The following is a 72,089-nucleotide window of genomic DNA, read 5'->3' on the forward strand; positions in this document are numbered from 1 at the left end:
TAAAAAATGGTGACATTGTGCTATTGATTTGAAACTCTGAAATAAAGTCTTGCATACAAATATCTCTTTGATACCAGAGGAGTGCCAAAAACACTGTCCAAAAACACACGTAAGGCAATGCCAGTAACAAGACATTTCATCTAAATGTGAATTATATTCCCTCTCTCCCCCAAGAGAATTATCTAATTGTTTTAATTTTTTTTTTTACTAAGGAAAATATTTGAAGGTATAGTAGGAATACAGTTTGCAAATGGTATCTTAGAGGAGTTTTTCACAGTGAGAGTGAAAGGTATTAAAGACATTAATTATCCTCAGATTAAGGTATGGATTTATAGAGGATATAAAAATCAATTTAGTGAGAAAATGTGAAGTAAGTATGACTGTTGGATATGTATCTTAAATTACTTTTTTTGCTATCTATCTTACATATTACTCTAACATATGAGAACTGTGATTGTTTTCTAACATGAAATTGGTATACTGTTATTCCTATTTAAAGTGCATTATTGGGCTTCACTAAAGTCCTTGAGAATTTTTGTTTCTAACTTGAATAAGGTCATCTCTTCACCTTTGACTTTTCTAAGATACATCTGATCTACAGAATTTTTACAAGTAGTACCCTTTTCAATTAGCATGTATGCTAATAAGTCAATAATGAATTGAATATGAGAGTAGTATTGTTCTCTTTCCCTAATCTCTTCTATGACATTCAAAAAATTTTAGTTCATCATTCTACACTTAATGAAGTACATGAGTGACTTTCTTCTGTGTTACTGTGCTCAACTGACACCCCTGAGTTTTGTATAATATTTCTTGGACCTAAGAGAGGATAAGATGACAATAAACTCTTGACATACCACCACAACAATGAATATAGAGTTGAGATTCACTAGTTACCCAATGTTTGCATGAAGTAGGAATATTAGCATATATCTAATAGTAATAGTAAAAGTTTTTGAAAATGGTGAGCTTGTGTTTATCACTTCACTTTTATCCCTAAAGACACCTCAGCTGGAAGCATTTTGTTATCACACTGTTGTTCAAATCTCACACTCAGTGAAGGTGTCTTTACAAAGGTTCCACATCTCCTGTGAATGACTGAGCCTAAGAGCCCCAAAATGCTTGCCTGGTAGCAGAAAAGGATCAGCTTGCTCTTTGATTATGTTGCAAATTGCAACATACATACATAAGTGTATTTATATACACTTATATACACATATATTCATTTGTCTATAAACAAATTCCTCTTGTAACATAAATAAAAACATTTCCTCTCTCCAAGTCCCCTTAACCTATTTATCACACAATAACTCAGTAGTGCTGTTAAATGAATTTTTCATGGCAAAAGTGGGTTTTAAAATATCTTGGGATGTATTTTCCTCATAACCAGTTTTTATAAACTGGGATTTACAGATTTTTTAGCTGAATATTAGGAATGTTTTGCCATATTACATCAATTATATAAAACCTGTCTTATTTCTTCAAAAATTTTCCAAATAAAGTAATATGCCCATAGCAACTCTCCAAGAAATCATAGACAATGGTAAAAATCATTTTTCTTTCTTTCACTAATTAAACTTCAGGTTTAGGAAAGAAGACCCACTTTTAAAGGTATGGTTTTCTTTTTACTAATAATGAACACTTTCACAGCACGTTTCATCTACAGTTTGAAAGGTAGTTATGCATCATTGTGCTGTCCCTTTGCTGGGGAAATAGAGGCTGAGAGGATGCCATCACCTTTCCCCCATCTGCAGAGCCAGGCCATGGTAGCAGTGCAGCTGGAGCCCACATCCTCACCCCTTGGTTACTAAAGCATTCTGCCTCCCAAGAACCAATTTTTGGAGGTTGAAATATATACTGCGCCTATCAGTGTATGAGAAGATTGTTTTTTGCTTTAAGACAAGAAAGAGGAAACAATTACCGTCAGGGAGTGCCCAGTGGATCGTCTTTGAGAGGCACTCTAAGGTAAGGAAGATCTCAGAAGCACTTCCTAACTTACCTAATAAATTCAATGAAGTAACACTTATCATCCACTTTTATTAAGGGTACAAAAACAGATGTAAATTTTCTGTCAGAAATGGGCTAAACAGTACAGGCTAAACACAACACAAGCTGTGCTGTTGTGTGTGTTGAGCTAAGACTTTTGGGATTAAGTAACATGGTTCATAACTAAATTATTCATACTCCACCTTAATGTCTTAAACCGCTGTACATGGCAGGTAATACTGAATTATTAACAATCTTCTTCATTTATGCTTTTTATCTCACCAGTACATTACTGGCAAATCTTTCAGATAGTCTTAAAAAGATACTCTTAAAAGAAGAGATATAATATGCATGAACAAATACAAAGTGCAAGTGTTTGGCCTTGAGAGTATTTCTTTTATCCATCTTTCCCGATGCCATGAAGAAAGACAAATTGGTGGGAGTTTTTAACTCAATGGTGACGAGAAATTTACTCATCCAGTTCTTAAATGAAAAAAGCATGATCAGAAGATACTACTGACAAGGACTGAACTCCTAGCCACTTTGTATATCCACATGATACCAAACATTCATTTAATTAAGACATCATATGCATAAACAGTAAAGCTGAAAGGTCTGTAAAGCAAGAAAATAACTAATACAAAGCACACAGTAGATGAAGCCTGGTTTCCAAAGAATTTGTCATGTCCTTTACAATACACGACAACAGATCTACATCTCCCCACATTTTCCATGAACCTTTTAGTCTGTTATCCCTTCATCACAATACTCTCAGCTTCTTCATCTTCTACCATCAGCACCACTACAGCACCCTCAAGCCTTCAGTGTAATACCTCCACTGTCACCCATCCAAATTTATTTCCAGCCACTTCTGGTGTTCTCAGTTCTCTCTCTCTCCTGCACTTTTTGGGAACATGGGAAATGGATAGGATGGATTGATGGTCACATTAGCAGCATAGACCCATAAGCCATATTTCCTTAGTGAATCACGCTGGATGGGACTGCTCATTCAATATTTTAGAGGCATTCACTACCACAGAACAGAGGTTGCCAGCTGTACCTCAGAGTCCAGTCACAGACCCCGTTCCTCCAGCAGCCTCCTTAACACGCCCAAGCTCTCAGTTCAGCCACACCAGACAACGCACCTCCTGAAAACTCAGGGTTCAAAGTTCAGTGTGTGCATCTTGCAGACCTGACGACACAGCCCTCCTCTTGTCCACATAGACCCATAAGTATCTCTCAAATAAGTGTATCACAATAAAATCTGATGTTACCTGCAATATCTCGCTATTCAACACATCAGCCAGGGAAAAGACTGCAGTAGAAAAGGGGACTAAGTTGCACCATAACGTTATGGCATGAATCTGTCCACTTCCTCTCTGATTTGTTACAGAAGTTAAAGCAGGGATGTGCTGGGACATCCTGAGTGCTGTATGGGTGCTCTGTGCAGCTAATCAGCACATGTCTAACAAGTCTAGTTAAGGACAGTTTTAGCAGATCCACAATGTGTGAGCAGACGGGCTCTGCAACACCTACACAGTGGTCAACACGTTCACAATGCAAGTGCGTACCCAAGGGCAGTCGATTGGGCTAACCAAGCATGCAAGATATAGATGACCTGAACATAGACAGCTGTCATTTGTCCTGCTATTGTTTTGAGTGGACTGCTGGGCATCCAGAAATCCCAGAGAAAATGGTTAAATCTGGTAGGAGAGCAGGAGGTGAGACATAAAAGCAATCAGCTACTGCCAAAAGCAGTAACATTAGCAGGTGTGTATTCCCTTATCTGCTCCTGAGGCAACCTGGATAGGATCGCTGTAAAGTTACAGGCAGGACACACTACGAAGCTGCAGCACAGTAATTACTGCATAATACAAAATCTTGTATTCAGTCATTGTCTGAAGCTACTGTGGTTCTCACTATAGACTAAAGAAGTAGTTAAAGTAGGTACTAGAAACACTGCCACCAATTCTGTTCTGTGCCAAAATTACTACACAGCATCTAGCTAAAGCTCTTCATGGCTGTCTAAGAGAAGAATTTGGCCTATTATGTCTCTCACAAGTATTTGTCTTACGCTCTCCGTGCTTACTGTTTCACCTTTTCAGATTGATTTTATCATTACATTTAGTGTTCACTCTTAGGTCTTAGTAACAACCACCTGGCACAGTATGGCCATAAAATATTTTTCAGTATTTGTTTTGTTAGGTTAACCATTAAGATCATTATGATGCTTCCTGTTTACTTTATCGGAAGCAGAACTGGGACAGCAAACCCCATAACACACTAGTATACACGATTTAGGTATTTATGTGCATATTAATATGTTCTCCAAGTAAATGACACTTATTGAAATGTATTAGAGAACACACAAAATATGGTAACATACTAAAAGATATAGTATCTGTTTTTTTAAAGCATGCAAAGTGCATGTTTGTCTCAATAGGTTACAAACAGATGGAGTGTTGTGTTCAGCACATTTCTTCAGAGTTTCTAAATCTGCCTGATGGGAATTCCATTACCTGCGCCAGCTGTACAGGTGACCTCTTCGACTTCCACTTGCCAGGCTCTGAATATATGAGGCAGTGCTGGCATGTTTTTAAAATAAACTATATGCAAATATGGACATATTTGACATGTTGCTGTAGCACCTACTTAACATGTACGCTATCTGGTTTAACCCTTGCACCCATAATTATAGTGTTTCAAACTGTCTATGCAATAAAATGTTTTTATGTCTTTCTCTTGATTAATCTACTTTACTTTTTTTCCCTTAATCAGAAGCAATTAAGATTTCTTTTCACCTGTAATTATGAGTATTTTTGTTTCATTTCACTGGGAAAAGTTACTACTGTACTCCTAAGGCTGAATTTTCCAGGCACTGAATATCTACTTCCCACCCTAGGTGCAAATGCTCAGGACGATCTTGAAAGCCTTCCATACTAGGAACTTTGTTATGCAAGAAATAGGATACATTTCTTGTTTTCATATACACATAGCACATAAAATATTCCTTCTTCTGTTTCTGTCTCATTTATTTCAAAATACCAAAGCGAATGCATCCATTATATAGCATTTCAAAGATACACTAAGGCCCATATTGAAAAATTACCGGTAGTTGTGTTGGTCTATGGTCATTTTCTGGCTGAGAGCGACCACACACTTTTTGGCATTCACCCTATTACACGAAAGACAAAATGCTCCTTCCCTAGGAGTATGAATAACCTGTGTAAGACAATAGGCCCGATTTTAAGAAAACACATACCTAAATCCAGGTGATTTCCTTGGGTTTCAGGTGCTCATGTGAGTATGGTTTTGAATGAGGATGTATGGCCCCATAGGTTATGGCTGATCAATACAGTACAGGTTAATGAAAATGTAGTGTGCCCCAGCAAATGGACCAGCCCATGGAAAAAGTCTCTGTCCTCCACTTGAAGCTGGTCTGTGGAAGGACTTGTGAAAGTTAAGCAAGCTACAGGAATAAGAGGACAAAACCTCTTTAGTTCCTTGAATTCTGCCTATGATCTTTTTCCATTTCCAGTAATTAGTGTTGCCATGCTCAGAATTTTGTCTACAAGCAAATGGAAAACACATATATAAAGCCAAGAATTTGCTCAAAACCATAACAGTGTAATCCAAGAAACATTATTGGGTTTAGATCTAATTATTGCAGAAACAGAAAGACTACTTTTCTATTGGGAAAAGTCTGTAATAATAAGAAGAATAAGAATAAAAAATGTTAACATTTTTATACACTTAGTTTCTACCCCTTTTCCTAGTGTTATACACACCCTCTCCCTGCTCCTGCAGGTCCTGAGGTCAGTGGTTTCAGCCTGGTGGCAGTGGTGGGTTTTATGATAAGTGTCAGTATCTGGAGTCCTTCACCAGGAGGAATATGATGCTCATGTTGGTGTTGTCTTCTTCCTCACTCTACGATCTTCCTCACTCTATGACATACTTGGGAACATTTTTATATATTTGCTAACACATTTTTATGCTTTATTCTTTCTCCACCGATCTGAAGCTCCATGTTACACCCAAATCTACTATATACAGTGCCTTTTACCTATGTTAGATACTGTTTATTTGTTCTCTTTGTTATCCCTAAAAGCAGTTATGTCCAGCTCCAGGCCTTCCTTTCTTTAGCTGACCACTGGTGAGTTGTTTATAGCCCTGGGTTCTCCAGTGCCAGCCTGTGCCCATCTCTTACCATCCCATGTCTGCCCTTCTCTGTGCCGCATCCTGTCTCCACTTCTCAATGCTGCTGCTATCCTACCAGGCCAGTGTTTCTGTACACTACGTCTTTATGGCAGTCTTAAATACCTCATTCTACATAGAACAACTGCTTATTATTATTATTATCTCAATAAAACTATGGTCATATTCTGCAAAGATAAAGGAAAGTAGAACAAATTAGTGACAACCACCTAGTCGTTAGGAAAATTGCTGTTAAAGCCAACCCAAGTAAAACAAAAACAGTTCAGACAGGGCAACCCTGACACACCTCTGTCCTGGGCCTTGCAAATTCAGTTCAAAGCCTGTGGCCAGATACTAGCAATGTCAATACTGTATTGCAGGTCTCCAAGGTCACAGAGTTAAGTGCATGTTTTGTATCTCATGAAAACCCACCAGAGCTTATTTTCGTTTTCTGTCATCGCAGTTGCCTCAGATCACTCTGCATTGTATCAAATTCCCCTGCTGAATTATCGTATGGCAAACTTCCACACTCTGGATTTTAACAGAGCTCTTGTAGTCAGTGCGCAAAATGCATCCTGACCTAACGCACCCTGTTGCTGCCTAGAGTCCTCTTCTATCTCCAATATGCAGTCAGTGAGAGACCTGCCTCCCTGCCCTGCATCAACTGGGACTAGAAATTTGCACACTAAAGTGAAGACAGATACTGCAGGCAACCTTAGGAAAGAATTAAAAAGGAACTGATGTGAGGCAGAAATAGGACAGAAAAAGGGATTAAGCAGGTTTTAGGGATGGGATAGTGGGAAGAACAGGGGGTGGCAAAGAGTCTGAGCTCTCAGGAGAGGAAGAGACATGATCAGCAAGAAAGCAGCTCAATATTTGTTACATGCGAGGGAGAGAACTCATAAATGTAGAATTAGCAGCATGTTCACCTTCAGTTTCACAAACCTTATGACTGTGAGAAGTATAGAGTTAATTCAAATACCAGATAACTAATAATCTTCACGAAATGGCTAGATGAAATGTCAGATTTATCATCTAAACTGACTGCAACAAGCTCTACAGATCCACCCAACACCTGAAACATAATAGTTCCCTCCGGCTAGCACTAACCCTCTCTTTATATTTCTCAGCAGTGGTGAATTTAAAAAATGTATTTACTTTTAATCTTAAAACTGTGAAGCAGTAATAATTCTAATCTAAATTTACAAGGATCAAGCAACTACTTATGGAAAGTGTTCTATAGGTATTGCAGAAATAGTTCATAGTTTACAATGGTCCAACAAATGTAAGAAGAGGCTATGCTTGCAGACCATAAAAATGAAGTAAAAACTTAAGATTGCTACTATGAATTTCAAATATTAATATAAAAGCAATCCTTAGCCTAGCATCATCTAGAAAAGCGATCGTAATATTTTTGTTATAAAATCTAGAGATAATAAGAATTTTGCAGTTTCTAAAGTTTGATATCTAAAAGTGAAAACCATAAACCTTTAATTTACTTTAAAAAAAAATTATTTTTCATCATAAAACAGTTGAAATATGCAAGGATTTATCTGCCTTTAAAAGTAGCTTTGAGCAACAGCAGTAATCCCTTCTTAGATGGAAAACACTGAAGCTACCTGTAAACCAAATTGCATTTTCCACAGATGACAAGGCAACTCAGTATAATGGAACCCAGGTGTTAGACTAATTTCTAATTTAACCATAAATGAAGAAAAGAGAAATATTAATCCTCAATGCAAGTTGTTGTGGTATTACAGAATCCATCATAATGAAGAAATGACCCACTTTGCACAAAGGTTAACTGTACAAATGGTACTGCATCGACAAAAATGTTAATGAGTTTGTGTGGCAGCAGGTAAGAGCTGGTAGAAGGAAGCTATTGTGATAGGCAGATAATTACAATGGAAGTCATGTCTTTCGTAATGACTAGGATTCACATCACATATCTTTTCAGTCACAGTACAATTTCGCTAGCTCTGTTTATGGTAATCTATGGGATTATTTGACAGCAAGGTGACACTTTGACTTTGGAACAAATTTCTTTCATAGACAGAACAATTACTGATATGGTGACATTCAATTAGATACATCACTGCTGTATAATTTTGATTTTAGAAAATATACAAACATAAGGTATATTTTTCATTAGTCCATGAAGTTTTGGTTCTCAATTTGGGTTTCATCATGCTAAATGCTTTGATCTGACTAATGTGTAGGAGTCGGGAGAAATTTAACAGCTGTGAGTTTTTAACCATTCAATTGTAGGATTAATAAAGAAAGAGGAAAAATTGTGCATTTGAAATATGTAGTTGTCTTAAAGAGAAGGAAAATAGATTTCCAGGCAAAGTTCATCTGTGTTATAAACTCTACTACACATCAACAAATATGTAATATGCTTTTCAAAAGGGAATTCTGACAGTAGTTACACATGTTATATCATATTCTAGGCCAAATCCCCAGCTAATCTATTTACCTCAGTCTCACAAAACAGCTACAAATAGGAAAATATTCAGGTGAAGAATCAAATCTGTGTCACACTTTATTCCCTTTACAGAAGGAATGTAAAATAACAGGGAGAGGATGTGGCGGTGTGCTCCCCACCATTCCCCCACCTGACCTTTTCCCATAACCCTGCTCAAGCGATAACCACTAGTGCTGGTCATGATGGAGGCATCTGGTCGTGATGGATGCATCCAACTCAAAGTGGATTTGGGGGAGACAGATAACAACACAATAGCTAAGGGCTAATTTATGGCAATGCATCCACCTAACCACCATGCTGATCAATGTCCAACTCAAGCCAAATTCGGAAGAAACTAACATCTGCAGTCAGTATGTAAATATGACCATGAGTCAATCATCTTATCTCCATAAACAGTGAGCAGCCAAAGAGCTCTTTGAGCTCTCCTGCACGGCAGCGGGCTGCATGCCAGGATCTCCTCTTGAGTAGGGACCCCTCTCAAGGTTACTCCTTGAGGCTGAGAGATTCCTTGATGCCACAGATCCTCGGTAAGTGACTAATAGCATGCTAAACTTTGAAATCTTAGCTAAGTGATATAAAGGATTGATTGAACATATATAATCCTTTATACATGAACCATTGTCCAAGTCAGGGACTAGGATTGGATCCAGCTGCACCTAGACTCCCCTCTGAGGAAAGAGTTTAGAAAGCAAGGGGGTCCTTTCTGAATCTCATGACTCAAAGGGAAGGTCTCCCTGACGGTTTTTGTCTGACCCTGTCCTCTATGCAATAAATAATCAAGTGTACCTTGTTATCAAATCTTGTTAAACCACTGTGGCATATACCATTGAACCTTGTTAACTGACTGGTTTATATCAATAAAGTATATTTTTGCTTCTCTCTCACTCTATCCATGACAGAAGACAAGACTGACAATAAATGTGGTGAGCAGCTCCGGAAGTTCCACCATATCTTTGGTCCATGGCAATAAGCAGGGTCTCACTGTGAGCATTTCATTGCAAGACCAGAGACTACAGCACCCCATCAATACTTGCATGTAAGTAAAAAGTGTTCTACATTCACAAGTGATAAAAGATGTACTTTGGCAAACAGACAGCAGTGTTTAAGACAAATGTTTTCTGCTTGAAATTCTTCAAGAAATGCTTTGTGCAAACAAACTTTGGCTTCTGGAATGCTCATCAACGTTTTCTCCATGTGTTTCATGTGCATGTTTCAGTGCCTGAACTTGTGTGACTGGTCACCTAAAGCACATTTTGTTACTTCAGTTCTTTCAGTAGCTGACCTAATCTTCTCCTAACTGCCTCACCTAAAGTCTCTCTTGCTTCATAAAGTTATATCTTTACAAACATAGCATTGTAAATATTAATTTTATGGAAAAAAATAAAAGAAAGGAGAATATAAGAAGTGGTATGAATATACCAGAAGCAAAAACTTGTACAGAAGACAAAAGAATTTCTACAGATACATTGCCTTACTATTAGCATGGCTCTTGTCCTATTAGTGATTCCCCCCCCCCCCCCCCTTGATGTAGGTTTTACAATCTATATTTGATGTATCTGCCTTCTTTGTAACTCTGAATCTGTGTGAAATATTTGTTATTTTAAGATATGGGATCTAAGTATTAATCAAAGAACAGCATTAAGGAAAAATAGCCACTCTTTCTCTGCATGATGTCTGCATCATTCCTTCCATTGAACTTAGATGTACACTTTTATACTGAAATTGGATTAGAAAAGTTGGCTTAGGTAACTTATTTATAGTCATGATGTGGAAAAAACAATTTGCTATCAGTATCCTATTATTTCCACTTCTGCTCAGAAGTTTGTGACTTGAATGAACAAAACCTAAGGATTAATGGGATGAGGATGCTGCTAAGATTTGTTAGAGCAGTCATGTTTTTCTCTCTCCAAGGACACAAGTCGCGATCATAATGATCTTACATTTGTAGAGCGGTTTTCATGCCAAAGGACGCCTAAATGCTTTAAAAACTTGACAAATTACACACATGAATCTTACCATTCATGACTATATTTCAGCAGCCTCTGTTGTGAAAGATTTTTAACAATGCACAGTAAAGTCTAGTTCATTTTAGGACAAGATATGACTACTATAAAGCAGGAAGAGTCTCAGCAGGCAGACAATAACACTTCAAATGGAAATGCAAAGAGACCACTGAAGTTAACATACTGCTTAGGAAGTGTGGCACATCGATTTAATGACCTTCCTTTTGTGTTTTGAGAGGACCATACATCCAATAACTCACTGAGCAGGTCCAAGTGCACTTGATGCACTGAGAGCACAGTTCTTCAAGGTGCTGAGTACTGTGGTTCACAAGACAACAATTGGTAAGTCTGTAAAAATGACATGATTAAATGTAAGTAAGTGCTTAAGTGCTTTACTGGTCGGAACTTCCAGAGCTGTATAAAAGAGTCTGTGTCCCTGAGAGCCTGACGTTCACATCTTGAAAGCAGAATTCTTGAAGGAGAGAAACAGAAGCAGTGAGAGGGGTTGGTATTTTTCACTGGCACAGTTTACAAGGACAGAAATAGGTAATTCCCCTCAAAATCTTTTCTCTCACCCTTTCCTTGAGAATTTGCTTTATGAGGCTACAGCTGAAGAGGACAAAGGTTCTGTTTAAAAAAAAAAAAAAAAGGAAAGGACTAAAACATATCAGAAGGAATTTAGACAAAACCTAGGTCTCAAAAACTTCTACACAGTTATTAACCTAACTGTAGAGATGCCTGTTTCTATAAACAACTCCAGTACTGCAGTGAAGATTGTACAAGAGGGAGGTCTACCCTAAGCACAGTTTAAGAGTTTCTCAGATGGAGGCAAATGTGCCTGAGGACTGATAGTTGCAGCATCCAAGGCTGCTGAAGGTGCATGGGGAAGGAGAGAGCAGGCAGCAGTGTGATGAGACTCTCGGGAGATAAGGAGCATGTCCAAGAGTCTTGAAGAAGCAAGAGGGAGGGTCACCACAGGGAAGGGTGATTTTGAATAGGAAAGTCTATTACTCTAGTGTTTTCCTAAAGTTCACCCACAGATGCCTCAGTCATCCTTGGACAACCGCGGACCATCTGTCCTCAGACACCCAACTTCTGGAACAACATCTGCTGCCTTTTATGTCAGCATTTGGATTGGAGTTGGGTTGCCTATATTAAACATGTCATGAAAGGTGACAGTTATATGTCTCAAAAAGCATCTATAAAGGCCAGCATGGCAAGACAAAAGCAACCTAAATTCATAATACCTCCTGAAGTCAAATCTAAAAGAAACGTTAAAGGAAGTGTTGACATTTACTTTTTTTTCCAGGTTAAGACACACTCTTTAAGACTGTAGGGCTGCACATGCAGTAGATGCCTTACTTCATGGTGATATATGCAGTGTAAAAGTTACATGCCCAGCCTCTCTGGGAGGGGTTAGTGGATTTCTAGAAAATGTCTTCAGGAAAGCCCATTTTCTCCCCAAGATAGGCAATCAAAAAGAACTGTGACCAGTATGATTTCTAAAAACCTAACTGCATCAAGGACTCAGCTACCCAGGATTCATTGACTGAACCCAGGAAGGCTTCCTCAGCCCCTGTGTCTGAAATACAGAGCATTTCTTCCTTTCTAAGCAAAAGTCTAAGGGGGTTTGAACCTAAATTTCCCACCTCTTGGGGAATGTCCTGTCAGACTATTGGTACACGGAAGAGAAGGAAGGGGACACCCTTGGTATCTTTTTTTTTTTTTGCATGGAGTAAGTGAAAGTGTATGGGAACCAAAAAGAGTTGAAATAATATCCAGTCCTCTTCAGCTAGTGGCTGGCAGGCAAATTCCCTCTATTGGACATCCAAAGAGCAGAAGGAGAGGGCTGTTATGTTAGAGCTGGCTTTTTAAGTCTGCTTTTACCCAGCAGTCAGAAAAAGGCATCAAGATGGAAATGTGTACCTGTGACCTTCTTTTCTTGTATTCCCAGTCCTACAGGTAATTAGTCTCCTACTCCTCGTACCAGATCTAAGGCAGCAGGCGTAAAACCTGAGGGTAATATATATTCTGTGATACCCAGGAATGCTTCTCAGATTCCATGAATGAATATTCAGTCCTGCCAGAAGTTCAACTAGGTATTAGCACAAGGTCTGACTGGTAATCCCCATTCCCTGCCGTTGTTTCTATGGCGAAGAAACATATTCTCAAATGTTTTCCCAAATGGATTCCAGTAAAGTGTCAAATCAAGAGACTAAAGCCTGGTGGACCATCAGCTGGCACCACCAACAGTTCAGCATGGATGCAGGAAGCATAAGGGCAGCTGAGGAACAGAGGAGGACAGTTGCAGGAGCTGGGGTGTGGGTTGAGTGGGGGAGAAACAGTCAAGATGCATACACATGCCTAGGTTTATTCATGGGCATATGACCAGAGGTAAGAAGGAAGCTCTGTAAAAATAGCACCAGGGGGAAGGGGATTCACCTCCTCATTCACAGTCTGCTCCTGGGAACTCCCGGCTTGCTCCCACCAGACCATATTGAAGCAATCAGAGTAAAATCCACTGCTGTGGGATTAGGAGGTGGAAATTGAAAGAGGACACTGGGATGAAATACCCCTCATTCTCACACATGTAACATAGCAGATCGTTTCCCCAGATATAATTTCTTTTCCATCTCCCTTGTCTGCATTGGAGATGCACAGTGGAAGAAGGAGGTAACTAGTAGGGAAAGGAAGAAAGGGCATCCTTTACTTGCACACACACACGCATGGGAGGAAGTTGAGGAGGAAAGAGGGACAAGCGCAATGTGTTCATTGAGAAGAAACTCCATCAAACAAGGAGAAAACAGCAGGATAAAAATGGAGTTGAAGGAAAACCATCCAACTGTGAAGCATTTTGGGGAGAGGGAAAGGTGTCTCTGAGACTGCTCCACTTTGCACTGGGAGGGAGGGAAGGGAACTCACCAAAGTTACTGGGTACCAAAAGCTTCCTGCTCCCTCTGCAGCCATCGCTCTGCCCAGCGTCTCACCCAGCCCTGCTTTGTTTGCAGCCTTTTCCCCAGCTGATGCCTGTGAGCGGGGAACATGGGTGTAAATCCAGCAAGTGCTTTGGTACTTTTTGCTTAGCATTCAGTAGAGCAGGAGCTGAAACCAAGATCTCCCTTCATACATTGGTTCCTTACCCACCAGCACATAGAGTCTTTTGTGGATGCCCTTCTTTTTCTTCTTTCCATCTTCTTTTCAAGGAAAGTGAAAGTAATGGTTTCACTCTCTCCCAAGCTCTGAAGGAATTTCTCATGTCCCATTAAGGAGCTACAACAAAAAAACCCTATTGAATAAAAAGTTGATGTAAATCTTTGTTTTCTAGTTTTCTTTTTGATCAAGCTTACAAGAAAGCTGGAGGAGGAATGCTTGTTAGTGAATTTCGGTGGAATTCTGGTGGATAATAACCTCTTGGTGCTGAACTCTTCAGTTCTAGCAAGAGGAAAGACTCCCTGCACATACCCTGAAAATTTCTGAACTTCTAATTGTATCAGAATTGGATTTTTCAGCTTACTGATGATTTTTGTTGTTGTCACTTTAATTGTTACTGTTCTCTAAAACAGTTTTGAAAAACTACAATCGACACATGAAGGCTCCTGTGGTAACTGGCAAACATCCATGCAACTGAGAACTAGGTACTACAAACTTTAAAAATACTTATGTCAAGGAAATATTCAGTGAGGTATGTCATGGCTAGCACTTCTTCCCTGGGAAAAAGAAAGCACCTAAAGACTCTTTATTAAATTACTCTTTATTGTAAAATTATCTCTTTTTACTATTTAGACAATGATGCTCTTCTTTTCCTTCTTTTTGATTTTGTCAAAACTTCAAAATCTTTCAGATACAAGAGAAAATTGAGGCATGAAGAATAAGGAATTGAGCTAATGTTATTTGCACGATTCTGATTACTGATAATGGGTTTTTACAGCTTGATGTTTTGGTCTGCCACATGCACCCCAGCATTTATCTAACTGCCCCTGCAAACACAGTCACACTCCAAAAACAGCACAGATGGCAAAAGTATTTCCATAAATGTTTGGAAGTGGTCTTCTAAAGGAAACAAATATTCTGCAGAAGCAGAATAGTGCGATTGAAATATGTTTAATTTTTAACCTATTTTAACATTAGAGTTATGCAAATTTGATTAAAACATAGATTTAAACCAAAACTGAACTGCTCACTGAGCAACAGCTGTGTATGATCTGCAGGTGGCTTTCCACAGCAGCACACTCTTCCACAGTCCTTCAGCTCCCTCTGCTGCTTAATCGATTCACATATTTTTCATATTTGCAACGAGCTTTTATGATGCAGCTTAAAATTGCACCTAAAGCAATGAAATGATTTCTTGAATTGATAAACAGTGTGTGCAAAGTTTCATGTAATTACTGTGTCCCTCTTTTTCTTAGGGAATCAGAAAAAGCCCATGGGACTCTTCTGATTGCTTTCTGGTGACCTGCAGTGCATATATTCTGCCAACCTGCAGTGCATATATTCTGCCATTACAATTTGACTTGGTGTAACTGGAATGTATCTGTTGCTTAAGTTGACATTTCCTGGTTATGCAATTTTATTTCATACATTTTTTTTTTTAAATAATTGTGGTTTTATATAGCTCAGTGTACTCTTTATTACAAATGTCTCTTTCAGATGTCTCTGGAATACTTTCTTTCCCAGAGTTTGATGGTGTTCATCTATCAACAATGCTAAAGAAAAGATGCAGCAGCTTGTATGCTTGTATATTCTAGGCTTTATTGCTATATTTTCCATTTCTAAATAGACTTGACAAAGCTTATCCCAGTGTTGTGGTTTAATGCCAGCCAGCAACTAAGTACCACACAGCCACTTGCTCGCTCCCCCACGGCGGGATGAGGGAGAGAATCAGAAGGGTAAAAGTGAGAAAACTCGTGGGTTGAGATAAAGACAGCTTAATAGGTAAAGCAAAAGCTGCACGTGCAAGCAAAGCAAAACAAGGAATTCATTCACTACTACCCATCGGCAGGCAGGTGTTCAGCCATCCCCAGGAAAGCAGGGCTCCATCATGTGTAACAGTTACTTGGGAAGACAAACACCATCACTTCAAACAGCCCCCCCTTCCTTCTTCTTCTCCCAGCTTTTTATACTGAGCATGATGCCATACGGTATGGAATAGCCCTGTGGCCAGTCTGGGTCAGCTGTCCTGGCTGTGCCCCCTCCCAGCTTCTTGTGCACCGGGCAGAGCACGAGAAGCTGAAAAGTCCTTGACTGGTATAAACACTACTTAGCAACAACTAAAACATCAGTGTGTTATCAACATTATTCTCATCCTAAATCCAAACCACAGCACTATATCAGCCACTAAGAAGAAAATTAACTCTATCCCAGCTGAAACCAGGACATGCAGATAGCACACAACTGTATGTATTCAAACAATATGTCGGTTAAAATGCAATATAAATGCAAACCACACAAACACACACACACACTCATTAAAGTAGAACTTTGGTTAATAAGCTGTAATGAAGGGAAGGAATTATCTGCCAGAATATGTGTGAGAAGTATTATAAAAAACTTACATCATACTGACTAAAATGGGGATTTGAAAAGCAGTAAAGGTTAAGGGAATATTAACACACAAGATTATGCTGTTCCAAGGCATCCCTGATCCTCAGGGGATTTTAGAAAACCCAGAAGGTCTATCTAGGTTACATCAAAGATGAGAAGCTTAGAATTCAATGTGTAATTTTCTCTGTAATTTTCTCCATAGGTATGTAGTGTATTATACCCATATTTTTCTGTTTGGATATTTAGCCACGCAATTATGTCAGTCACTGATAGAATTACCCCAAGAAAATAAGATTATGAAATCTCCATTTGAAATTCTGCAAAACTATTGAAAGTGCAGGTTTGGGGAATCTTGGCCAAGACATTACTTCCTCCAGGACAACTAGGATGACTTTGCAAGGGATCTGCATTAATGCTTAGCCCCAGAAGCAATGATACCTGTGGGTATGCACTATGCTACACCTGGGAATAAATGCAATCCACCTGTAGTCCAACATGAACAGAACAACTCAGACAACTCAGCCTTGATCAGATCTCTCAGGCGCTGTTTGGATGTGTTGCTTTGTCCTTTGTGAGGACAGTGCCTACATTTGAATCTTTTCAAAGTGTTTGCTGCTGTGCAGGAAATGGCGACACACTGCCGTCTCTGCTCAGGGGACAGGGGAAGTGGCTGTCTTTGCTATGACCTTCTTCATGCAGCTTGTTCTTGAGTGACACCTTAGAAGCAGGCCCACTGGACTGGAGACTAATTACATAACTGAATACTTCTCAGGAGGACATTACAGAATGACAGTCAGATCCAAAGGATGTAGGCATGTGAAATAAACAGGTGGATTGCAGGAGCCCAAAGCTGTAGTCAGACGAGTCCCTCAGAGGCTGCCTAATTCTGGAGGTACTTGGGAGGACCTTCCCCTTCCAGCCTTACGAGTCTGGCAGGCACTTCACTCCTGCTCAAGTCTCACCAGGGAGTCTGCTGCCCCACAGCAGCCAAATCTCACAGTTAGGTATTGCCTGAAAAAGCTTCACCCACTGACAATCTCATCGTCACAAAATATACAGGGACACAGAACAGGAGGTGGCGACACTGACCATCATGCCCAGTCCTCCACCACCAGAGACAACCAGAACATAAGCAGCAATTGAGGGCATAAAGGACTCAAGTCATAAAAGCTTTCCCATTGCTGACAAATGTGCCACAGGTGGGGAAGAGAAAGCATTCAGGCTCACGCCAATGAACTTCATCCCTGCAACAAGGACAGTCACTTAACATTAAATTCTCAGGCGATTCAGATGGCTGATCCTTCCAGGTCTGCCTTTCTCACTGGCCACTCTGTCCCAGTGGTCACTACAGGCTCAGGGAGCCCAACTCCCTACTAACACCCCAGTGTGCAGGGCAGCTTGTACTGAACAGGCATAATTGCCTGCTTCAGATCTCATTTCCGAGGACCAGACTCACCCAGCCTTGCCACTGTCACAGCTCAGCTCAGCACTGGACTTGTCACACAGGACTCTTCGTTCAGAGCAGTAATAGCAAGCTGCAAACATAAAGCTGTGCGTTAGTGGCTGAACAGCACGACATAGTGCCCAGCTGGTCAACAGAAATACCAGTCATCCCTATCAAATCAATCAAGGAAAATTTCCTTTCTGACCTCAAATTTGGTGATTAGTTTAACCTTGACCATGTGAGTAAAATACACCAAGGTGGCACTAAAAGGGTTTAAGATCTCAAATCCATCAGCTTGTCCTAACTCAACCTTCCTCCACCTGTCACCACAGCCTCCCCAGTGCTGTAGGGGAGGGCAATGAAGACCTGGAAACCAAAGTTACACACCTTTGGGGGTGGAGAGGATGAAAGAGGCAGGATAGCCCTTTCCTTTACAAACTTTGCTGATGACCAGGAGAAATTCTGAAATAAGGATTAATACAACAGAAGTAAAATGCGAACAAATGCAAACACACAACAATCTAGTTTCTGTTCATCCTTTTTGGAACACTGAAGAACTTAATATTTCTCATTCTGGGATTAACCTTTTCCCTAAACCTTTCATCCTCAGTATAAACAACGCATATCCCGTGTTCTCTATCTTATTTAGAATACCTTTACTCTTCAGATGCTTATATACCATCTTCTTATTTCCTACTTAAATTAACCATGACCATTTTTATAACTGTTCAACCTTGTACCATGACTTAAAGTCCCTCTCCCAATATATTTATGGAGTCATCACTTCCACTCTCATCCAGTTTTTCTTGCTTTCTTTCCAAACTTTGTTGAGAAAGAGAACTGAAGAAAGCAAAATGCACAGAGTCAAGGAAAGCAAGAGCAGAAGCACAAAATCGTTGCCCTGTGATAAGAACACTCTCTTGGGAGTGGGTGAGTGAAAACCTGGGCTGCAGGACCTGGATGTGCAGGTCTCCCAGGACTGCTTTTGCATTTTACAATAAACAGAGAACAAATAAAACGCCTGTACATATGCAACTATTATTCCAAGTGATTAAGCCTGAGCTCTGGGTTCAAACTTGGTTTGCATGGTGACCTTACACGCTGTCTAAGCCTGTCCAGGTAGCAGGTGGCATTCTACTGCTATTTCCAGATAGTTTTAACTCAACAAGTAGCAGAGCAGAACGTTTTTTTGCCTGACTGAATTCAATGTGAACAAAACATGATTGGCAGATTCTTGTGCTTAGGACCCAAGTTCCAGGTACTTGACCTCTCATTACACCTGCAGCAATAAATTAAACATGCCTGGAATGGTTTTCTGACACTTAGTGTAAGTGAACAGAACGATTCACATCGATATTTTAAAACTTTAAATCTCTGGAGTGCAGGTATCTATCTAGCTGAGACGTTCCCAAGTTCATGTTGATTCTTTAACCATGCCTGGGGCTTACACACAATAAGGCCAGACATTAGTGATGTGCCCCAGGTATTGGTATCAGTGCCAATACTGTTTAACCTCTTCAATAACAACCTGGAAGATAGGAGTAGTGCAACTTCTGCAAGTTTACAGACAGTACAACACTGAGGGGAGTGGTTAATACACCAGAGGTTTGTGCTGCCGTTCAGACAGGCCTCGGGATGGCAGAGAGGAACCCCATCAAGTTCAAAGGGATACGCCAACTCCTGTACCTGGGGAGGAATAACCACAGGTACCAGCACACCACATGGACTGATCAGCTAGCTGGAAAGAGGCTTTGCAGAAAAAGCCTTGGCAGTGCTGGTAGACACCAATTTGTATGCAAGAACCACAGCCTTGCAGCAAACAAGGCCAACAGCCTCCTGAGCTGCATTAGAAAGTGTTGCCAGCAGGTTGAGGGAGGTGATCTTCCACTCTGCTCAGCACTGGTGAGACATCTGGAGTGCCAGGTCCAGTTCTGGGCTTCCCAGTACAAGAGACATGGACGTAGTAGACTGAGTCCAGCAAACTGCCATGAAGATGACAAATGGATCAGAACATCTGACCTAGAAAGAGAGACCAAGATCTGGGACTCTTCAGCCTAGGGAAGAGAAAGTTCAGGTAGATCCTGTCAATGTGCATAAATACCTGATAGGGCAAAGCTGGAAGTAGAGGAGACTGAGCCAGAGTCTTCTCAGTGTTGCCCAAGGAAAGAACAAGAGGAAATTGGCACAAAGTGAAATACAGGAAACTCCATTTACACACAAGGAGGAAAAAAAACCAAACAAACCTGCAAGGGTGATCAAATGCTGCAACAGGTTATCCCGAGACACTGTAGAGCCTCCGCGCTTGGAGATATTCAGAACCCAACTAGACATGCTCCTCAGCAATATGCTTTAGTTGACTCTGCTCTGTGCAGTGGTTGAAACAGTAGTGCCTCCAGAGGTCCCTTCCAGCCTCAGCAATTCTATGCTTCTGCAGTTGTGAACAACTTCACTCAGGAAAACTGACACCACCACCACTCCTCAGACCTTGACATCCTATGAAGTTGAAAGCCTGTCTAAAAGCTTTTGCACTTCATATGAAACCATAACAATCAGGGCACCATTTTATCTTTTGTGGAACTAAATTTCCCACTTAAGTCTGGATCCAGGAACTGTTACAGCAGCTATGCCTGCAAACCTCTGACTGGGGACCCACATCTTCATTGCATCAGCGAACCGTACCTGTGGTTGAATCGCACTTTTAATTTCAAGAGAAGAAAATGTGGCTCTCTTGTATCCATGACAATGATTATAATACCTTGAATTTAGACATAATGGAAGAATGAGACAGCTCCTCTCAGACTTTGGATGAAGCTAGCAGCTTCTTCCTTTCCTCAGATGGACTTACCCACCTAACAAGTATAGGACAAAGATCGTAAGCTACACCAACATTTTGAGCAAAGCTCAACCTGGTGGACAGACTCTCACCAATGCTTATCCAGCTTGTAGGTCTGATCTGGTAAGCAGAATTGTCAGTCAAATTCCTAAAAAGCCAAAGGGTTTAACATACTTGTAAAGTTAACATTACATGAGCTGGAATTCCAAGAATTTCAGGAGGTGTAGCAGTTTACTAAATTTTGGGTTTAGCCATAGTTATTAAACCTAGACCAAGAGCTGTAGTTCAGGTGCCCATCTTTTAGAATGGAGTGATGAAGATCATCAAGTTTATGACTGTGTATCAAAGATGGTGGAAATTTAAAGATTGTATGAAAATATTTATTCAGTAACAACAAAACTTTTAGAAACCAAGTCCTAGTCAGACTGAGCAGAATTAAATGTGCATTGGAATGTGCAGAACATTATTAGACAAGTCATTTGGTGTACTAAATTATCTTGCTGGAATAACAGGTGAGGAAACATGGGTTTTAATCTTGTTCGTTTACTTCCATGGAAGTCGGTTCCTGGATATAGTTTACAAAATTAATTGATACATTTGATAGAATTGTCCTCTCCACCAGCACGGTGTGCGTGGACTGTAACTCTAGATGTTACAGAACAATCAGGTATTAACATAATTTTTCAATTTTTTTTCCTTCACAAATTAGCATTATAGCGATCTCTGTTCTGAAAGTCTCTATAAGCACGCTTTGCATCTGCTTTACTGTGCGGGATTCTTCCAAAAGGTTCCAGATCATTGAAGCAGGCATCAAAAACTTCATCCACAGCTTTTTCTGCTGTTTCTTTGCTAACTTTTCTAACAGCCAGAATGGAACGAATTGCTCTGTCTCGTACACAAGTCTAAAGTGGGAATTAGATAAAGAAAAATCTGTCATTATTAGTACAAATATTTTTTTCCAGATTTTGTCAAGTATTAACTCCTACTACGTATGCAATAATTTTGCATCACAGAAGAGTCAAACAATGTCTGTAATAAGCATTAAAGTACATTTTTGTTCCACCCTGTGTTAACTATGTGTTTAAGTTTTCCATGTGCAAATGAACTATCAGGTAAGTAAAAGACATCCCTTAGAACAGGAATTAAAATACAATTTGGCATTTGTTGTAGGTATCAAGTATTTTAAAACTTGACTTGGACACAAGAGAAAATATGTCAGAAAGAAATAGACATAAATACCAGTTAGTACTTTTCCATTTCAAATGCTATAAAACATAAAGGAATGACTCCTCTACGGGCCTTCATTTTAATACCTCTCTTTATGGCAACTTTTGCTTACACAATTTGTCTACTAAAAGATAAAAAAAAAAAGATGTAAACATCCCCAGCTACAAGCTAATTGCCACTTTAACATGAGCAACTACTTGGGACTCAACCCGTAGTCTTCGTTACCATTAAAAATAAATTAATTCCTGTAAGATGTAACACACATGGTTATTTAGAACCCTCGTCATTCTCCTTCCTACAGTTTTCAAAGACTTTTTAGTGGGTAAAGTATTCCCACTACATTTCCTGCAAATCCTGGTTTTTGTTTGGTTCTTATTAACCACCAATTGTCAGTGGTAACGCTCTACGATATGACTAAGTATTCAGGAATTTCACTCCCAACAAAAATAACAAGGTGGAAAACAAATTTCTCATGAATCTTTAAAGGTTATTAAAGGTTAATTAAGAGAAAGCAGCAAGTTCACGGCATCTGCTTCTTCCTCTGATGTTTTTAGCTATGAAGGCTGAGCTCAAGTAGGTAAAGATAGCTCATAACAAATCAGCAGACTTTAATATCTACAGTCTTTACCTGATGGTGTCCTTTTAATCCAAATTTAAACCTGGCTATTTCATTCATCAGTGTACAGTCTCCACTGAGATTAGCAGCTCGAATCTATTGAGAGAAAAAAAAAAGCCACACAATCAGAGAAACATGGAAATAGAAAGTCAAAAAAGCTGTAGCAATTTTTTTTCTTCAGTATCTTTCTGGTGACTGCTGGTAGAGAATATTTCCAGGGCCACTTCTACTTATTGAGTACATATTACACTTTATAGCCACCCTGTTAGCCTCAATGAACTGCAAAATATTACTATAGAACCTGTAAGTTTCTCCGGGGACTAAGTCTCACGTATTTCCAAAGCTTAAATGAATGAGCAGAAGAGATCATATGTATATGTATGCGTATATATGTATATATATAAACTGCTAAAAGAACATGGAAAGTAATGTTCTACCCAGTCTATATCAGAAGCTGATACAAGAGTCAGGAAGAAAGGCAGACACCTTTCAAAGACTACAGCTGCAATATCCAGAAGAGCAGTAACCCACCTGCTTTAGGAAAAGCCACATTTAAATGAGTATATATATTTTAGCTTGTTAACTGTCCTGTACATTGTAATTTCTTTTGTCTGCCAACTGTTCCACATCCTACCTCCTCAGTTAAGAAATATAACTAAAACTAGATTTCCTATAATTAAGTACCAGAGTAAGAATAAATGCATGGAAAATATTAAATATAAAGAATTAAAAAGCTGGCAATAAAAATTGTAAAGACCGTATAATAAAATAAGCATCAAAAGACTTGAAGCAAACAAATAATCTCAATAAGAGCAAGAACAAGCACAATCTCATTTTATAGATGTTCTCTAATTTTATGTTTGAGGCTAACATGCTTTATTCTGAACCGTGTAAATGCTTAGACAAAAAAAATGTAGATGATAGTTAATAATTCTGAATTATCATATTGGGTTTACGTGGCAAGATGTTGGCAGCAGGGGCCTGCCGGGGTGGCTTCTGTGAGACGGAGAGAGAAGGGGCTTGCCCCCATGTCAGACAGAGCCAGTTTCAGCTGGCTCTAAAACAGACCTGCCACTGGTCAAAGCTGAGCCCATCAGCGGTGCTGGTGGTACCTCTGTGATGACACATTTAAGAAAGGACAAGAAACACTACATGGCAGCTGTGAGAGAGAGAAGTGAGAAAAATGTGAAAGAAACAGTCCCACAGACACCAAGATCAGTGAAGAAGGGGGGGGGTGCTCCAGGCACCAGAGCAGAGATTCCCCTGCCACCTGTGGAGAAGACCATGGTGACACAGGTTGTTTCCCTGCAGCCTGTGAAGGGACACAGTGGAGGAGATAGCCACACTGTAGTGCGAGGAAGACCCCACGCCAAAACAGATGGACATGCTCTGAAAGAAGCTGCAGCCCTTGGAGAGCCCACGCAGGAGCAGGTTTTCTGGCAGGAACTGTGGCCCAGGGGGAAGTGGTGCTGGAGCAGTCCATTCCTGAAAGACTGTATGCTGTGGAAAGGACCCAAGCTGGAGAAGGTCTTGAAGAACAGCAGCCCATGGGAAAGATCCATGTTGGAGCAGTTCATGAAGGACTGTATCCCATAAGAGGGACCTCACACCGGAGCAGGGGAACGGCATGAGGAGGAAGGAGCAGCAGAGACAAAGTGTTACGAACTGACCACAGCCCCCATTCCCTGTCCCCCTGTGCTGCTCTGGGGGACAGGAGATAGAGAGTCAGGAATGAAGGAGCGAAATTGAGCCTGGGAAGAAGGGAAGGTATTTTTAGTTTTATTTCTCACTACCCTGCTCTGCCATTAATAGGCAATAAATTAAATTAATGTTCCCCAAGTTGAGCGTATTTTGCCCATGTTGGTAACTGGTGAGCGATCTCTGCGTCCTTATCTTGATCCATGAGCTTTTTAATCTTATGAGGAGGGGAAGTCAGAGAATGGCTTCGTGGGTGCCTGGAAGCCAGCCAAGGTCAACCCCCCAAAGTTATAGAGAATGGCTTTACTGAAACCACACAAGGTTATTTCATTAAATTTTATCTATAAAAAGATAAAGATAATACATGACTGTGACTGTCTTCCACAGCAAATATGAATTCAATTAATGAATTAAAATTCATTTTTATGAAATCTGATTTATTCTATACCAAACTCATCATTTTGGTTCTCTCACATACTGTCTATAGGTGAAACCTGTGCACATCTGAAGTCTGGAATCAAATATGTTCTCATTAAAAACAAACAAACCAACCAAGCCACAAGAAAACAAAAAACCCAACAAAGCCACTATAACATTTTTATATCATTTTATATATTTAAAAAAAAAAACAGTTAAAAAGCCACCTAATTCACACAGTCATAAGAATGTATTTTCATAATATTAATCATAAGGGCAAGTTTTCCTGTGGTCAAATGATATGGATTACATCAGAAATCAAATAAAAGCATGTGAATACATGAGTAGTCTACACAAGAGGAACCTTTACTATCCTGTGCTCAGTTTAATTTCACCTCCTAATACATCAATTTTTAAGGCCTTTCAAGCAGCAAATTCCTATGTCCTCTGAAAAGGACATGGAGTCATAACTAAAGTGTACTATTAGTAACATCACAATTAATCAAAAATGTATGTTATAGGAAAAGACATTTTTTTTGTTAACCAAAAATATCTAAACAAAAATAACGTTACCATACTACTGTGATAACTACCCAACATACCAAGATTTGCAGGGGAGAAAAAGAACCCTATAAACATTTGATTAATATATGAATGCGTTTTCATCTCTAACTACTCTCATTTGTTAATAACCACTTCTTGTTACAGTCACACAATGATCACATTCTACTTAGTATGATGCCGACTTATTAATATTTGTGAAAACTAAGTTCTGAATTTAGTTTTCTGAATTCCGTTTTCTGAATGAAACTGTTTAGGTTGACTTGACAGAAAGGACAAATTGTATTAACAGGATTAAACCAAATGAAGTCTGTGTAACAGCATGCCTATTTAAACATGAAACATCCCTAATAACCAGCAGTAATTAATATAATGACAACGTTAGAAGCATTTTAACTTACCTCTGAACATGCTAAGTGTTTAACATTTTTAAACCAGTCAACATGTGCACGGCAGTGATCAAAAGCATGAATCAATTCATGTGTGACCACTCGGTTCATATGGGATTGGTGGCGAATGTTGTTCTGACACAGAACAATCTGTAGAGAAAAAAAATATAGGTAGTCTTTTCACCAAGTTTCAACATCTCCCTTACTTCTCAGACACCCAGCACATACCACCTACAGCATTTAGACTCTTTAGATCAGTGTTTTTCAACATTAACGGCCTCATCATTCTGCAGTGTACTAGTTCCTATACCTTGGAACAGCTTTCATTTCTCTTGTTTTCATGACTTTAACTCAGATATCAGCATTAGTAGTTTTAATCCTAGTAAAAAACACTAAAAAAAAATTGTAGTCCTTTGAAAGAGGACAATGTCCAGTGCCTACCTGAGATGTGGCAGAATCAAAACCTCCACTGACACAGCCATCACAGTTTTCACAAGAAAAGTGCCGGTCATTGAAGACAGTGCTGAAAGGCCCAAACAAACAAAGTTATAGGGAAGAATTTGAAAAAGACCAGTAATTCCATATAACAGTAATGTTACTACACAGAACAAGATGAATTGGTTTACATACCAACCAGACTGCTTCATAGCCTCAAGAAGAAGTTGAGCATATGGATCTAGAAAAACATTGCTGCAATCAATTTCGCTAGACAAAAGTTTGAAAGTCATCTATAATCAAAATATAAGGACAGTCAAGAAAAAAAAAAAAGGAAAAGCACTACACATGCAAATTCATACTTTGTAGTATTTAATCCTAATGCAATGCAACTGGCACCTGTTACAGCTCAAGCTATGTAAAGTGATATAGATCCATGATCTATACAAATATATACATACATAAATATATATACACAATTCAGGAATCAAGTCACTTCCAACATTAGTAGTAGTAGACACAGAGCAGCCTATAGTGACCATCTCTTTCAGTAACATTCACAGTCAACATTACATAGTGAAAAGGGCACAAATGAACGAGAAATCGACAAACCCTCTCAAATTTTCAAGAGAAAAAAGTAGAGAAGGACCTTCTGACAGGAAAAAAAGCACACAGCCACTTCTGAAATTGTATTTTCTTTGTCTTAACCAAAATCAGTGAGTTCATCAAGCAGCAGCCCCATCCCGCCGGCTGCTCGGGCCCCGTCCAGCCGCCCCGGGGACGAGAGCGGCAGCCGAAGTGAGCAGCTCCCGCCCCGAGACCCCGCGGCCCAAGGTCACCACCGCAAGCCGCGGCAGGCCGTACCAGCGGGGGGCACGGACGACCCCGGTTCCACCCGGGGCGCCCTCCGCTGCGCCAGGGCCAGGGCCGGGCCCGGGCCCGCCGGGGCACGGGGAAGCGCTTACTCGTCTCCAGTGTCATCCTCAGCATCACCTGGCACCTGTTGTGGAAGGTGAAAAGGCTGCGGGCCAAGAAGCTCTGCGGCTTCTTGTTCCGGTCCGGGAAGAGCCGGTAGCCGAAGTCATCCTCCTCCTCCTTCCCCGCCTTCGCCTCGGCCGCCGGCGACGAGGCAGCCTCCCCCTGCTCCATGGCTGACGCCGACCCCCGCCCCTCCCGGCGCCTGCCGGCCACCGTCCCCGGCGGCGGGGCAAAGCGGAAGAGGCGCGGCAGCGCCAATCACCGGGTCAGCTCCCCGCCACGTGAGGCAGAGGGGGCGTGGCCAGGCAGCGCGGAGGGCAGCGGACCGCGGGCCGTGAGGCGAAGCGCGGCCGTGCGCGGGCGCATGCGCAGTCTGCCCCTGCCGCTGTCTCTGCTTCTCCCCCTGCCGCCGCGGGGCCGCCGGGGCGCGGGGCCCGTCCCGCTGCGGGGCCGCGGGGCCGCACTGCATCCTGGGAGGAGGCTCGGCCGCGCGGGGAGGGCGTCCGGCGGCGGCAGAAAGAGGCGGGACCCGGCGCAGGTGAGACCGGGTCGGGTCGGGTCGGGTCGGGTCGGGTCGGGTCGGGTGGGGTGTGCGGTGCCATACCCGGCCCCCTGCGCAGCCGGCCCGGTGCCGCCTCCCGTGGCTCACAGGCGGCCTGGCCGCGCGGGGTGGGGAGGCGAGGCGAGGGGGAGCCCATCCCGAAGGGCCTCGTTTGTAACTGCGAGGCGGCGAAGAGGCGGGTGTCGAAACTTAAACGGTCCGGCCGTGCCTCCGGGGCCTCTACGGCGTGAGGCGTGGGGCTCGCTCCCGGGGCGGGCCTGGCCCGCGGTGCCGCTGGGTGCCAGCCTGCTCCGCCGGCTGCCGGCCAGGCCTCTGGGGTAATGCGGCTGCTCCCCCGTGGAGCGGCTGGGACAAGGCAGCCCTCGGGTGCTGGGTAAAACAAAGGAAGGCCCTGGCGTTGGGGCTCAAATAAAAGCGCCTCACAGGGTGTGAGAGCCGTGCTGCAAAGGAGTCTGTTGTGAGCGCCTGGATTAAGGTCGCTGCTAAGCTGTACGCATGCAGCACACGCTGTTAGGCTAGAGGGTAACAGGAGCAGGCTTACGTTACATGCTGGTGCAAGATGCTTTAGAATGCTAGAAAACACACAGCTAGATATTAATATTACATTTTCACGTGTATAAGAGTATTATTTTAGTCAGTGATAACAAGAAAAGTTCAACAGATAACAGTGTAGTTTCTTACCTCTTTTGAAGCATCTTGTTCTAGCTACCATTGGCCAGGGTGTACTAGTATGTATGAAATATTTGGTGTGGCTGTGCCCTGGTTTCATGAAATTAAGTGGCTGAATGTTGCAGAGACAGTTCAGTATGGGGCAACAGCAGCGGGGGGGGAAGTATAAAAAACACCTTAATTGGAAATATGATGAAAAATACCCATTTTTTTGGCTTTACCTAAAGTTTATTTCCAATTAGTTTCAAATAGACCAAGTATTTAGAAGATTTTAGGAAAAATATATTGCTAAGGGTCAGCATGTTACCACCTGTGTATAGGAAGTAACTAGGAAGAAGCACATCAGGGCATCTACACAGCTGCTTACTTGTGAGGATGAAAAACACTTCTGCTTTGGTAGCATTAGTTCACTAATAATCATGCAGTGTGTTTTTCCATCTCTTATGAGACTCTTGTCCATAATTATGGACACCACATTGTATTGCAGAAGTCATTAGCTTCATTTGGCCCATAAATTTTTATATTTCTACGCTATTAGGTTATTGCCTTACTGGATGTTAAAAATAAATAAAAAATCTAGTCCTTTTTCTCCCTTAAAATTTTTGTGTGTGCTATTTCTATAAATAGCTTATTTATCCTTATGTGAGGATTGTACCTGATCCTGAAGCTTTCGGTCAAGAGGTTACAGTTATCAACCATTCATAGCCACCTTTGTCTAAGTTTGTATTTACTTCATCATGAATTACTTAATCATGATTGTTTTCAAAATATGTTTGCTTCATCCTTTCAGCTTTTTGTGCTATGGACTGTACAAATGTGTGGGTTTCTTTCTGAATTGTAACAAAGAATTTTTTTAAGGTTACTTTTTACTTGTGGCTTGATATTTCTGTGATAATAAAATGTTTTTCACTTAAGACACTAAAATTAAGACAACAAAATTTATGAAGACTATTAAGTATTAATAATTATTAAACAGTATTTTAGGGACTTGGAGGGCTACAGATGTGTACAAAGAGCACATTCAAAGAATATTCTGGACTTGTAATTCAATAGACTTCATAATAAAACGCCTTGTGTTTACTCATTCCTGTACTAAAAATGTGTGCATATTTGAGCGTACTTACTTGTAGGGGCCAAAAGTGCTTTCGGGGGTTGGTTTGTCAGATGTCTTGTTTCTGTTCAGATATAAGGCAACATGTGTATCTTAATTGGGTTTTTTTTTAGTTAAAACTTAAACGTGAATGTGTTAAAGTTTTCTACATTCTGTCATCTGGGAAACATTGCTTTAAACTAAGATCACCGTGCTTTCAGGATTTTCATTGACTTGTTGGGCCCTTTGCCTTACACTTAGTTAGGAAAGCATGACTTGTTGTTTGTTATGATACCCTTGGTTTTATCTGAATGACATCGCTTCCCTTCATTTTTTCAAAGACATTTAAATTGTGTTTCTTTTTAGTCTATTATTATTTAATGTTCCTACTGTGCTATTGGGAAGCCTGTCTCGCGTCTAAGTCAAACTTCTTCATTTTGAAATAGCTAGCTTCCTTCAGTACATACTTTCAGCTTCTCTTTAGAAAGTTTTTTCCTTGAAATTTGGCAGATTACAATGAGTACACCTAATAAAGCACTAGAACTACAGCTGCAAATGAAGCAAAATGCTGAAGAGCTGCAGGATTTTATGAGAGAATTGGAGAGCTGGGAAAAAGATATTAAGGAAGTGGATTCTGAACTACGGAAACAGAGCGGTGTTCCAGAAGAGGTAAAAATCACAAGTCCAGTGTCAATATTAACTCCGCTGTTCATAATGTGATAGTGTTTATAATCATTGCTTTTTGCTTCAGCAAAATTACATGTGTTGACTTAAAATATCTGAATAGAATGTATGAGCTAACCTAGCTGACTTATTCCTCATCTGAAGCAGACCAAAGATTATTCTGTAAACCGTTCCACCAACAGAGCTGTGGGGCAGTAGCATCTGGAGGTGATGGGGCCAGTAAATTTTTAATTAGTTCCAGGTAGATCTAGGAGAATATTTCTGTCTGCAGTATGGGTATTGCTGATTTATTGCTGACTTTTAATGTATGGAAGTTATTCTTCAGTGAGAGTCCGCAGAGAGTTGTCTTGTAAAACTTAACTTTGTATCATACAGGTAATATTTGCTATTATTATGTATTGAGAGATTTATACTTGCTGTCCTTAGTGGTTTTGTAGAGTTCCTGAGAACAGCTTGCTGGATGGATTTCAAAAATAAAACTAGCCAGTACATAGATACTATATCTAGATGTAGGTACTATAGATTCTTCAATGCAAGTGACTTTCACACATCTTTTTTTAATAAATTAATTATTTCAATTTAGAATTTGCCACCAATTCGAAACAAGGCTTTTAAGAAAAAGAAGAAAAGCAAAAGTAAAGTCCCTTCAAAGATAACCACTGAGGAAAACAAGAAAAACAAGATCAAGTCTTACGATTATGAAGCATGGGGAAAACTTGATGTGGTGAGTCAGAATATTTGCTTGTTAATTGAGTCTTTCCCCAGTTGATTGCTTTAAATAAGATTTTGTTATAGTGCTAAGAGTTCAGTCCACAAGTCAGAATCTTACTGTGGTGGGTACTGCATGAACATAAAAAGTAGCTTTTGCCCAAAAACATTATGTGTTTAAAATTTGGAATATTGAGAAATATTTGAGTTTTCTATTGATTGTGCTCTCATCCAGCAGATTGAATTTGACCTTAAGGAAAAAAAAATGGTTTAACAATAGGTCTATTATTAGGTCATAATTCTAGTAGAATATAAGACTAAATACAGATGGCAGTATTAGAGGATAGATCTCTCACTTTTGAAGTGTGGAATATTCCTTAGTAAAGAGGACTTAAGAAGTAGAGATTTTTAAAAACACACTACTAATTCTCTTAAAGTCTTACTTGTATTTTTTGCATTGTTAAATTATAATGAAGGTAATAGTTTATTTTGTCTGATTTCAGGATAAAATACTTGAAGAACTTGATAAAGAAGATAGTACTCATGATTCCGTATCTCCAGAATCAGACTCTGAAGAAGATGGAATTCGTATAGATGCAGAAAAGGCTCTTGCAGAGAAGGAAAAGGTTATAGCATTATAAATGTTTGTTATTTGCAAAGTAGCAATTTAGACGTAGGAGCATTTGTAGTTTCTTTTAAAAGGTTGTCCACTGAGACCACACTTCTGGTGGAAGAATTGCCTGTTTGGAATTCTCTATGTCTGTTTTCCTGCCCGTTATTCCAAAATAGAAAATTCTCACTGCATTTCTGTTTCTTCTCCTCACTGATTGCAGCAAAGCCCGTCAGACTCTGCTTAATGTATGCTTATGATGAATTGTGTATTGTTTTTTTGCTTTGAGAAGTTGGATTGCTGTATAGAACTGCCATATGGACCAAACTGGTGTTTACCTGAACACAAGGTCTGAATGCCCCAAACTAAATCCCTAAGAATTTAAGATTAGTCCCTTTATGAGGCCAGTACATCTGGGAATGAGGGGTGAACTTGTATGTCTTCCTTGCCTTGGTAATGGCAAGTTGGTACCAGTTCAGTTTTATCATATTTTGCAAGTAGAATACAGCGAGACCTATCTCATGCTTCATTGCCATGTGAGATAGGCTAAGTTGTGTAACAACTTCTGTGGTTCTGAAAAACATCTTTGTTTACAAACAATCACCTAACGCCATCTGTCAGTCCATACTTTTCTCCAGTAGAGTTTCTTAGTTTTTTTGTTTTGTTTTGTTTTTTTTATTGTCTGCATGGGTGACATCTGTATTCTTTCCCTGCTGCTGTGGAAATTCCTCGACGTATAGTCTGCAGTTTACACTGAGAAATTGAGATGTCTTTGACCATTATCATCTTGGCTGCAGTGAAGCAGTTGAGGGCACACAAGATAAAAGTTACGTCCCAGAGGAGGCAAAACCGAAAATATTTACCTTGGAAAGCAAAGATGCCAAATCTAGTTACTAAAAACAAAAAAACTTCATTAATTTTCTGTGGCAATTTAAGCAGCTTGTTCTAGGTTTCTGGAAATGACCTACAGATATTGAAAATCAGTATATAATAAAACCATGTTATTGCATAAATCATGAGAAGTATTTAATATGGGATACTTAGAATATTTTAGTTAAAAGAAATGTTTCACAGTAAAGCAGTACTTTGTAAGAAATGTTAAACAAAAATGTTTGAGCATTCTAAAACAGAAACGTTGAATTTTTTCACCAAAAGTGAATAATGTGTCTATCAATGTATAGTAATTTGCTAAAAAGACTTTTTTTTCCTATTCACAGGGTAATAACTACTTTAAACAAGGGAACTTTGATGAAGCTATAAAATGTTACACTAGAGGGATGCATTCTGATCCATACAATCCAGTATTGCCCACAAACAGAGCATCGGCTTTTTATAGAATGAAAAAGTAAGACTTGTATTGTTAAATCTGTAATATTTTCTTCTTTGAAATGCTACTTTCAGATTTTTTGTCTGGTTTTAAGTCTTGATTATTTTATTTATCATGCTGTGATACAGTCTATGTAGGACTGCTGTTGCAACCTGCTTTGCAGTTTCAAAGTAAAATAGGAATTGCCAGGATAAGGAATCTGGTGGTGTCTCTCATCTTTTTTTTCCTATACTTTCATGCTAGAAGTTCACCATCTTCTGCGTTACAGTGTAAGACTTCAAAAAAAGAAAGAAGGAGAAAGTTTACTAATTTGCCTTTCAGATTCAGTGAGCTCTATTTCTAAGGCTTTAATTTCTTTTGGGGGAAGAAAGGGTCCAGGGGAGTTGGTTATTCTTTCTGTTGCAGCAAAGATTGTTGACCTCTGTTTTCCTTTCCTGTTTTGATGTATTCTGAATTGAGAGATGTTTAAATAGTTGTTCTATGCCCCTTCTGAAGCATGTAAGATTTTTGCTTTAGAGAGAACCTGTAAAGCTGCAGAGTAAGCTAAATTGCTAAGTTTTGGGTTTTGTTACCTACATCTGTCCAAACTAACTCATTCATATTTTTGATAGGTTTTCTGTTGCAGAATCTGACTGCAATTTAGCACTTGCTTTAGATAAAAATTACACAAAGGCTTATGCCAGAAGAGGGGCTGCTCGCTTTGCTTTGAAAAATCTTCAAGGTGCTAAAGAAGGTGGGTCTTTTTAAAATTCTTTCCTTAAAATATATACAAGATGTTTGTCTGTCTGCTTGATTCAAGCTTGTGTGATTTGCTTATTTGTTGTAGGAATTTAATTTCCTGTAAACAAAGAAATGAAATACCATATTGCATATTAACTCTAGCAAGGTAAAATTCAAACAGCAAGTCCAAATGATTGCTGTAGGTGTTAGTAGTTCTAGAACAATTCAGCTTTAAATGTCTTAGGATGATGTGTTCTTTGAAATATCTTGGGCTTCTTAGGTAACTACAAAAAAGGTTTATCTCAAAAGAATGCTCTTATTTTATACTCTGGTTACTACCCTATAGTTCCTACCTGAAACATTGTTTTCTGATCTTCTGACAGATTATGAAAAAGTTTTAGAGCTGGATGCAAACAACTTTGAAGCAAAAAATGAACTGAAGAAAATTGATCAGGTAATAAGATTAATAGGCCTGAAGATAAATTAATACACCTAGTTCAATTTATATCTGTATCAACTTATATTTATAACAAGAACTGAATTCAGTAAAATCTCATGTGCTTTTTCTGTCATTTGAAATTCACTGAGGTGAAAATCTGTAAGTGAGTTTCTTCTGGATTAACTAGCATGTATGCAAACATCAGTGTAATAGTGGATTGGCAAGCTAAGAGTGGATGTGTGCACCAACATCTGTTTTTTTAAAAAATCTTCCCTTGGATGTTTTTTCTACCTCCTGTGTTAATGTTTCAGTCATGCTTAGTATTTTGGTACAGGGTAGCACAACGTATGAGAGAACCTGTGTGTTTTCTTGGCTGTAAAGCTGAACTGCTAGCCTGCTTCTAGTCCCACTGATTGCTGTCGTCTGCCAAACCAGAAAGTAGGTTTAAGCCTAGCAGAACATAATACTCTACTGCAAGTCTGATCCATTTCATGAGAGGGAGAGAATGTTGATTATGATGCCCTTAGTAAATATAAGCTCACCTGTTGTTACTGTGTGAATACGCTTATACCTCTTCAACTGTAGCTTTGAAAGTGCTTGAAAAATTTGTTTTCAGAATGAAGACCCAAAGTCTCCAGTAATTGAAGAAATAAATGATTTGTGAATTGGAATATATAGAGACAGGTTCCATGGGTCATTTTACTTTGTGCTTCAGAAATTGAATACCTTTTATTTACCAAGTAATATCCTGACTCACAGTCCCTCATAGAAACACATTTTCGAGAACAGTTTAGGATGATCTCTGCCATTTGCATTTCACTTACAACACAGGCACTTCTGTTAAAATGCTTGGCAGGTTTTTGCATCTTAAAAGTTTAGAGTTTATTGTAATTTATGTTATGAAAATGTGTAAGTGGGGGAAATACTTATTGAGGAAAAAATTACATCTTTGCAGGCTTTGTCATCAAAAGAAAGTTCAGAACAGAAGGAGTTTGAAGATAGAGTCAGACCAGAATTAACAGATGAAGAGAAGAAGTGCCTTGAAGACCAGCAGCTCAGGCAGAAGGCTATTACAGAAAAAGACCTGGTAAGTCACAGATTCTGATGGAACAGGAGAGAACTAGCAAAGAAAAGGGTTGTGTTGTGCTATTACCTATGCAAATATGTAAATTAAACTTGATACTGTCTAGAATTTCATAAATACAATGTCCTTGATATAACCTTAATTGTTTCCCATTTTGGCCCCTCTAGGGAGGGAAGGGGGACAGTGAGTTCTGTTTGGACTCTTCTGGAGGAATAATTATACAAGGTAGCATTTACAGCCCAAATTGTACGTGATAGATTTCAAATATGTAGTAAGATAAGTAAAACTCAAACTGCGTTTTACAAAGATCCCATTTCTCCAGTATGATATGCAACTTGATCCCTGCTTGTCCAAGTAGAGTTGCGGACTATTTCTTGTGTTTCCAAACCTCTGATTACATGGTGGAAAGTAATTGTAAAAAGGACTTCAGGGAGTGCAGGCAACAATACAATAAAAATGTATTTCTGGATACGTGGTCTTGACTCACAGTTGGCTTATTGATTTCTCCTTGTCCCCACTATTGCAATTAAGAAATAACATTATTAACTAAAACATAATTTGCTTTCTGTTCTCCTACCTAGCTATTTAACTTCTGACTTTTTATCAATATTCAGGGTTCCTATACTGGTTGTAGGAGGAAAAGAATGAAAGCATACATTAAGTAGGTAATAGGAACAAAAGTTTGAAGAGGCCACAGGAAAGACATTTCACTCTAGTGCAATACTTTATTGGCAGCAGAGTTGACTCGCTGTGGGCCTGATCCTGGCAACACGGATCCTGTCAAGTCTGAACTGTGGCCTTTGCTTTTTGGCCAGTGAGTAGAATAGTAGTGGAGAAGATAACACATGGCTTTATGTTAGTACTGAGAAGCAAAAGATAATTCTAGTCTCTTGGAAACAAACAAAAAAAAAGTAATGTAATTTTGTTTTATGGAGCATTAATTAGAAAATAACAGCAACATTTGGGCCCAAGTAATATTTGAGGATAACAGTTTCGTGGATGTAGCAGGATAAAGACAGATTTGTGCAGCACAGAAAGTCATCTTGAAAGGGGAATTGTAAAGGTTTAGCTTGTGTTTAAATTCAGGAGGTACAGGATGGCTTATCCTGCACATCAAGAGTAAAGAAAAATCACAAGTTATAGAGTTATAAGTCTGCACTTAAACTATGCATGTAGCATTTTTTTTTTTTATCCTTGAAGTATTAGAAAAAAATTAAGATTTTTTTTTTTTTGTGGTCTGCCTCCAAGCTTAGATATGAAGAAATATGCCATAAATGTCTGCTCTGATGTGGGTGTTCTTTGTGATCCATCTTCTTGATATTGTGACCCTCTCTGCTAAAAAGGATAAGAAAAAATTTATTGCACTAGGTCTTTCTCAACACTATTTTTTTTCTAACCTAAATATTACAGGGTAATGGTTATTTCAAAGAAGGAAAGTATGAGGCTGCAATAGAATGTTATACCCGTGGTATGGCAGCAGATGGCACCAATGCGCTTCTGCCGGCTAACAGAGCCATGGCCTATCTAAAGATTGAAAAGTAAGTAGTATTGCATGTGCTATACTGTTTCTTTCTCTGTTGTGAATTAGACAGAAGAATGATCCAGTAGATTTTCACTCAAGCTCGGTTACTGTTACTCCTTCTAATTTTTTCTAGCATTCAGTATAGAATAAATCATATTGAAAACAGTAAGGGAGAGAAAACAACAGAATGCATTTCATAGGAAAGAAGTTCTGAGAGAATAAAATAGCATCAGTATGAAATTATAGTTTCTAAAGTTTTTATTTTCATTCTTTCGTGTGTGTAAAATTCTACATACTTACCTTTCTCAAAGGACCTGCCCAAAGCTTTATGTCTTTTTTGACTATAAAACCCACTTAGCTACTACATGTTGCATTATAAAAAGAAGTGGATTATAACTTCTGACTTCAAAGGAGTTGGATAGGAGCTTTTTCTGGAAATTGTCGTCTTTTAAAATATTTTTCTTTGACTCCACTAAGGGAGACATGTATGCGTAGTTAGTTTAATTAAGCTTTATTCAGATAATCCAGTAACAGTAGGAAATGTATGCTTTCTAGCAAATGAGAGAAATTCCATATGACCATTTTGGAAGTCTGATTTTTTTTTTTTTTTTTTTTTTTGACTCCCTGATGGTATGGTAGTTTAAGCCTTTTAAACTGGTAGCATGAGAAGCAGAGAGTCATCTGTTCTAACATGATGTGGCTGGGAATCTGTAGAGACAATAAATTCATCTCAAATTATGATATTGTAAACTAGGTTGCATGGGTAGTATTTCTGACACAACATTTGTAATTTAGTACTGAAGCTGTAGAGGACATCATAATGCAAATAATGTTCTCAGAGAGTCAGAGGAAGTAATACTTTAATTGAATGACCAAGCCAGAAAATCGATTCTGTATAATAAATCGCTGTATCATGGGTCTTTACATTTCAAAGAGGACCCAATGCAACGGAAGCTTATTGGTATTCTTATAAACTTGTAGAACTGATAAGAACTGAAAAAAAAAAAAATACTGTTTCCATAAATTTAATGATAGATTGAAGGAGGAGAAGAGGAATGAATGAAAATACTTTAATAATCCGGGCAACTACAGGCCTATCAATCTGACCTCAGTGCCTAATATGCACGTAGTGGAATCATGATCTAATACAACTAAATACAACTAGGATGAAGAAATTTGATCTTACAGTGAAGCAAATGACTTTAATGCAAGGATATACTGACTTCTTATTCTGAAATAGTTAAGGACAAGTCACAGCAATTCAGATGTACAGAAATTTGTTCTCGTATATGCTTGCTTCTCCTTTCTTGCACTTTTTTTGTTTGTTTGTAATGGTATTTCTGTTTTTCAGAAGTCCAAAGCTATGATGCTGATTTTCATTTTAAGGCTATTTAATGTTTAAAGTGGACTCTGGTCTAACAGGCTTTAAGCATTTATTTTCACAGAGGAAGTGATATTCTCTGTGATGATAAAAAGAGAGTTAGCAGTGTATCATGAGATACCGAAAGATTTGGCTGAAATTTCAAGGTGCTGAGAAATCATATTTTATATGTTTACTTTTATGTTTTAGCTCAGTGGTGTGTATTTATATGTATATAGGTAATTAAGGTCTGTCTTTGTTGTTTTGGGTAGCTCTGTCTTTTCAGTTGAAACTGCCTCTTTTGAAACTGATTATTAATTCTGTACTACTCTCTTCCTGAGGTATGAAGAGGCAGAAAATGACTGTACACAAGCTCTGCTCTTGGATGCCTCCTATTCTAAAGCCTTTGCCAGAAGAGGAGCTGCCAGAGTTGCTCTTGGAAAGCTAAAAGAAGCTATGCAAGGTAGGACTTTGAATTGGCCTAAGTGTGATAGGTAAGAGATGAGTATAAGGACTTCCTGATTTTTTTCTCTTATAATAGCAATTAAATCAATTGCTGACTAATTGAGGTTATCAGTGCAAAAGTTAAGAATGGTGAGGTTTTGTTGTGTTTCATTGAATATGTATAAAACTTTTTGTGTTGGTATCCACATGATGCGAAGACAGTTTTGTGTGAAATTACAGCTATTGTTGCTTACGATAAGTAACAAGAAATAGTTTGAAAAATGTGTTTAAAACTAGGTCATAATAAAGCATTATGATGACTTACCTGCCGTTAATTACTTTAGAGCTGTGAAAGCAAAACAGGTTTAAAAATTTGCCAGTTACTTTAACTTGCAATGTCTACAGGTTTTGTATGTTGTTTTTCACTCAGATTTTGAAGCTGTTCTGAAGTTGGAACCTGGAAATAAACAAGCAATAAATGAACTCACTAAAATAAGGAATGTATGTATAATTGTGATTTTTTTTTTTTTTTTTGTAAGCCTATAGTAATAGAATGTTTTCATTCTTTATTATGTAATTTTTAACATGTCTTACAATTATTTCTCAAACTTTTCATCTTTTGGACAATTTACAATTTTTTTTCAGGAATTAGCTGAGAAAGAAGAGTGGACTCATCAAGAATATCCCGCAGTATTGATAAAAGAAACGGAAATAAAAAATATAGTGAAACTGATTGATAATCCATTACACCTGAAATCAACAGTAAGTTGGTTTTTTGTGAATTGCTTTCTATAATGATGGGGAAAATAGAGCTTGAAGTTAAAATCCACTTCTTGGTTATTTATGTAGACTAACTCCTGATAGATACATCCTGCCTGTGGAAAGCCCAAAATTTACAGATTTACTCTTTTGATATTTTTCAAGAGAATAACTTCAGCATTTCCATGTGCGTGTAACAGTAGCCATGGTGTAAGCATTCAGCCTACAGTACCACACACAGGAAACATGGTGTATGCGTATATCTATAAAATTAAATAGGGAGACAACCCCACAACCCTCTCGTGGGTCCATAGTTATATTGCAGTTGAGAGTAAAGGGGAGGCAGTTGAGTGTCCACATTTGATTGCAGGCTTGAGAAAGCTCTGGGTAAACTTCCCTTTTTCATCTGCTGTTTACAGTTTTTATAGCAGCTGTAGTGGTAGCAGTACATGTTGCCTACCCATGTCATATGCTACTGTCACCTACGGCTACTGCAAGAGCCTTGAGCCTGCATTTTTATCCATATAAACTGTAGAATAGCTGGGTATTGGTTTTCAAGAAGCGATAGTTTTGGACTATGAATTATCAGTGGTTATAGTCAGATTAATGAGTTACAAACTACTGTGAAGACTTACGATGGGGTTGTGTTAGAGTTGGACAGAGAAATCTTCCATTTCTAGAAGTCTAAATTGTTGAGTGTTTAATCGTGTGTATTTGCACCTGTATTTCTAGAGCAGTATACACTTATGTTCATGTTCAGCAAATGAAATTCAAAAATAAAAGGTGATGAATTTTTTTTCTCCCCCCCCCCCCCCCCCCATGGTTCTTCCTTGTAAGACCTGTGAAGGTGGTGCTAGGTGATGGTCAAAAATAAGTGATCATGCAGAGATTAAACAAGCTGAAGCATTTTGGTTAGCATGTCCTCTAGTGGTTGAATTAATTACCTTATGACATATGTAACTTGCTAATCAGCAGGGCTGAGTTACAAATATTTATCATCTCAAAATTTTAAGTTGAGGGTCAAGGCCTATGTTGCTGGATGGTTAACTTGTTTAGCTAAATTACAAAGCTTGACCAGGTCATTGGTCAAAATATATGGTAGTCATTGCCCTTTCAACCTTAGTAGGGGGAAAAAAAATAAAACTTTTTTTATTGTTACTGGGGAAACAGAATGCAGATTCTGAGATCCTCTAGAGAAAGGATACACTGGTTTATGAGGGTGAAGCAATAAAATGATCATATAAGGCTTCCCATAGAATGTCATGAATTTTCCTTTTTTGCCATTTATCTTTATTGAAAGTATCTTCCATGTGCACCACCACAGATGAAACTGGTTATCATGAGGTTATTTAAAATTGAACACAGCTATTTATCTGGGGCCTGTATATACAGTGATGTTGAGGCTACACACGTGACATGAGATATGCGTTCTGTTTAGAAGCCTTTGCGAAGAATAGCCATTGAAGAAATTGATGATGACACACCAACTAGTGATTTGCCCAGCACTACTTCTTTAGTCAATAACTGGAGAAATTCAATGAGTGTTGAAACAACAGAGAATCTAGATCAGGATGATCAGTTGACTACAACGGACATTCCAAAAGCAAAGCACTTGAAAATAGAAGAAATCAGTGATAACTCACCATTACAGTAAGTATAAAAACTCTTTTTAAAAGGTAAATGTAGTTGAAATGTGATCTTAATTTTCATGTTTCTACATGTGATGAGATATCAAACATATTCTGGAGAATTTGAATTAAAAAGAAAATATTGAAAGAAACTTCAGTTCTTACACGTCTGCCCCTCTGATCATGTAGTGTTTGAGTCAAGTATGATCTATTTAGTGTCAGATGGAAAACTAGTCTTGTTCTTACATTGCAGATGTAAAGAAATTAATAATATTTTCCTGTATGCCATACTCTCTTCCTTGTGCACTTCATCTTCCTTAGCTGTGATTTTTATTTGTAATGTTTTAGAGAAGATGCTGAGCGAAGTTCAAACATTCTTTGCCCACCAGTTGTGTGAGAGAAAAGGAGCAGATGAGAATGTCATCGCTTTTTCCTCTGCTGAGCAGGCAGCTGATAACTTCAGGCTTGCTCAGAATTCCCAAGTTCCACTGTGTCAGCTAGGCAAACTCAAGTCTGGATGGCTGAGACTATGCTGAAGTATAGAAGCCACTATCCCTGCTAAGTGTTAGAACTCTACTTGTTGTCTGCTTAGGGAAGCTCTGTATGCATTGGCATCATCTCATTGTGTTAATAGTAAATACTTGATACAGAATTCTGATTGAAGAATTTCTGTGAGAAACACCATCCTACGCCCACCTTTTCCAGCTCAGTCAGATGGATTTAGTGTGAAGTGTTGAAGAAAAAAGTATATTTCTTAGTCATTTTATAACTTCTGAAAAATAAATGGACTTAACTGACAAATTATAGGACAAAAAATAGCTCCACTGTAATCAGTGTTGAAAACAGTTTGTTCATTTGACATGGTTATTGTTTTGCATCGTGAAATTGCGGAAAATATAATTTTTTTTTTTGCAGCTTTGTACAGTAGAAATCTGTACCATAAAATGCAGTTATTTCCAGAAACAAAATAGGGAAAGACTGAGTATATTTGTAAGTATTTGCAGATGGGTTTTTTTGGTGGGGTTTTTTTGTTTGTTTTTTTAGAAAAGGTGAATCAAGTGTAAAGCTTCCATAATTTGAAGGGGTTTTTTTAGATACCTACTTGAACTAAAATGCATTATTTTAAAAAATCTTGATAGTATTTTAGATTTTTAAGGAATTAAAAGATCGCCAGTTAGGTCTCAGTATTTCCTTAAATGTTTTCTTGATTATGTGTTTCAAAATCTCTCTGCAGGCTTCCTGCTAGTGTGAAAGAAATTTCATCAGCGTTGCATCCGTCTTTGCCTGTGAGCAAACAGAGAGAAAAAGAAATCAAAAGGTCATTTGGACCTGCTTCTCCAGTCCCCGCCATTCCTGCAAATTCTTTCCAGCTTGAGTCTGACTTCAGGAAGTTGAAAGACTGCCCGGAAAATATGTACTTGTACCTGAAGGTATGAAACATAATGTTGATTGACAATGTTTGGACAGTTTCTTCAACTGACATTGAAGAAGCAGTACAAACTTAGGTGGAGAGGGTAGCTAGGTTGTGTCTTAACCGTGTACAATAGTCCCTTTCTTTAATTGCCTTAACATGATACTAAGTAGTTTGATCCGGATTTCAGTATTTGTCCTCTAGTGCCTGACTTTTCACTTACCTCACTTTGACTGCAGTCTCTGCATAATTGGCCTCTTCTATTAAACATAGGCGCTGATTCTGTAAACACTTAAATACATTAGTAACAGTGTTAAATTCTAATTTTTCAAAGGAATGCTTCTAGGGTAATTAGGCATAACAGCATTCTTATCTCTTTAAAATGAAGAAATTCTTGAAACTTGTCAGTCTACTTAATGTGTACTTCTGTTTATTTTGCAACAAAAATTGCTTAGAATGCTTTTTAAAAAAGCCAGCAATTATCACAAAAAACAAAACACCCCAAAATTAATGCTCAACATCAAATAGGGCAAGTGATTTGTTTTTTGGGGTTGTTTTTTTGCTTTCATGCATTTCAGCATTGTCCAAGACATCCTAAAAACTCATTTCTAATTCTCATGACTCAACTGTATTTTTTTTTCCTAAAAATAACACTTTTTTAATTTTTCCAAAGCAAATAGAGCCTTCACTTTATCCGAAACTGTTCCAGAAATCCTTAGATCCAGACTTATTTAACCAGATACTGAAAATTCTACATGATTTCTACATTGAGTAAGTTTAATTCCTCCTTTTGTTTTACATTTCTTATTGCTATTCTGTTGTTTGGGTTTTTTGTTTTGTTTTGTTTTTTCTCCCTAGCCCCATCCTTGAGCTTACAAAATTATTTCCAGCATGCAGCATTACATGAGTATGATGCAATAACTGGAATGATTTAATTGTTCTTTAAGAAATTAAACATATCTTGAAAAATCAGATAGAAAAGAGGTAAAGAAATAAATAGCCTTTACTGTATGTTGTTGAATTCAGTTCTGCTAAATAGCATCGGAAACTGAATATTAGACTGTATGAAAAAATTTTTGTTCATATTACTTGTGTATTCTGTTATCACATATAATTGCACGATATTAGCTTTCTGTATTAACTTTCTAAAGCTGAGAAATACAAAGGGTTTCATTTTTGTGCAATGTTTATTGTGATGCACTCTGACTTCTATTTTTAATTATCTGCTATCATTTACAGTAGCCTGTAGGAAATGTGTATTGGAGCTAGAAGTTCAGATAAGACAGGACCTGACAATTATTTTTGAAATTTCTATCCATGCTACCATTTGAGTCTTAAAGTTCATTTTGCCAGTCAGAGGCAGTGTGCTGCTTCTCTGAATTACTCTGCCTGAGAGCACACACTCAGAATGTTTTTAGGGTGTTTTTTTATGGAGAAAAGCAAACTTGAATGAATGTTAGCCTTTCTCTTGGTTTCTTTAAAAGAAAATATCCATCATATTGGTGAAATATGACATCTTAAGAGATATGGTCCTACATTTCGTGGTATGGCATATAAAGGCTAGCAAATTGAAATTGTTTGCAGTAAGGTAAAAGATATTTCTTCTGGAGGGAGACGGGGCAAGTTATGAAGGAAAAATACTATTTGTTGTTAGTTTTTGTAACGAAGACAGTGCCTGTTTACTGTTGACCAGAAGAATGTAAAACGAACACAATCTAGGAGTTTTCTGTATGGATGAAAATGGTGGCAACTGTAATGTGGTGCTTTTTGCTGAGCTTACTGTACCACAGGTGCTAATTCCCCTCACACACCCCAATAATGTGTAAAAATGGTGAAGTTAATGGCAAGGTGTAAGCGTTAAATCATACAATAGCTATTCTGTACATGAGCAGTAGTCAGTTTGCATCAGTCTAGGTTGTTATGTTTCTTCACTCTTGCTCTGTATCAGAAGGATACTTGCATAAAGATTTCTGCATGTTGACTTTTTGCTTCATGGGTGGAAGAATGAGCAGGAAAGATGAGAAAGGCAGGTAATATGAGACAGACAGAGAAGGGAGTTCCATTTGTCCTTTAATTTCTTGTTCCTGAAGTCTTTCATATTGCTTGCAGCTACTGAATCTTTCTAATCAACAGTGGTTATTTTTATATTTCTAATAATCTTCTTCAGGAAAGAGGAGCCATCGCTCATCCTTGAAATCCTCCAGAGGCTGTCTGAATTAAAAAGATTTGATATGGCAGTAATGTTTATGTCAGGCTCAGAGAAAAAAAGTAAGTAGTTCAGTAGCATCTTTTTAAACTTCATTTGTGATACTGTAGAATCTAGCAAGAAATACGTAAAATTTAGTGCTATTGTTGTTTATTCTGTGTAATAATCAGTTAAGGTTAGTTAGTTGTCTAGGTTTTTGATTGTTTTAGAAGTTAATAAGAATGCCACATAATTGTTCTTAGTCTTTTGATTCCTTATTAATTGTGAAGGCTTGAAAACTACAGCTAAATCCGTTTGTTTTTATCAGTAATATCACTGATAAAGTAAGCTTCACTAGCATTTCAGTTTGCAGCTGGTAATGTTACAAATCTATGAATTTGTATGAAATCTTATATCTGACATGCAAGGTATCCAAATTACACATTTTCTGCAATTTACAACCATTGCTTGGCAATCCTGACTTTACTGTTGGCAAAAAGAATGCAAATGTCTCTAAAGCACTCAGCCTGTTCGTCTCTGTCCTGTTCTTGAGGCATCACTTAGATCAGTTTGCACTTGACATTGGCTTGAGTTCATGGTTTATATAAGTGGTTTTTGTCTCAGACATTTGCTTTATTTAGCACACCAGACATACTATGTAACAGTGAGACACTTACAAGCAGAACATTTCCCTGGGATCAAATAATATCAAATTTACTATCTACAGTGAGTTTCACTAATAACCATTATATTTTCAAAATTTTGGTATGTGAATCTCCTTAAAATAAAATTCCTTGTTTGACTTACTGAAGTGCAAGTAAATTCCACTTAATGAATTGCATTCATGCCTTTAACCTGATATAAGCTTTATCTGCCATCTGGCATTAACTTTTATCTTTTGCATTTAATGGCATAGTGCCAAGATAGTAAACAAAATAAAAGCTGTCTGTTTATGTTGTCAGGATTATATACCTGTTTGAGGAAATGTTGTTAGGCAGCTCCTGGGCATCAAAACAAAGTGAGAGCTTCCCTTTGCCACTTTTTCCCATCCTCTCAGTAGTTCTAAAAATTTACTTGTATTTCAGCTATATAATCCAACCCTTACCCTCACTGAGGAACGAGTTGGACTAATTTACTTTGAGTGTGAATCACAAAAATAACAGTTTATGTTGGGATTTTCTTTTACAGTTACACAGGTATTGTTCAATCATGTGAGCCACATGGGATTGAAAGATACTTCTGTTGAAGAATTAGAGAAGAAATACGGCATTTTCTCTTAGTGAGATGACTGACGTGTAAATTTCTGTTTCTGCATTTCTTTCATATGGAAATCAGCTGAAGAAGCCAATGAAGACTGGAATTTTGTTGCTTTTGTATAAGTAATGAAACTCTTAAACTTGGTTTAGCCAAATGGCAAGTGCCTGAAGAGATAATTATCTAGTTCTGCAGGTACCTTTGCTTTCCAGCACCTGAAACAATACAGATCTACATTGTCTTCAGTGGAATCTGCCTGAAAACCAATTGGGCAGATTGGCATTAAGGATTTGGACTGTAGATAGAGATCTTTATTAAAAGGCAAAAAAAAATATTTATAAACATGTCTTTGGTAAGAAGCAAATGGTGTATATTACAGATGTGCATGTTTTTTATTTTAGAAAATAAACAGTGTTGAATTGAGGATAATAATTTTTAAGGAAATTTTTTTATTAAGGTGCATAAATCATTCTTCTCTAAGGGATACACCACATCAGAACATGTAGTGTGCAAAGCAAACCTGAGGTATGATGGCCAAAAAATTCCAGAGTTCTTTTACTTGAGTTTACCCAAAAGTGAGTTTTAGCATTGACAACTGAGATACTCTTGTGAACCTCAACTGTAATTGCAGAGTAGAAGGAAGCCAAATACTGTAGAATTAAACTAAAAGTAAAGGGAAAAATACTTTTTGTCGTCTTCGGTGAGTACTTTTAAAATGATCTGATGAAACTTATCTTTTGGGTCAGTTGTTCCTTAACCAGGTAAAGCCCTTAAGAAGCCTCAGGAAGCCAAGCAGAATACCTTTCCAGTACGAACAAGACAAAGGCATGAAATCACCTGAAATTCTTAGATGAGATAAGAAATAGCATTAGGCATAATAAACTATTCATACTGTTCATGTGACCAGAAGAAGGAAATAACAGCGCTTGTCAAGCATACTGTAAGATTTAAGTGTAGTATCTAAGTAGTGGCATCTAAAAATTTGGCTGTGTCTCTAGGCTTGACCACTCTCTTTCATCCTGCTGATACTAATATTCTGTCAGTTTCCTTTCATCCTGATTCAACCCTTGTGCTTTACTGATGCTTCTGTGACTATGGAAGCCTTCTGACATTAATGCTTTTGTTTTGGTAGTTGTTCCTTTTTTCAGATGAATGATTAAACAGCTATAGCATTCAGAAAGACTTCAAAACTTCCAAGATGGATTAATAGAAGATAATATTCATACCTTTTCCTATGTAGTCAGTATTAGAAAACTAATTTTAAAATATTTGCAGCTGTGGAATGTCCTAGTTCAGATATAATTCGGTTAAAAAAAAAAAAAAAATGTAAGTGAGCTACATCCTTGGGCTGGGCAGCAACTGACATGAATGGAGCACTAGATGCCTAAGGTACCTTCCCATTAGCCCTGGAACTGAGCACTAGGAGAATAGCCAGTGTTATCGGGGAAATGGAAGAGCCTTTATATAACACTGCTTGCAGCTTACTTTCAATATGAACTGTTATTACTAGGTGTGTCCCAAGTTACTCGATAACTGGCTATTTCTTCCCCTTGTTGTAAAGCACTTCTGATAACGTATCAGGGATACTGCTGTAACTAATAGAAGCTGGGGGGGAGTAGTTACCGAAGTCATTTTATACACCTTTATAGATACGGTGTACCATCTTATGGACTGTTACGAGTTGTTCAGTGTAGAACAGAGGTGTATGCCTGACTAGGTTATACTAACAAAGCATTTGGTACATTCTCAGAAGCTGCTTATTGAAGGCTGTTGGATGAAAACAGGTGATTGTAATAAGGATCCTTGGCAGTAAAGGCAAGATGATAGCAGAAGGATTTGAAAACTGTAGGCCAGGAGGCACCTACAACTCTGCTTCATCCAGTCTGCTATGCTTTTAATGAGAATAAGCTGCTATATTTGGGTTCTGGTCCCACTTCTGCTTCTACAGAGATTTCTGTTCAGGATTTGTATGTGGTAAGGAGGGCTGGTTGAAAAGAAGCTGTTCGAGCTTGTAGAATTTAGTGGGGTGGGTGGACCTGATTCATGTTGCTACTGAACGTAGGCCACCAAGATTTGCAAGTGGTATGCTACCATAGCCTTTTGCTGGTATTTCTAAATGCAACACCTAATGATGTTGCTAAGTCCCTGAGGTTACTTTTCAGTGCATAGAAAACAATGCAAGATGGAGAGCAGAACACAGGCATCCAGAGAACTGCAAGCTTCACTTGTTCCAGGAGATGGCAGCATTTTTCCCTTCTAAATTGTTACGTTGCCAAATCTCTGAATAGAAGAGTTTAGTTTGAAACATGGAGAAGATTCATAGATCTGAAGTAAGTCAGGAATTCTTTTTGGGGAAAGAAGGAGGTTTGTTTTTTTTTTTTAATCCAACACCTTCTCAATGGTTCTACCGCTATTGTGTCAGGGGGAAAAAATCTAAGGTAAATAGTGTGAGGCAATTAAACAGTGTGGAATACTTCATAGCCCCTTGCTATGTTATGGCATTCAGGGTGTCAAAAATCTGAGGTCATGTTTGCTGCAGTGACTGATTCAGACTTGAGTTTTGAATGATGCCTTTACTTTTCAGAATTAAAGGTTTTATTTTTTTAGACAACTTTTTAACTAGCCAAGATCATTTTTTAATTTGAATGTTGTCCTCCAATAGATCTGGGATACACTCAAATTCCATATTGTCTATTGATTTCATCATGTAGGTTGTTAGATTATCAATGGAACTGATCCTAGGACATACTTCTGCAGAACTTCCTTACAGCTTTCTGTTTTGACAGTAGGCTGTGATTTTATTTTTTTTCCTTTCTGATAACTCTAGCTAGCTCTGCATTCATACTGTAATAATTTCATCTGAGCTGTGTTTGTCTTGCTTATAAGAATGTCCTGTGATAGTCAGATGTCAAGATAAAGATACTTCACCTATTGCTTTTTCATTACACTACTGTGGAAGAAAGGATTTTAACATAACTTGGTTTTGGCCAACTTGTGTCAGTTACTGTGGAAAGCATAAGTGAGTATAGTTTGAGTACTTGTTCCAAAATATTTTTCAGAATTAAAAATTAATGGTCTTGACTCTGGGCAAGAAGTTTTTGCTGCTTCTCTTCTTTCTGTCAATTCTTAAATAATCTGCCCTTGATTCTATTACTTATATAAGTAATAAGGGAACTGCCAGATCTCCTGTACCCTTTTCCACCCTTAGATTTTTCTCCCATGAAACGTTACTGAGCAGTGTTAGAACAGAGGAAGAAATAGAAGACTAAGTGCATAAAGCTTTCGAAGTTGCATTTAGGTGCTGTGATGTCTAGGCAGCTTGAGATTGCTCTACTGTCAGTATTCAAAACTAAGAATTTGGGGAATTAAATATACATCCTCTTTTCTCTTCCACCTATGTCCCATCTGATGGCAACTGTAAGCCAAGGAGGCTGTGCCAGTCTTCTGCCACTAGGGTGGTTTGTTTTTTTTTTTTCCTTTGAGCAAATTAGTGCTTTTCTAGTAATAGCAAGAAGGGCTTTAATAAAAGCATAGGGTTGCATGTCTGTTGACTTTCACTTCTCCCCAGATAGGATTCACCCTGTAGCTTTTCTTTCATAGCAGCCATCAATCCCACTGTATTTTTCTTCCTCAGATCTTACAGAGCCAGTGATGCTCTGAACTGCATTGTGTCACTGCTGCCTTTGCATGACGCTTTAGTAACTTCCTTAAGGTATACTTCTAAGAGTTGTGTTATTCGGAGGACAAAATTACCCTGCAAGGTCCTTTGTTATTGATTATCCTTGTGAGAGCAGGAAGTTCCTGACTCCTCAGGAACACATTCTAAGTTTGAATCTAGTTTTCATTTAATATTGGCAGGTGCAAGTCTGCCAAATGACCTGGAATTGCATTAGCAATTAATCTGACCTTATCTGCTTTGCTGGTTAGGCTTAGGGAAAATACAACTTTTGGAATAAAAGGTGAAATTGTATTTTTCAGTGTTGTCACATCTCTTAAGTATGCAGTTCAACCTGATTGCAGCAGTGAAGTTGTGTGGGTTTTATATATCTGTCTCTTCCTTTTTCTTTGTACTACTTCACATGAACCATTTGTATCAGATCTTTCTCATTACATCTGTCACCATGTGCCAATTCCCTCTCTCTGAATTTCACTCTTCCTTTTCACTGTGCCCTTTCTGTTTTCCATCAGGTTCAAAACATTGCATTCTCCACTGCCTTCCATGTGCTGTCATTAGTTGCAAGCAGCTCAGCCTCTAAAAGTGTCATTTGAAGGCTCCTTTTAGTTTTTGAAAAATTTCTGCTCAAGGCTCTTTGTTTCTGAATGCTCCTTCTAACATCTCTGATTCTTCAGGCTCCATTTTGTAGGAATATTCCACTCTAATGTTTGGCTTTATAAACTGAAGCAAGTACAGCATAGAAACAAAGGGAATTCCTTTTTTTTTTTTTTTTTCTTCTTCCTTCTTTTTTCTCCTTGCTTCCTATTCAAGTGGTTGCTGAGTTCAGTTGTGGCTGGATACACTGGAATCTTTTGCTTTCTTAATAGTAGCAGAAAGTAGTGTTTGCTTTCCAGACTTCATCTTCAAACTTCAGACTTTCCAGTCTCTCTTCCGACAGTTGTTACATTAATAAAGTTTAAGGTGACAGGGTAAAAGATAAATTTGATTCCTTGTTCCTTCATACCCAATAAGTCTACCTTTAAAGCAAGAAATGTACCATTAGGCACAAATACTGATTACGTTATCCAGTAACTGAGTATACAAAAGTGTTCCTTGTCCTGATGCCTGATGAGATAGGACAGATTAATGTTCTGTATGAACTATTAAAGTCCTGTTTTGTGGCTACATACTTGGACAGGTCTGCCACAATGAGATGAGCAGCAGATCACAGTCTTAAGTGAGGAAACCCACAAAAAACAAAACAAAACAAACAAAAAAAAAAAACCCAAAACCAAACAAAAACACCAAAAAACCCACAAAACCAACCAAACAAACAAAAAAACCAAAATCCAAACAAACCCAGATTTTTTGCTTTTATATGTATTACAGGAATGACTGCTTGTACTTCAGGTTGCAAGGGCATGTACTCAGAGGCAGCTTCCTACCTAAAGAATCATCAGTCTGAACAAATATCACCAAAAAGCAGAGAAGGATTAAATGGTTGATTTGTCTGGCTGTGATTGTGAAGGAAGAATAGTATCTGACTCCTTAAGTCTAAATCTGGTGTCTTTCTGGCTACACTAGGCTGAGTACTCAGTTTGACAAGTGGTGCTTGAACTTGGTTTATAATGAATTGCTATCACTTTTGGAAAAATCAGGAACGCTTTGCTGACTTCAGAAAAGTGTACTCCAGAGTCTGTTGGGAAGTGGAAATGCTGCCAACTTTTTCTAAAATAGTCTGAAGTTCAGATTGTTGAAATAAGAAGTAATGAGCTACTGCTGTACGCTGAAGCTTGTATGTAACACCATATAGTGCATTAGCCTTGAGGACTCCAATTCTGTCCTTGGTGTTAAGATTTCTTTGCATTTTGTGATTGGATTCTGGTGGTTGTGAAAATTAGCAAGGCTATTACAGGATTACATCTTATTAAATGCAGTATTTAAGTGAAAATGTGTGGTGTTTTCAACAGATGGGTAAAAAACATTTTAGGGAATATTTTCTGTACAATCTGTAACAAAGAAAGGACATGAAATACATACTAAGAATTTGCCAGATCTCCGAGATTTTCTTCTGCTTCATGTTTCATTCTTCTGTGGACAAGCTTGTCTGATTGATTGGTAAAGCTGGCATCTCTCACCCCAAAATCTGCAAGCATTAATTGAGCTTAAGGAGAACATCATCTTTGTTTAAATATTTATTATCCCTAGACTTTAAAATTGAGAGAGAAGTAGATAAACTCCTTGCACTGGTTTGCAACTGTCAAGCTTTGGCTTGATCTTCTCACCTTGAGAGAGCCCTTGTCCCGTGTCCCACTCTCAGTTGCACTTGAAATACTGCTGCGAGTGACTCGATGCTGCCTGAAAATGGGTACAGACCACAGCAAGTAGGGTCTTACATGGCTGGAGCCTTTTTAAGGAGCTGAGGAACAACTCCTACTTAATTTCTGTCTTAAATTTCAAAGATGATATCTGGATAAAACAGATGCTTTGCAACTTGATTAACTGTTTGCCTGCTTTGTTCAAACTGTAACTGCGTTGTGGAAGTCCCTGGGGCTCCACTTTCTGGTTGTCTTCCTGGCTTTCACAGAGCCCCAGGTGAGGCAGACACCCTGTGGGTCCTGTACAGGGACTTGTATCAGCAACTTGGGGTCACTGGCTTATGCTGGCATGAAGTCCTTCCTCCAGGGGTTTACAGTCTAAACAGACAATGTGTAGCATAGTCTTCCCACTGTTGGAGATGTGGGACTGAATGCCTGGAGAGGCTGAGGAGAGACTTCCCTTTTTGCAGTAAAACCCTTTCTGTGGGTGGTCTGAGCTGACTTGATGATTTTCCCTGAAGGGGAGTGGGAAGGACTCGGCTGCCCAGCTGAGAGGGACGAGAGATACATCTCTCTGGGCTGTGATGGAGACGGGGCCATCAGCTGACACATCACATCATCTGGGATGCAGAGGAGGATGTGTTTTATCAGTGTGAGTGCCAGCTCGTTCCCAGTATAATGCAGGAACTCAGTGACTGGGGGGTGAAGAACAGGAGACATGAATTTCCATTTCAAAGGACTCAAAATCAGTGTATTTTTTAAGACTTTCAGTATTTCAATCTCAATTTCAATATTCAGTGTTTTCAACATTTCTCTCTACTTCAGTAAAATCTAAACATTAATGAATATTTTTAACATGAGATTTGTAGAAGCTAGGAACAGAACAAACCCAACTAGCCCTTTTTGAGCCCTAGGTTTGTTTTAGTAACTTCAGCTAGCTTCCCTTTCTCAGAATTACACTGTGTCCTTGTCTTTGTCCTTTCATGCTTTTGTCTGTCACGTACCGGGTTTATGTGAAGCCAGCTGTACTAAGGACGGATTCCTGTGGTCAGTGTTCCCATTATCAGATTTTGTCAGAACAGCTCTGCTGGTTCAGAAGCGAAGAAGAAATTTGGCTTGATCAGGATACCCACGTGCTGCATATAAAACACCCAGAGAGCCTTCAGCTCAATTCCTACCTGGTTTGTGCTGATAGAAACAGGAAGCCACCGTACCACGCTGCCAGAGCTCCCGTCTCAAGTAATTTCATAAGGCTTCTTTCTCCAGCTACAGTAATGTCAATGCAAAATAACATTATAGGGATCAGCTGCTGTGTTCAGAGACTGACTAGGGGTCTTGTTTGTTCCTGTTCAGCTACCTGGGGTAACAATATAGGGCTCTTAAGACTCTCAAACCTTAAAGCTTGATAAAGGAAGTTTGTTTATCATTCCCAGTTGCCTAATGCGTAAAACAGAGCTTGTTCTAATCTTCATTCCTTCCCCGCCCCACTCAGGCTGATACTTGCCATCTTTCAGCCTGCCTGTGCCCTCTTATCATTGCCAGTTCCTGTCTGAATATAGCCTATGTCAGAGCAAGAGGGACATTTTGAATGGCTTGAATGAAATCAGAACAATAGACCAAAGCAACATTGTCAGGTGCCTCAATGTATTTGACCTCTGTGTGTGGAGGACTTCCCGAGGTACCGTACTGCACACTGACAAATTTCAAAACTTAACAAGATGGCTATTTCCAGACTGATGAACATCTGTTGGGAGGTTGCCAAAGACCCAAGTGACAATTAGATGCCCATATGCCTCTGAATCTCAGGAAAAAACAGCTGCATTATACAGCCTACGGGAGCAGTGCTAGGTCCGGCTTTATTGCAGACCACAGGGACACTTGGACTCATCAGTGCTTGGGAAAAGACGGGAAGCCAGGCAATGAAGTGAGGGATGAGACCAAGCCCTGCCATTGTTAATCTCCCATGATTATAATAAATTGTCTGGTGTTAAGAATTGCCCCACTTCTGTGCGTAGCCCTGTGCATTAGTCAGGTTCCTTCCTAGAAATGACTTGTCATCCCCTAAGTTCAAGACTTGGAATTATTTTTTTTTTGTTTTCAACTTTATTGGTAAGATATAGCTGTGCTGTTTTATCCTTCTGCTCAGGCTTTTGCTCCTTCAACTGTTAGGTTCATGAAGGAGCAAAGCACATTTGATTAGTTTGAAAGTCGTGGAAAATTCAGAAGACACCATGACAGAAGGTGTCTCTTTCAACAGAAATTGACTGTGTCACTGTGCTAACTATAAAACCATTCTCAAAGAGTTAATCTGCAAATGTTGATAGTTTGTTGTTGTTTATTTTTTTGTGTGTGTGTGTGTGGTTTTTTTTTTTTTTATTGAAAGCATTCCACCCCAGTGTCTCAGGCCAAAAATTATTAGAAGAGCTTCCATATGCCATCTATGACTTGAGACATTTAGAACTTGATTTCCCTCAGGAAATATTTTTCAGATAATTCTGACTGAAGATAGACTGGTATGTGACGACTTTGTGTTTCTTTCTAGATTCTTATAATTACCCTCTTCCCTGGAGAAAAGAGAAATAATATTTCCAATAAATATTTTCTTTCCCATAATCACTGTCTTCTTTTTTAGCCTGTCCCTTCTTCCATCACCTGTATGCTGCCTTTCTCCACTGGACCTCTGCCATGAGTCTCCTGCTTAGCCAAGCCATTTCCTGATACACCCACCTGTCTTCCAGAATAACAAAGTGGGCCTCACCTGTGTTTGGAGGGTGCTATCCTTCAAGGCTTGCCAGCTCTCCTGAGCATCTTTCAGAGCTGCCCCATGGGATTCCACCTGCCAATTCCCTGAACAAGAGGCAGTCTGCTCGCCTGGAGTCCAGGGTCTGTGCTGTGCTCCTTCCTCTTTCCCCACAGGATCTTGGACCCCACTATTGCATGGTCACTACATCCGTGGCTGCCACTGACTATCACAACGCCAGCCAGCTCTTCCTTGTCGCTGAATAACAGATGCTGGAGAGCGTTGCCTCTGCTTAGCCCACCCAGTACCTGTATAGAATCATAGAACTGTTAAGGTTGGAAAGGACCTCTGAGATCATTGAGTACAACCTGTTAACCTAACTGCCTCTAAACCATGTCTCTAAAGAAGTTCTCCCTGACATCTCCAGAAATCTTCTTCAACACTTGTGTCCTGCTGTGTTGCCCTTCCAGCAGATGAAAGGAGGTTAAAGTGCCCCAAAGAACAAGGGTCCGTGATAGAGAGGCTTGAGCTGTTTAAAGAAGTCTTTGTGTTTGCCCTCACCCTGGTCAGGTGAGGTGGCACCCTCCCACTGTGATGCCACCCTCACCAGTCTCTCCTGATCCTGACCCATGAGCCCACACCCAGCCCATCACCCATCCCATGGAAATGCTCTGCACCTCTGAGCTGCTGCTTCACACAGAGGGCATCTCCCCTCCTCCTCTTCACTGCCTGTCTTACTTGCAGAGCTGATATCCACCTGTGCAGGTGGTCACAGCAGCTCTCCTGTCCTGCAGTGACACCACAGCCCTGTGACCTCATAGGAGTGCTCATCCCTCCTGGTTATTTCCCAGGCTGTGCACATGTGTGCACTTGCATGATAGATGAGGGATGCTTCCTTTCCCCCTCTTCCTGATGTCTCCTGTTCTCACCACCCTACACACTTACCTTTCTTAAGCATGTCAAATTTGACACTGGGCTTGGTTTTAAAAAACCATAAAATTAGTTTCCTTATACAGACCTCAAGCGTTTGTTTAGGTGCAAGCCCAAATTTAAGTCTCTCCAGGTCAAGTTCCTTGCCTAGGCTGCTGGCACTCAGAAAGATAAAACAAGATCAAAACTTTCCCAAAGCGAGGACTGGGGCAGGGTGTCAAGCTGATGTGAAGCTTCTGTCATGTCACCGTGCCTGCACCCCTCACTCAGGTCCTGTCACTGCTGCCTAAGAAACAAATTGTCAGCGTGTGAAATTGCAATGCAATGGTGGAGCTGGAGTCTCTGCCGTACATGGGAGGTGGAGTATCGAGGCTTTCAGCGATAATTAGGACGACTGTTGACCAAGTGTAAAGATGAGACTCTCTTCATTGGCAGGAGAACATACAAATGTTTTCTCCTGATGGGGAAGGCATCTCGCTGCGGGAGAGGCGGGGCAGAGGGAGGTGTGCTGAACCTCTCAGTGGGGCAGGAGGTTCTCGTAGCAGCCAGATGAAAACTGAGAATTAGGAGGGAAAAACCTCAGAGCAACTTTTGGGCTCATGTTATAGCTAAGAGTGCTACTCATTGAATATCGTATTTGATTAAATTTGCATGAAATATCCTTTTCACTTCCTGATTATAGAGCTGGCATAATGATTCAAGAATCTCCACAGACTATTTATGAAGTGAATTTTGTGAAGGGAAAGCTATGAACTCTATTTGATTTGTTTAATTTATTTGACAAGCTTTGAGTCTGACCCAGCTTGGGGGCAAAGAAATGCCGGCAGGGAAAGAGAGCACAAGGCCTTTATCTTCACTGAATTATTTCTGCTAGCAAAGAAAACCTTTGGCTCTTCAATTATTTCAGTCCCAGCCTGATGTTTGTTTCCTATCACCCAGTCCTGGATCATCTGACTTGTCATACAGGATCATGGTTGCTTTTTCCTCTGCAACCTAATGCTAAAAATGAGAGCCTTAATTCTGCTCCTTATCTGACAACCTACCGACAAGGCGTGTTTTGACAATAAATTTTGGAACTGCACAGAATTGCCATAAAATCCAATATTGGGGGGAAATGATCACCCCTGACAGCTAGGGCACAAACTGGAAATAGGTCTTCCAGGCTAACATGTCTTGGGACATCACTGTTGCTATTAAAGAGTAGCACAAGACAGTTAAGCACACGGGGAGAGTGAACGCCAGCATAAACAGATAGATAGGAAGAGACAGTAGTGGCCAACCCTTGGCTCATGGGCAGGTTTTCTTCCCTGAAATGACTCGCTGGCGCTATTCAGCAAGTCCAAGGAAATAAAGAAAGTTAGAAGAGAGCCACAGCCTTCTGCTCCAACAGGAAGAGCAAAGTTTGCCACAACTCCTTGCTGTTTCTGCCCTGATTTATCATAGAATCATTGAGATGCCACAACAGCTGATGCAGATTTCTTCTGATTACTGATTCATTCTCAGAAGATGTAAAGCGTGTGTGTTGATTAATGGATAAATAGGATGCATTGTCTGTCCTGAGCCTACTGGGTCATCCTTGTATACAATCATGGACACAACGCTCTTTCTTAACAGAGTACGAGTAGAATTGCAAAGTCAAGCACTCAAAAGGCCCAAAATGGCAGTCATGCCCAAAGTCGTACTTAGCCTTTATTCAGCCCGTTTGTGTATTTTTCATACCATGGTATAATCTTTAATTATATGCTACACCCAATTTCTTACCTTCTAGCAGCAAGGCTCAGAATGCGTTTATCCTCCTGTAGTCAATGGATTCTTTGAAAAACTATAGCTTTTTTCCAGGAAGATTTTTGGTGCCTGTATTTAGCTGTCGAGAGGGCAACCTGTCACTTCTGCAGCACAGTTCATGCTTTTAAGCTTTTCATAATACAATTGTGCAAAAAAAATCTAACAATGAGTTGCAGCCACAGGGAGGAAAGTGAAATGAGACTAGTGGCTCTTGTTCAGATGGTTGTTAAAAATTTCATGATAGCATTGATGACACCCACACACACAGTTACTCTGTTCTCCCTATTGAAATACTCTTCTGTTTCCTGGCTGTTTGGCACCGGAGAGGCACCTATATGACAGACAGACATATCTGTGTGTGTGCTGGTTCAGCTGGACTTCATGCCTCATAGTATTTGCTTTATGTTGCACGGACTGGGAATGAAAAATCACTATAAAACCTAGAGCATCAATGTATTTTTTATTAATTTTTTGAGTGCTTTGCTCTTATAGACTTATATTGTTTTTCTTCCAGTTCATTTTTGTTGTTCCTACTCCTCTAATTTTCCTTCCTACTTTTCTTTTATTCATAAGTGCTAATTAACTGTGCCTACGAGCTGTAACACTTTCCTAATGAACAAGCCATAGGCTTTGTGAAAGTACCTTAAAAGACATGGAAAGAACCGCTTCCAGCTGAGCCAAACCCAGCACATCTCCTCATGCCGGCCAGACAGGGAGAGAGCAGCTCCGTTTAACAGCCTTTTGGAGAGCTGTCGACGCTGCACAATTAAAAGAAAGCCTGCAAGCAGCAAGAGCATCGGTGCTCAGCCATGGCAGCAGCGAGGGGGTGAGCGCCTTGCTGTGAGCTACGCAGGTGAGAGCGTGCCAGGAGGAGAAGCACTTCCCAGGAGTCTGCTGATGCTGCGCCAACTCCGACTCACGACCTCGTCCTCTGACCTTGCCTGAAAATACACCACATTCAAGAAAAAGAAAAACGTCTGAGGACAAAGTGAAAGGAAAATGTTGCAGGGAAGAGCCAGCTCAACAGGAATATGTAGAGTTAGTGTAATTGGAGGTGCATGGGAGTGCCTTCAGATGAGGGAGACTTTAAATGGAGAGGAAGGATTAGTCCTTTCTGGGAAAAGGCAAAATGGGTTGATTTACTGCCTCCACACTAACAGCAAGTGAGATGGGTCTGTATTTCCATCCCTTCTTTTGCAGGCAGAGTCAAAAACAAAATAGCTCTTCAGAGCTTTTACATTCTGCAATATAAGAGCCAAAAAATGGCACTGGGAAGAAATCATCTAATTCACCCTGTTTCCTTATTTTTTTATGCATTTTTGATGAAAGGTCCCATGTTGGACTGTCTTTACAGTGTTAGCATAAATACAAGTAATGGGAAAGAGACAATAGAAATGTACTTCCATTTGGAGAAATTAAATTTTTTTAATATAATACCAAATGAAATTGTTGTTGTGAATCATTGTGTAACGGAGAAAAAGAAAGGATGTTTGATTTGCAGAAGTTCCTGCTTATCATTCATGGCAAATGAAGCAAATGCAGTTTTATTGCATGAAGGAACAATCTTCAACTGGCTTGAAGTATTATGCACTCCATTTAGCCCAGAGGCTAAATGAGACATGCAGCAAGAATGAATGTTATGTAAAATAGGCATGGGTTGAGTGAAAACTGCAAGAATGAAGCTGCATGGGGCTGAAAAATGCCTTTCCTAAATTTCTCCATTTCTTCTACTTTGCCCACAGAACAGGACCTGGAAGAAACCCAGAAACAGCATCTCTCAGGCTGAGCTCGCTCTTCTGTATGGAGAGCAGCAGCTGTACCGTGCAGCAGTACGGAGGGAAGGGGAGAGCTGGTGGGGTATAAAGGAGAACAGGACCCCCTCTTTGGCTGTCAGACCAGTGTTTGACTTTTCGTACCCCTGCTTGTTGAAATCACAGCAATTCTTCCTCTGGAAAGGCGAGTTTGTTAAACACAAAGAGTGAATGAAAAACACTGCTTTCAGGCAGAGAGCTGTATGCCACACATTCCCCTCACCAGCTGAGAGTATCCAATAACATATGCAACACACATATTTCCCTTCTGTGGTTTCAAAATCGGTTTTCCTCAGTTAAATTCACCTTGTGAAAACATGACAGATGTGAATCTTTTATGATTCTTCGGTGCTTCTTTGGACTTTACACTACATTCCCGTTCACGACACGAAGCAAAACAAGGTTAGAGCAACACTGATTTTTCCCATAATGCTCTTTTATCTGTGAACATAAACGGAAGAAAAGCAAAGCAATAAATAGCTTTATAGAATAGCTTCCACCAAAGGGGTCTTGATGCCAAAGAAAAAAAGCAAGATGATGTTAAGAGTGTGTGGTCACACCAAAAAGCACACTCTGACTTTCTGTTTGATTGATAAGCTGTGCTACAAAGCCAGCATTAAACCTGATTTAGAAAAGAAACACACAGGGAGGAATATCTAGTCAGAATAACCTGACTGCCAGCCTCATGATTACATTTGTAGCCTGTAATTTTTTTCTAAATAATCTTTAAGAACAAGACATATACAAAAAGCATTATTAAAAAAAAAAAAAAAAAAAAAAGGAAAAAAGCACCCACGTAAAAACTGGCATAGCGAAAAAACAACAAAAATAATAAAAGTAAATCAGACTGGGCACAATGCAGTGTGCCCAAAAGCCCAGGCTTTGAAAGTAAATTAGGATAAAAACAAAGTCTGGCTTTTTCCTTTTCAAACTGTTCTACACTCAGCCTTCTTGGCTTGTACAACTTGCACTTGTGAGCACAACTATTGCTATTTTACGTTCTTATTTAAGGCATTAAAATTGCAATATTCCTGCTGGAATCTCTCAAGTCATTTAATAGTTCTGTGGTTTGATTATTGAAATGATTGCAATCTACATTCAGTAAGTGCAGCAGCATGTTGGTGATTTGAAGGGTGTGATACATACTTTGGAGGTCTGACAACTCAAAGAGGATTTGGGACCCAAATTACTTTATCAGATCCTCTTCTTCTCTTCCCCCCTACGAGGTAAGGTTTCTTCAGCACATCCAATTTCTGCTACTGAATTTTCACAATCATCTTAAGTTCCTCACAGTGCTTACATTCAGACCACTAAAACCTGGGCAGGATGGAGTTGCACAACACTTATGTGATGCTGAAACCAGTTTGGGATATTTCTTTATCTCCCCTACCAATAGAGCCTGATCCTTTAGTTTAACCATACCTCAAGGGAAAACTTGATGCCCCTATGCACTCCCTAAGATCACAGTGGATGGCATCGAAATGGGAAATCCTGGTTCAAGTTCCTTTCTCCTTCCTTATAGCACAAATCAGTGCCCTAGAACATCCTGGGACAATGGGTCCTAAATCCCTCTGAAAATTCCACTTTGCATTACCTAATTAGAGGTCATGTTTTACGATAAAATTCCTGGTTTATATTAAAACAGGAAATGAAATGCCCCAAATCTCCTCTTTACCATTTGGTAAAAGGAATTCCTCTTACTTGCATTTTTGCATACAAAGGGCAGCACCTTCAATAGGCAGTACTGTTGGAGACACGTTTCTCCTCCTGCCACCTGAAGATTACTATATAGTCTGGTGGGGTACAGCAGAAAGGGTAAACTTGGGCAGATGGAAAACCTGAATTCAGCTTTATACCATCCCCGGTATGTTTGCCCTGACTTGGCTTATTTACTATGTCAAACAGAAGATGTCCTACCCTGACATCTTTTTAGAATGAGAAAGAACCCCTATAAAGGTGTTTTAAAGGCACTGAGCATTAGCAGGAAACTAATGATTGTAAACCCCAGGCAGAGACAGGAATCGCAACCAAGTGTTAGGTGGTGCTGTCTTCAAGGAAGTGGAGCTTAAGATGTGTCTCTTTCTACACTTTTTAATAATTGTTTGAGAAGTTTCTCTTCTCTTGCTGCCCAGACAGGACACAGACACATATACTCATCTAACAGACAACACAGAAAATACTGTCTGCATGGGGAAATTGTGCATTACAATTAAGATTTACAAGAAGATAGGACTACCAGTCACCTCAAGCACTTGCAGGGCATGGATCATTGTCTGTTTTGAAAAGATGTGGAACAACATGGTAGAATACAAAGATACAAAACTTGATCTCTCTCCAGCTGCTGAGAACAAGTTTCATAACTAGTTCATAACTGCATAAATATTGTATTGATTGCTACAGCAGCAGTCTCCGGCACGTGGACCACGTATCATGTGTAAAGTCCTGTGCTAAAACTGAGGCTCCTGATGGAAAACAAACCATGATGTTATCTGCAGAACATCCCCTTGCCCAATATTAGCTGTACCTGCAGCAGTTGATCTTGGTGTGCATGCTGGCTTTCTGGCTTGGGTGTGTATCACACTTTCTTTTCCTCCCATCTCACTCCTTCTTCGTCCTGTGGAAATAAAACCCATATTCAGAGGAAAAGGAACATACAGGAGCTTCCAGGGAGATATCCAGTCTGGATGGTCAAATCCCAGACTACCAGGTTATGGTGGTCCTCTGCTGGATAGCCTGTTAAATAATTTTCTTAGGGAAATCACTGAGGTCTCCACTTGTGTTGTAGCACAAAGTCCACATTCCCAGGGCAGATTCCCACATCTATCTCTCATAACAGAGAAAGAAGAGCATCAGAAAACTGACAATGTGCTGGGGACAACCGTATGTGTTGCCCAATGTGTTTTTAGGCACAGTAGAAATCCATGCACAGACATAAATTATCAGAGAGAGAAAATGCCTCGGCATCAAAGCCACATTCAATGCGTGGGAGAGCCTCAATGCCAGCTCAAATATAGCACAGCGAGCAGATGTCTTTACTACAGTAGGCATACTTAGACCTCCCTGGATTCACAGCAACAACACAGAATTACATTCTCTTTCATTCAAAAATTATAGCAAAAATTTATGTTGCCACTCACCTTTTATATAAGCATGGGAGGCTACAACACTCACCCACAGTGAGAGATCTGCAGTAAAGACAGAAAGAAACAGGAGAAATTAAAGGAGGAAGGAAGCAATTATTTCCATTCTTCCTCTTGAAGCCAGGCTTCCTCATGTGGAAGGATACAAAATTCCTTGTAGCCAAACTAAGGAGGTATAGACTGGATGGGGAGGCTACAAAATGGGTGAATAACTGGACGGGCCTTCAGGTTTCAAATGTAGCGATAAATCACTTGAAGTCTATTGAGTGGCTGCTAATGACTGGTGTTCCTCAGTGGCTGATACTGGGGCCAATACTATTCAGTGTCTTCACCTGGACAATGCGGTGGAATGCACAATCAACAAGATAGTGAATGGCACAAAATGGGGATAGCAGTTGGCACACCGAAGGGCAAAGCTGCTATTTGAAGACACCTCAACAAACTGGCAGGAACCTCATGAAGTTCAGCAATGACAAATGTGAAGCCCCTGGAATAGAATAAGCCTATGCAACAGAACAGACTCTGCATTGGCTGGCTAGAAAGCACCTTGCAGAAAAGGACCTTTGAATTGTTGTCCTGATGGACAGCAAGTTAAACCTTGAGTCAGCAGTGTGCCCTTGTGGTGAAGAAGGCCGGCCTCATAAGGTATTAGCAAGCATGCAGCAAGCAGGTCGAGGGAATGACTCTTCATCTCTATTTAGCAGTTATGGGGTTGCATCTGTCCTACTGGGTTCATTTTTGTGGGCTGTAAAGTACAAGAAACATCAACAAACTGGAGCAAGTTCAACAGAAGGGCCCCAGGCTGGTTGGGGCTGGAGCACTTGACCTGTGAGGAGAGGCTGAGGGACCTGGGCTGGTTCATCCTGGAGGAGAGGCAGCTTCAGGGGTACCTAATTGCTGCCTTCAGCTGCCTAAAAGGTAGTTGTAGAAAAGGTAGAGCCATATTCTTCTCATAGCTGCACAGAGAAGGTCTCTTCCCTAATAGGGTAAGAGGCAATGGACACAAGTTGTAACGAGAAATTTCAACTGCATATATCGAAAAACATGTTCACAATGAAGATGGTTAAACACCAAAGCCAGTTGCCCAGAGAGGTTGTGAAAGCTCCATCCTAAGAGCCACTCAAAGGCTGACCAGACACTGCCTTAAGCAACTTGACCTAGCTTAAAAGCTGGCCTGGCTTTGAGACCTTCAGAGCTCCCTTAAAACCTGATTTTTTTTCTATAACTTTGTGATTCATAGAACCCAAGAAAAAAAAGTAAGCAACAGAAAACCTGAATTCTTAATGTAATGCTCAAAACTTTCCCTGAGAGAGGCAGTTTCTGGGAAGCAGAGAGCCCTGGTGTCTGTTTCCACACCTGATTGAAGAAGAGTCCATGCCTGAACCTCACGAGTTTAATACCAACCCTACCAATTCAGAGATAATTCCTGTTCCCAGCCTTTGAGTGATAGTCTCCTGCCCATAAAAAACTCACAGTTGTAGATGTTGTTTCTGCGAATAGGTATTAGGCAAAGCTTTGGGTACGTATGAGGGTGACTGACTGTTATCCCCACCTTATCAGAGATATATAAGGATATATTAAAATGCTTGCTCCGTTTTTGCTGGAGATATTTTCACAGCCCATTTCACAATGTTTGTTTCTTTAAGCTATGAACTACAAACATCATGTCAAGTTTCTGGAAGATGTTGCTCCACACCTACCCCTCTGGCTTTGAAACAGCTCCCCAGAGAGTCACAGAAAATTGGTAGGTAAAGGAATTAATAAATGCATAGCAACAACAATTACTATGAATACAAAGCAAGGCAGCAGGAGAAGTAACTATCAAGTTTAATCCCTCCTAGAACCCTTCCTCTCATAGACATTGTAGGAGAAGTTGTTTAAAACTAGTGGTTGGCATCAAGTTCTGCTGAAAATATTATATAAAACCTCACTGAGTATGGCTACTGTGGTCACATTGGGTTTTTTTCACTTTGCCTCAGTTCAGTGGAATACAGGATGGACAACCTTAATGGAAAACTTAATTTCAAATAACACCCATTGATGATTTAGTCAGGTGAAGTCCCTGGGGACTGGAAAAAGGGAAATATTGAAACCATTTTTAAAAAGGGTAAAAAGGAGGACCCTGGGAACTATCGACCTGTCAGCCTCATCTCTGTGTCTGGGAAGATCATGGAACAGATCATAGAATCATAGAATCATAGAATCGTCAAGGTTAGAAAAGACCCCTAAGATCATCGAGTCCAACCATTAACCTATATCACTGCCAAGTCCATCTATACCATGTCCTCAAGCACCACATCTATCCGTTCTTTAAATACCTCCAGGGATGGAGACTCAACCACTTCCCTGGGCAGCCTGTTCCAATGCTTGACCACCCTTTCAGTGAAGAAGTTTTCCTAATATCTAACCTAAACCTCCCCTGGGGCAGCTTGAGGCTGTTTCCTCTCGTCCTATCACTCGTTACTAGGGAGAAGAGACCGACCCCCACCTCGCTACAACCTCCTTTCAGGTAGTTGTAGAGAGCAATAAGGTCTCCCCTCAGTCTCCTCCAGACTAAACAACCCCAGCTCCCTCAGCCACTCCTCCTAAGACTTGTGCTCTAGACACTTCACCAACTTCGTTGCCCTTCTCTGGACACGCTCCAGCACCTCAGTGTCCTTCTTGTAGCGAGGGGCCCAAAACTGAACACAGTATTCGAGGTGCAGCCTCACCAATGCTGAGTACAGGGGCACCTCCCTGGTCCTGCTGGTCACACTGTTCCTGATACAAGCCAGGATGCCATGGGCCCTCTTGGCCACCTGGGCACACTGCTGGCTCATGTTCAGATCCTCCTAGAAGCTTTCCTAAGGAGGACAGGGAGATGATTCGAGACAGCCAGCATGGCTTCACCAAGGGCAAGTCCTGCCTGACCAACCTGGTGGCCATCTATGATGGAGTGACTGCATCAGTGGATGAGGGAAGAACCATGATGTCATCTGTCTCGACTTCTGTAAGGCCTTTGACATGGTCCCCCACAATATCCTTCTCTCTTAATTGGAAGGATATGGATTTGATGGGCAGACTGTTTGGTGGATAGCAAACTGGCTGGATGGTCGCATCCAGAGGTAGCGCTCAATGGCTCGATGTCCAGATGGAGATCAGTGACAAGTGGTGTCCCTCAGGGGTCTGTACTGGGGCCTGTGCTATTTAATATCTTCATCAATGACACAGTGGGATTCAGTGCACCCTCAGCGAGTTTGCAGATGACACCAAGCTAAGTGGTGCAGTTGACACGCCTGAGGGACAGGATGCCATCCAGAAGGATCTGGACAAGCTTGAGAAGTGGGCCTGTGTGAACCTCATGAGGTTCAACAAGGCCAAGTGCAAAGTCCTGCACATGGGCCAGGGCAACCCCCGGTATCAATACAGGCTGGGGGATGAAGGGATTGAGAGCAGCCCTGAGGAGAAGGACTTGGGAGTACTGATAGATGAAAAGCTGGACGTGAGCCGGCAATGTGCTCTCACAGCCCAGAAAGCCAACCGTATCCTGGGCTGCATCAAAAGAAGCGTGGCCAGCAGGTCGAGGGAGGTGATTCTGCCCCTCTACTCTGCTCTGGTGAGACCCCACCTGGAGTACTGCGTCCAGCTCTGGGGTCCTCAGCACAGGAAAGACATGGACCTGTTGGAGCGGGTCCAGAAGAGGGCCACAAAAATGATCAGAGGGCTGGAACACCTCTCCTATGAGGAAAGGCTGAAATAGCTGGGGTTCAGCTCTGAACAAGAAAGATGGGGATAGTCTTTTTAGCAAGGTCTTCTGCAACAGGACAAGGAGTAACGGTTTTAAACTAAAGGAGGGTAGATTTAGACTGAATACAAGGAAAAAATTTTTCACGATGAGAGTGGTGAAACACTGGAACAGGTTGCCCAGAGAGGTGGTAGATGCCCCATCCTTGGAAACAATCAAGGACAGGCTGGATGAGGCTCTGAGCAACCTGATCTAGTTGAAGATGTCCCTGCCAGTTGCAGGGGGGTTGGACTAGATGACCTTTAAAGGTCCCTTCCATCCCAAAGCATTCTATGATTCTGATTTAATATGAGAGGCTACTATTAATGAACTCTTAAGAACAGGACATTAACATAAATTCTTTATTGGGGTGTTGTGATTAAAAACAACTCTCCTTCATATTTTAAAGCTGAATTACTGGAAAACAATATTGAGGTATGAGATGTTCCTGTTTTATGATGATCCTGAAGGTATAGAATTAGATTTTTCTGACAGATTTACTGTTTTTAATCAGAATCAAAAGTGCAGACTAAAGTCATAGTTATAAGAAAATCTTAAATTTCCATTAATATTTTAATAGAGGCATCTGAAGCAGTCATTTTGCCCAGAACAACAGGTCAACTCTCTGAATATTTGATTTCAAAAGCTAAGTACAACTGAAAATATTGACTTAAACATAAAGTGGCAAGTATATCAACCAGGTACTGCCTTGAAGAAATAGACTGGTGTGGGACAGCAGCAAAACAAAAGAAGCAATTTTTGTCTTTTCATTAGACTGTTAGCAACAAATATATGGAATTCTAACTGAGTGCCTGAAGTCAGGCCTCTCAGATAATTTCTTTTTGTAATGTAAATGAAAATCAATGATTAATGTAGCATTTCCTGAATGGATACTAAAACTACTTCGTCTTTTTGATTAATCTCTTAGGCATACACTGCAGTTTGCATTGAAAAGAAAATCAGATATGAATTTACTCAGCCAAGAATACAGCCCTCTCCTAGTTAAAATGCAGGCTCTGTGTGCATCCATTGCCTGTATTGCATTGTGAAGAGAGGAGAATGGTTCTAAGCTGCACTGGTAGCGAAAGCCTCCAGCCTCTTTCTCCTCTTGCCCATCATTACTTGTCCCACCTCTAAAATCCATATGCAGTTGTGGGTGAAAGTCTGTCAACTGAATATGAAAAATACTCAGAGGACTTTCACTTATTGCTGCATGAATTGGTTTTCCAGTCTCTATTTACACGTCATAAACAATATAAATTCTAGCTTAGTTTTACCCTTTTTTTTTTAAAGTATAAGGGTGTGGCAATTAAAAACAGATTCCGCACATGAGTTTAGGTGAAGACAAGCGAAGACAAGTGAAGACAAGCGAAGACAACACTTTATTTTTACAATCTATCCCTTTTATAATATGATCTAGTGTTCACGAGCAAGCAAAACCCATCTCATTGGCTACTGTCTTGCGTCCACGCGTCCCCTCAGCATTACCCATTGGTTCTTCAAGTTGGTGCACGCGAATTCTGCTTTCAGGGATGTATCCAATCTCATCCTTAATTTTCTGCCTCTAAGTTTCACAAACTTGTTTGTAACAAGCCTCAAGGCCACAGCTGCATTCCTGCGAACCTGTTTGTAACAAGCCTCAAGGGCGCAGCTGCATCTCGTCAAAGTAAAACACTATCATCTCATTTATTCCCACAATTCCCCCTTTTTGTTTTTCTACTACAAAAGCTTGTTGAATCATATTTTATAGCATTTTCTATACCCAAGATACTAGTCAAGAAAATACCATTATTATAGTGCAAAATATTAGTAACAAGAAAAGACCCATTTTGATTAGAGACATTATCCACCTGCCAATTCCCCAACTTGTTAGTAAGTGATTCAGCCAATCAAATCCATCACTGACTTGTAATTTGCTAACTTCAAATCTTTGATTGCTTTATGGATTAATTCGGAGTTATCTGATAAGTCATTCCCCATCAGTCTTCTCAGAGTTCAGTGTCTTCTGCTGTTCGTTCTTATTATCCGATGCAAGAGCCGGTCTTACGCACCTTGCAGGCACCCACTTAGGTCCTACGTCTGTTGAGAAACAAGCATACCCTCTGCCCCAGGTTAGTAGATCAAAAGGACCTTCCCAATTACCTGTTTGTAGTGATTTTGTAAAAACTCGTGCCTTCTGTGGTGTGGCTGTTAAATCTTTTGATTGAAGAGACAGAAAATGAGAGATAATAACAGGAATATTATTTTCAGACATATTCAGGTAGTTCAACACGTACACAGCTTTACTTAGTCTGTCTGCTGGAGTGGGTCCTGGCATTCCCCCTTTTTGTTTTTGCAACATGGATTTTAGAGTGCGATGTGTGTATTCTACTACGGCTTGGCCTTGTGGTGAATGGGGAATTCCAGTGCTATGTTGAATTCCCCACTGATTAAGAAATTGTGTAGATTTACTACTAACATATCCGGGACCATTATCTGTCTTTATGCGGTGAGGGACCCCAAGGGCAGCAAAGGCTGATAGCCAGTGTCTAATAACATCTTTACTTTTTTCCCCATTGTGCGCAGTAGCCCATACAGCTCCAGAAAAAGTGTCTATAGAAACATGGACATACTTCAAGCGACCAAAGTCCATTATATGGGTGACGTCGGATTGCCAAAGCTGAAGTGCCTGTAGGCCCCGTGGGTTAACCCCTGTTGCCTGAATAGATGCAAACTGTCTGGGCACGCACGCAAAATTTCCTTTGCCTCTCCCCATGAGAGATCAAATTGTTGTTTTAATGCCCTTGCATTTTGGTGAAAAAAGGCATGAGAGAGCCTTGCTTGTTGTGTTTTTTCTGGTATAGGTTGTGACGAAACCGGTGCTGTTAAATGATCAGCCCTAGCATTTCCTTCTGTTATGAGCCCAGGTAACTGAGTATGACTTAGTACGTGCATCACAAAATATGGATGCTGCCTATTATTAATTAACAGCCACAACTGTTTAAACAGGCTAAACAGGTGTTCATTCCGGACATGTTTAAGCCATGCTTTTTCTAATCTGCGAACTACATTGCAAACATATAAAGAGTCAGAAATGAGGTTTATAGCCTGGTTAGTCCATAGAGTAAAAACTTGAACCACTGCATACAGTTCTACCACTTGTAGAGATCCTTGTATATGATACACCTTTTCCTGCCATTGTTCGTTATCAAACCACACAAGGGCAGCTTTTCCGATTTTTCCAGAGCCATCTGTAAAGATAGTGGGCCCATCTATGGGATAATTTTGACATAATGGTGTTCTCTGGATCAGAACTTCTAAATGTAATTGGATGAGTTTGTGGGCAGGATAATGTATATCTATCTTTCCTGGAAATCCTTCCAATGCTATTTGCAATGGGAGGCTATTTGCTTGGCACCATTCCAGATATTCCCCTGTCAATGGTATATAAATATGTTGTACTTCCGTGCCTGTTAACTGGACCACATGCTTTTGCCCTTTACAGATAATACCTGCTAGCATTTCTAATTGAGTAACAATTGTCTTTTTGGGCTGGTATGACAGAAAAATGCATTCCAAAACAACCAATGGATCTGTTAGTGTGGGTACCCATTGGCCTAACAATCCTAAGGCTTGGTAATTGTGGGAGAATATATAAAGTTGCAGGGGTTGATCTTCTACACGACGGTGTGCTTTTCGGTTTTGGATTGCTTGATTGAATTCTTGCAGAGCCTATCGCGCATCAGACGTCAACTGATGTGCAGATGCAAGGTTGTTATCTCCTTTTAGCAATTCAAAAAGAGGAGCTAGCTGTTCATTTGTCAGTCCAAGATATGGCCAGACCCAGTTGATGGTTCCTAACACTTTTTGTAGGTCATTTAGGGTTTTGATGTTCAGCTTAATCTGTATCAATTGGGGTTCAATTGTTTGTTGCAAGATTTTCCAGCCCAGATATTTCCAAGGCTCAGTTTTTTCTACCTTTTCAGGCGCTACTTCAAGTCTATATCTGTTTAGAGCTCGTCGTATCTCTTTTTCTACTGCTTGTAACTAGATTTCCGGTCTTCCGGCTATTAAAATGTCATCCATGTAATGGTAACACAATAATTGTGGATACTGCATCCCAATTGGTGACAAAGCACGGGCTACGTATTGTTGACAAATTGTTGGGCTACTTTTCATTCCCTGCGGTAGAACAGTCCAATGATACCTTTGCACGGGTTCCGATTGATTGACTGCTGGCACAGAGAAGGCAAAGCGTTTCGCATCCTCCTTCACAAGGGGAATGGTAAAGAAACAGTCTTTTAGGTCCATAACCAGGATGCTCCAATTGCGAGGAATCATTGTTGGTGACGGCATCCCAGGCTGTAAAGCTCCCATATCCTCCATAACTTCATTTATCTTCCAGAGGTCATGCAGTAATCGCCATTTTCCACTCTTCTTCTTGATAACAAATACTGGCGTATTCCAAGGGCTAGTGGTAGGTACTATATGTCCTTGTTCCAGTTTTTCCTGCACTAGATCTTTCAACGCTTGGGCCTTTTCAGTAGTCAGGGGCCACTGGTCCACCCACACTGGTTCCTCTGTTTTCCAGGTTAGTTTCAGTGTGGGTCGATATTCGGCCCACTCTTCAGTGGCCCCTATTAAAAATGTGCAGCAGAAGTAGACGTAGTAGTGGTAATAGTGGTCCCCTGGGCACTTAGTACATCTCTTCCCCATAAAGTTAGCAGAGCCGGCACTATGTAAGGTTTTGTAGATGCTACTGAACCCTCAGGAGTAATGATTTGGACAATATTAGCACTTTGCTTGGCTACCATTGAGCTATCAATACCTGCGATGGCACCGTGGGTGGAGACCAGTGGCCATGTTTGTGGCCAATGAAGAGCGGAGATAATGGTAACGTCGGCTCCGGTGTCGATCATGCCTCTTATTGTGATTTGAGGGGGTTTTCCATGATGCAGAGACAAGGTGCATACTAATAGTGGTCGGTCATTCTGTATTTGTTGTGTCCAAAAGATTTCTGGCTGGCCTGTGGAGCCAAAACCTGCAGTGCCTCTTGTTCTTGACTCGGCCTGTCGAACTTGCGCTTTGAATGGTATTAACTGAGCAATTTTGCTTCCTCTGGGAATCTGTACTGGAGGTGAGGGAGTCCATAGCATCGCTTGTAATTGTCCCTCATAATCAGCATCTGTAAGTCCTGGTAAAACAAATAGTCCCTGAGGGGTTAGCTCTGGAGCAGTAGCAGAAGCTGCAGCCTTTCCATCTGACTCTAATTGTTCTAAAGTGTCTTTCAGTAAACGCCATGTCATCAAAACACTTGTGGCATTACTGTCCCCCCTGGTGGCCACTTCCCATAACACTTTTCCTGCCTCCTCCCAAGTCTCCACCCGGAACACGGTCACTGCGTTCACTTGTTTCCCATTTTTTCGCAACCAAGTTAACAACAACCGAACCTTTCCTTCATCATATTTTATGCCCCTTTTTGCAAGAATTCGCAAAAATATACGCAAAATAGATTTTTCTTCTGAGGACATTTGCGCCCCCATTTTCCCATTCCCAGCTGCTCACCTCTTTTTCCCGAGGCGATTAATTGTCGACAAGCAGCTCTCTGGTGTGCTGCAGTATAGTTCAGCTCTCTGGTCTGCTGCAATAAAGTTCAGCTCTATGGTCTGCTGCAATAAAGTTCAGCTGGGCTTGCCACCGGCCACTCTCTCATCCACGGTTCTTAGCACCGAATCACACCGTAGGACCGAATTGCATCAGGGTCATCATTTGCGGCAATTAAACACGGACTCCGCGTACGAGTTTAGGCGAAGACAAGCGAAGACAAGTGAAGACAAGTGAAGACAAGCGAAGACAACACTTTATTTTTACAATCTATCCCTTTTATAATATGATCTAGTGTTCACGAGCAAGCAAAACCCATCTCATTGGCTACTGTCTTGCGTCCACGCATCCCCTCAGCATTACCCATTGGTTCTTCAAGTTGGTGCACGCCGATTCCTCTTTCAGGGATGTATCCAATCTCATCCTTAATTTTCTGCCTCTAAGTTTCACAAACTTGTTTGTAACAAGCCTCAAGGCCACAGCTGCATTCCTGCGAACCTGTTTGTAACAAGCCTCAAGGGCACAGCTGCATCTCGTCAAAGTAAAACACTATCTCATTTATTCCCACATAGGGGGAATTTGAAGACCCTTCTCAAGAAGCCAGTCACCAGGTACATGAGTACAGTACAGCCCAAAAGTACTACCTTGACCCCTGAAGCAATGTAAGTATGGCACTATGACCAGGCAGCCAGAGGCAGCTGCCAACTTTCTCTCAGCAAGGCTGAGTGTTGGCTCAAGTATCTCTGCATTGTGTACCCTTACATAGCCATGCCCATCATCACACCTGACTGGAGCTGGGTTGTCACAGTTTCCTCCCAAGGCTGCACCTCACTCCAGACACCTGAAGCCACCGAGGCTGCAGCTGTGTGTCTGAGGACCACTGTTTTTTTCCATCACCCCCTGATATATCCCATATACAACAAGTTAGATTTCTCTGTACTGTCCCTGTATCAAGACCAATAATTGTATTCAGACAGAGCAGATCACAGGAAGGCATCTGGATGTGATCTGGGGATGGCAGGAGAAGGAGAACTTCCTGGTCTTTGGTCATGGTTTCTAAATTCCAGTTCATCACTGAAAGGGGCAGTACCTAAGTTCTAG

General features: G+C 40.0%; 2 protein-coding genes across 7 annotated transcripts; one reads left to right on the top strand and one right to left on the bottom strand.

Moving 5' to 3' along the window:
• Window positions 1-20,520: 20,520 nt before the first annotated feature.
• On the bottom strand, window positions 20,521-27,029 carry ATP23 (ATP23 metallopeptidase and ATP synthase assembly factor homolog). Of its 6 annotated transcripts, none has more exons than XM_082311390.1 (6): window positions 26,829-27,029; window positions 26,025-26,122; window positions 25,836-25,917; window positions 25,407-25,544; window positions 22,342-22,425; window positions 20,521-21,388 (listed from the first exon to the last, which is right to left on the bottom strand). In XM_082311390.1, the coding sequence occupies exons 1-6, from the start codon at window positions 26,976-26,978 to the stop codon at window positions 21,185-21,187; spliced, it is 756 nt and encodes a 251-aa protein (XP_082167516.1). In that variant the 5' UTR covers window positions 26,979-27,029; the 3' UTR covers window positions 20,521-21,184. The 6 variants fall into 6 exon arrangements, with proteins under 6 accessions (XP_082167516.1, XP_082167511.1, XP_082167513.1 ...); XM_082311385.1 differs by having other exon boundaries at window positions 26,025-26,070; window positions 26,795-27,029; XM_082311387.1 differs by having other exon boundaries at window positions 26,025-26,070; window positions 26,830-27,014.
• Window positions 27,030-27,203: 174 nt separating this feature from the next.
• On the top strand, window positions 27,204-47,980 carry RPAP3 (RNA polymerase II associated protein 3). The gene is made up of 17 exons (XM_082309610.1): window positions 27,204-27,345; window positions 29,639-29,797; window positions 30,396-30,536; window positions 31,024-31,146; window positions 32,348-32,475; window positions 33,069-33,190; window positions 33,561-33,631; window positions 34,572-34,703; window positions 36,111-36,238; window positions 37,924-38,045; window positions 38,457-38,527; window positions 38,672-38,788; window positions 40,224-40,435; window positions 41,648-41,843; window positions 42,498-42,595; window positions 43,992-44,092; window positions 45,198-47,980. The coding sequence occupies exons 2-17, from the start codon at window positions 29,645-29,647 to the stop codon at window positions 45,287-45,289; spliced, it is 2,007 nt and encodes a 668-aa protein (XP_082165736.1). The 5' UTR covers window positions 27,204-27,345; window positions 29,639-29,644; the 3' UTR covers window positions 45,290-47,980.
• Window positions 47,981-72,089: the final 24,109 nt, after the last annotated feature.

Source organism: Platalea leucorodia (genome assembly GCF_965183815.1).
Source record: "Platalea leucorodia genome assembly, chromosome: 4".
Taxonomy (NCBI): Eukaryota; Metazoa; Chordata; class Aves; order Pelecaniformes; family Threskiornithidae; genus Platalea; species Platalea leucorodia.

Excerpts from the sequence above, each read along its gene's own strand:
- RPAP3 (XM_082309610.1), top strand. The coding sequence starts at position 29,645 with ATGAGTACACCTAATAAAGCACTAGAACTACAGCTGCAAATGAAGCAA. Across the intron at positions 32,476-33,068 it reads GCTTTTTATAGAATGAAAAA|GTTTTCTGTTGCAGAATCTG; the intron begins GTAAGACTTGTA and ends TATTTTTGATAG. Across the intron at positions 38,046-38,456 it reads GCTAAAAGAAGCTATGCAAG|ATTTTGAAGCTGTTCTGAAG; the intron begins GTAGGACTTTGA and ends TTTTTCACTCAG.
- ATP23 (XM_082311390.1), bottom strand. The coding sequence starts at position 26,978 with ATGGAGCAGGGGGAGGCTGCCTCGTCGCCGGCGGCCGAGGCGAAGGCG. Across the intron at positions 25,545-25,835 it reads TTGATTCTGCCACATCTCAG|ATTGTTCTGTGTCAGAACAA; the intron begins GTAGGCACTGGA and ends TTTTCTCTACAG. Across the intron at positions 21,389-22,341 it reads GATTAAAAGGACACCATCAG|ACTTGTGTACGAGACAGAGC; the intron begins GTAAAGACTGTA and ends TTCCCACTTTAG.